Consider the following 72,089-nt stretch of genomic DNA (forward strand, 5'->3'; position numbering starts at 1 on the left):
CCAGGGTACTGTTAAAGGGTAATCTCTGAATAGCACCCAAAACTCTTAAATTACAATAATAGTATTTTCCCGTCTTGGTGGAGCAAAGTACTAACAGATTCTAACTCTTGCTCCTTTTTTTTTTTTTTTTTTTTTTTAAGATTTTTATTTGACAGGGAGAGAGGGAACACAAGCAGGGGGAGGAGGAGAAGGAGAAGCAGGCTCCCCACTGAGCAGGGAGCCCAGTGTGGGGCTTGATCACGATCACGGGACCCTGGGATCATGACTGAGCCGGAGGCAGACGCTTAATGACTGAGCCTCCCAGGCGCCCCTCTAACTCCTGCTCTTAAGCATGTTTGGTACGGTCTATAATCTTTCTCAAAACATAACTGCATACAGGCACTGAGAGCGAATGAAATTTGCAAATGGCTTGTTTAAATCCCCTCTGCTTAGCAATCAGCTTGATTCTGGTTTTGGTTTGGATGTTTTCAGAAATGGCATGAAATGGAATGCTTCTTTTGAAACACTCCGTAACTAAACTCTGCTTTCGAATATGAAGGTAGCAAAATTTCCTGAGATGCTGAGAGATGCTTTCTGCTTTTTTTTCCAAATGACACGAGAGAAAATACTGATGGGATTTCACCATGGGTCCCTGCTTATTTTCTCAGGAAAAGAACTGGGATGTGAATAAACTTTGTTACATGGTCACACAAATACAGCTGAAAGAAACTGAAACCGGAAGCCTTTATCAATCATCAGAGTTGTGATCTAGGATCTTGGCAACTTTCAGTACTGGTCCATTAGCTTTACTACTATTAGTAATAGCAAAAATAATAACTAGTGCATTTTAACATCTTCGATAACTTTTAAAGTTCTTGCCCTTATGATTCTTTTTGATGCTCAAATGTTTGTATGTATGTCTGTATGTCTTTATTTTACTTTACTTTCCCAACTTTATTGAGGTTTAACTGACAAGACTGTAAATATTCAAAATGCACAATGTGACGATGATCTACGCAAACATTGTGTCGGGATTCCCCTCACTGGGTTAGGTTAATTAACACATTCATCATATTTTGTTTTGCTTTTGATTTTGGTGAGAACATTTAAGACCTACTCTCTTATCAAATTTCAGTTATACAATACAGTGTTTTTAACTACAGTCACCATGTTTTGCATTAAATCCTCGAATTTTACTCATCTTCCAGCGGGAAGTCGGTACCCATTTATTCCCAGTCTCCGTTCATCCTCTCCAGCCCCCGGCTCGTTGCAATCACTTTCTACTCTTCGTATCTGAGAGGTTGACTTTTTTTTTTTTTTTTGAGATTTCACATGTAAATGATACCACTTACATTACATTAAAATCTTAGTAAATAGTAATGGCTTACTTTCACAACTGTAGAAACTCAGCCACCAAACATTTAAGTGGTTTACCTTATGTCACACAGATTTGAGACTTGATTCAGGTATGTCTAGTATGTCTAACTCCGAAGTCCGTGCCCTGCCTAGTGCAACAACAAATTGTGTTCCAGAGTCCTGTTTAGTTGGAAGGTCAAAAGATACAAATTTGAATGGCAATTATGTAATGATGTTCAATCCATAAGTCACTGTACAAGATATTGTAACCCACAGCGTCATATAAAGTTGCTAAATGATTTTCCCAGTTTGTCATCTATGTTTTGGCTTTGCTTATGATGTTTATTGCTATATGGAGATTTTTTATTTTTGAATTATGTAGCCATATTCGTCTATCTTTTGGTCTTAATGCTTCTGGTATGGTGGTATTGTGATGTGTGTTGATTTTCATGTCGAGAAAGGGGCTTTTCTGAATAGGCATGATCTAATATTTAATATTTAAAATCAAACTGAAAGCAACATTAATATGGGATTTAAAAAAGTGAGCAGAGTTCCCAAAGAATGTGAAAACCCGAAGAGAATTACTTCCTTTCTTAGGTTAGAATGATGTGGCAGAAACACTATGTGAGGGAAATGTCCTTGCAATGCTTCAGGGGAAAAAAGGAAGTGAAAATACCACCAGCTACATTCTAGAGGCATTAGGAAGTTAACTAACTGCAGAATATGTAAAAACCATAAATCACCCTACAAATGCAAAGTGTTATAACTCACAATGTCAGATGAAAGCAGTATCTTGAGATAGATTCTGCAAGTGAGTGATTCTACATGGTGTTGATTATGCATTTCCTCCAAAGGGATAGAAAATGAAGATGGAGGTTAATTGCACTCTTTCTGTAGTGTGCTTTTTACATCAATCAAATCTACCAAACAACTGAGTGGAGTGAAAGCAATGTGCACAACAGCAAAGGAGTATCTGTTACACCCGCTTTACCTGAATTTGCTTATCTGATCTGTTGTATGACTTCCCAGCCACACCACGATTGTTGTGCCCAGCCTGCTCAGACTCTTTATTTTCCAGGTTTGGCCTTAAATGAGTTTTAATCATTTTCAAAAATCTCATCCACTTTTAGAAGATGAGAATGAATGAATAAATAAATAAATAAATAAAACCAACAAAACTTTTTTACATAAATTATAGAACTGTGTGTGTTGGGGATTGGAAAATAAATAGTATCATAACACTTGAAAGACCCAAGTGACTTTTCTAAGACTACAGAAGACTACTTAAATTGAACATTTATTTAGATACAAAACTTGACTCTTTTATTTGTTAAACACTTGCTGAGTCTTCTGTGAATGCCAACAAGTTAGCCCAAGTTAGCCACGTGTAGAGAATGTGAAAACTTAATAATTTAGAGCTGGAGCCTTGGTGCAGTTATTCTGGTGTGTCTGTGGGAAATTCTTGCGTGTTAAAAAATCTTTTGCCATGTTATGGCCAGTATTCTGGGCAGTAAACATAAACAGATATGATACTTATTAGCCTTGTCACTTGCCTTCCTAAGCCTTAATCTACTGTCTGTCAAGGAAGATTATTCACAGATTGGTTTTGAGAGATACAGTTAAATTCCTTAGCCCAGTGCTAGGCACATAGTATGCATTTAAAAAAAAGTATGAGAGCCATTCTGTTTTCTTTCTGGATTTTTTTGTCATAGTATTTTTTTCTGTTCCTTTTTTTCAGTTTTGTGTTCCTTTTCTGTAGTTTTTGGGAGCAGTGATTTTGATTTTTAAGTCTCACTTTCATGTACTTATGTGTGTGTGTGTGTGTATATATATATTAAGGTGATATATATACATCTATATATATACACACATATATATACATGTGTATATATATATCACCTTAAGGTGATATATATATATCATTAAGGTGATATATATATACACATGTATATATATGTGTGTATATATATAGATGTATATATATCACCTTAATATATAGTGATATATATATATAGATGTATATATATCACCTTAATCATTTCACACAGATCTAAAGATTCATTTGTTCATTCAGTACCTGTTCAATGAGCAGCCACTTACTATAATAAAACTTTACATACATTACATTATTTAATTCTCTCAAGAAACCTAAGAAGAAGACAGTAATGGTTTCATTTCGCAAGTAATGAAACCAAGCTACAGAGAAGTTAACTGGTTTACCTTATTTCACAGAGTTGAGACATAAATTAGGCATCTCTAACTCCAAATCTGTACCTAGTACAGCAAATTGACTTCCAGAGTCCTCTGTATAGCTAGGAGTCAGGTCAAAAGATATGGGTTTGAATGGCAATTATACAATTGTTCTTTTGTTTTTCCCCCTACAACTGTAGTTCAAAGAAGGCAAGAACTTTCTATGTGTACTGTAGGGCTCCTAGTAACTCATCAATCAATACTTTTTGAATGCATATCTGGAATATAAGAGGAAGCTATATATGACCCACAACTTTTTATGAAGTTCATATCAAAACATGTAGCATGAGTAATTATGAGAAGGTAAGGAGGTAGAGTGTTCAGGGAACACAATATGCAGCAGGTTGTGCGACCTGTTGGTTGGGGAAGACTGAACAGAATAGAATGGGGACAACTTTCCATAATGCTTGTTGCAAAGGCAAGGAGCTAGCAAGGTAGACCAGGTGGCTTAAATAATTCCTGCATTTGGCTAGAGAAAACAGCATAAGATGGTAGTCTGAAAGCCAGATTCATAGGGCCTTGAATATAAAGCAAAGTGGGTTGACACTATCCTTTTGAAGATGGAGGATGAAACTAAATAGGAAGTAGAGGAATTTACTGGGCTTTCGGAGCCTTTGAAGCAAAGGCTTCTTTCTTCGACCTACTGTATTTCAGTATTGTGTATCCACTTACTTTAGAAATCCCAGCTATATGTTCCATTAATACAGATGTCCAGTACCACCTAGAAATAAAACACATAGGAAATGATGCAAATGCCTTCAGAGAAACCAGGAAAGGTAGTGGTTTCTTTACCCACTATGGGGAGGTATTTTCCTGCCCAAGGGGAAGGATTCCTTGGAGTTCCCTTATGATGCAGCTTTTCTGAGGACGTACTGATTGGGAGAGCAAGCTGCTTGCATTTTGTTGGGCGATGCATCACCAACAGGGCTATGCCGGGCTGCATGGCTATTTTCATATGCACAGAAGTTACCAACCCCCTTTGCTTGCAGGAGTGTTGTGGCAGTGCCTCTGCAGAAGCATAACGGTGCTCCTAGGCCACCATCTGCTCTGAGTGGAAAACCAGGATGGAGAAGGGGTATCCTTGTGAAAATGCCATAGGTTATACTGACTGTGCTGAACACCAATTCATTTTGATCTGTTGCAATGCATGTTTCTTAGGGCATATGTAGTACCTCTTGGCTATGACATTCTAGGCAACTTAGCGGTTCCAAAATGTGCTGTTATATTTACTTAAGTTATTTGTTTGTCTCTAGCTTAGTAAAAATAAATCCCTCCCTCAACTATCTGTCTTTGTCAAGCTAGATCTCCCTCCCGCCCTTCATAGTCAAGTTTATGGAAATGAAGCATTTGTTCATTTGATAATGCACCCTTTAAGCCCACAGCAGACACCAGTCCCCTGGAGCTTCAGTGGCATTATTCTCCAGAGATGGTTAGGGATCTCTGCCTCTCTACCCTTCCTCTGTATCCAATATGTAATTTTCATATTTATCTTTAGTTGACCTCCTTATGACATTTCCTGGTTTTCCTCTTTTTATTCTTTTCCCTCAGTTTCTTTGCTATCACGTTCTCCAGATCTCCCCTCAGATCTGGCTACTTTTTTCCAGTCTTTAGGTGCTTGTTTTCTGCTCACCCCTTAAATGCTGGGTATGCCTTAGAGTTCCTTGATTCTCTCACTCCCCATAGTCTTCCAGATTAACCCCATTTCTTTCTGTATGGTACTAATTTTCAAATCCTGATTTAGACTCTTGATTTTATTTATTTCCTAAAGTCCAAAGACAAAGGAACACACTATTTCCAAGTTTTAGCTCGTTCTCCCCCTTCAGTCTAGCAAATATTCTTGTTTCCTAACTAATGGCTACCATTTTCCTTGCTATACTACACAGAGCCTGAGAATCCTTTTTAATCCTTTCAATCTCCTTGTCCATACAGCCATCTCCTCTGGATCCCACCATGAGCTCAGCTACATGGCATACTTTCCTAAGACATTTTTTACACTATACTTTGAATTATCTTCCTTTCTATTATTATCACCCAGCTTTAAAGTGTTTAATGACTTCCTTTTACTTTAGGATAAGTCCCATCTGCTTAAAATTCCTTTCAATGCCCATCTTCAAACTTTTGATCTCCTATTCTATATTCTGGCCATAATAAACTTTTAACTTCTCTGAACGTACTCTGTTTCAAATACCTTCACCTCCCACCACAACCTGTCCGGTTTGGGTTAGGAGCCTATGGCAGACATTGTAATGTCCTCCTTCCTGAAATCTTGCCTTCAGCCTCTAACACCAGGCTGTTCTGGGGACTATATCTAGCTCTGGGGGTGGGCCCTGATAGATCTAAGCAAACGTTCATCCCTTAGAGAGTGCTCCATAGGTCAGTTATTAAATAAATTTATTTGGGGGTGACCAGAATTTTTAAAAAATTGAAACAGAATAGAAAACTCTAGAGTATATGATGGGGGGCCTGGGTGGCTCAGTGGGTTAAGCCTCTGCCTTCAGCTCAGGTCATGATGTTGGGGTCCTGGGATTGAGCCCCACATTGGGCTCTCTGCTCAGCAGGGAGTCTGCTTCCCTTCCTCTCTCTCTGTCTGCCTCTCTGCCTACTTGTCATCTGTCTGTCAAATAAATAAATAAAATCCTTAAAAAAAAAAAGACAAGGAAACTAGAGTATATGACATACAATTGTAAGCAGTGTTTCTGGAAAACTTTGTTGAAGTCCATTTATAAGGAATGTTAATCTCATCTTTTTGGCCAGCAATATTTCTCTGCTTCCTTTAGACATTGTTCCTTTTTAATGTGTACCCCATAACTGCGGTACTTCCTTGTTACCAGTCAGAACATAAACCCAAAATACAAAGGAGAACAGACTTGGAGAATCACAGAGAAATGGAGATAGAATTGTAAACTTAAGAAAGTCATGATACTTGCCATTCCTCTGAATTTCCAGTTACATAATACAGCACATGTCCTTATTTGTCAGTCAAAATGACTTAGATTTTTTGCTTGCAGACAAAACACCTAGTTGATACAGCGCTCTTCATGTTCTCTTATCATCATATACTACTTCCCTTAAGGTCTTTATTATACTGTGATAACTGCTCTTTTGTTTGTCTGTGATGTCCACCAGCTACAATACAGCGCTTGGCACAGAAAAGGCATTTAATTGATACTTTCCACACAGAAGAATGAGGATCCAGTGTGGGAAAAAAAAGGAGAATAAATAAACACACTTTATAAGGTACTTAATATTGTTTAAAATTACAGCCTGAAAGTAGGGTACACAAAGCAGTCCTAAGAGGGAAGTTTATAGCTATAAATGTGTACATTAAAAAAGAAGAAAGATCTCAAATTAACAAACTAACTTTACATCTCCAGAAACTGGAAAAACTAGAACAAACTAAAATCAAAGCCAACAGAAGAAAAGGAATAACAAAGACTACAGCAGAAATAAATCAAATAGAGAATAGAAAAAAAATCAATGAAAGTGAGAGTTGGTTTGTTGAAAAGATCAACAAAATTGGAAAACTCTTAGCTAACCCACCTAATAAAAAAAAAAGAGAGAAGAGTAAACTAAAATCAGAAATGGAAGAGAGGACATTACAACAAATGTCACAGAAATTAAAAAAAAAACAAATACACAAGAATTCTATTAACAACTATGCACCAACAAATTGGACAACTTAGAAGGAATAGATACATTCCTAAAAACACATAACTTACGAAGATTGATCATAAATAGAAAGCCCAGACACATCACTAACAAATGAGGAGATTGAATCAGAATAAAAAACTTCCCAACAAAGAAAGTCCAGGACCAAATTGATTTCACTGAAAAAGTCTATCGAACCCTTAAAGAAGAATTAGTACCAGTCCTGCTGAAATTCTTCAAAAATGAACAAACAGTCATACAGAAAAACAAAAACCAAAAGCAACTGGAGAGAAGGGAACACTCCTAAGCTCATTCTATGAGATCAGCTAAAGTTAGGCAAAGAAAACTATAGACCTATATCCATATGAATATTGATGCAAAGTCCTCAACAAAATAACAAGCTGATTTCAACAGCACATTAGAAAGATAATATACCATGACCAAAAAGGATTCATTCCTGGAATCCGATAATGATTCAAACATCAATTAATGTAAACACCACATTAACACAATGAAGTATAAAACTACATGATCATCTAAATTAATACCCAAAACTATTTAACTAAATGTACACACTTTTATGATAAAAACTCTCAACAGACTAAGAATAGGAGGAAACTACCTCAAAATAATGAAGATCATATGTAAAAAGCACATAGCTAATATCATCTAGAACAGTGAAAGTCCAGATGATTTTCCTCAAAGGTCTGGTACAAGGAAAGGATGCTCACTCTTGCCATATCTCTTTGACATAACACTAGAAATCTTAGCTAGAGCAATTAGGCAAGAAGAAGTAATATAAAACATCCAAATTGGAAAGGAAGACATAAAATAAAATTATTTCTGTTTGCAGATGACACAATATTATATAGAGAAAATCCCAAGGATTCTTTTAAAAAATCTGTTAGATTTGTTAATTAACAATTTCAAGAAAATATCAGGATACAAAGTAAATATTAAAAAAATCAATTGTGGGGGTGGAATCAAGATGGCGGAGATGTAGGAGGCTGAGACTACATCAGGTAGCAGGAGATCAGCTAGATAGCTTATCTAAACATTGCAAACACCTACAAATCCAATGAAAAATCAAAGAAAAGAGCAACAATTCTAGAAACAGAAAATTGACCACTTTCTGAAAGGTAGGAGCTGCAGAGAAGTGAAGCCAAAGCGACGGGAAGATAGACCACGGTGGGGGGGGGGCTCCTGGCAAGCGGCGGAGCATTGGAGCACAACATCAAGACTTTTAAAAGTCTGCTCCACGGAGGGACATCGCTCCAGAGGCTAAACTGGGGTGAAGTCCACACAGGGTCAGCATAACCCCAGGTCCCGCGGGATCACAGAAGGATCCGGGGTGTCTGAGTGTCGCAGAGCTCGCAGGTATTAGACCGGGGAAGCCAGTTACAGCGACAAGCCATGGAGTGAGCTCTCAGCTTGGGGTTACCTTGAACTGGTCACAGGCTGGGTGAGCTCAGAGCGCAGCCAAAGGCCACAGAGAAGGAAGCAACCAAGCGCTTTTCTCCAGGCGCGAGTGATTGGGCGCTTTTCTCCAAATGCAACCAGAGGCCAGGGAAATGGGAGCAATTGGGTGCTTTTCTCTGAGGGCGCACTGAGGAGTGGGGCCCAGGGCTCTCGGCTCCTCCAGGCCAGAGATTGGGAGACCGCCATCTTCATCCCCATCCTCTGGAACTCTATGGAAAGCACTCAGGGAACAAAAGCTCCCAATGAAACAAGATGGGATTGGGAGGGAGACAAACCATAAGTGACTCTTAATCTCACAAAACAAACTGAGGGTTGCTGGGGGGAGGGGGGTTGGGAGAAGGGGGGTGGGTTTATGGACATTGGGGAGGGTATGTGCTTTGGTGAGTGCTGTGAAGTGTGTAAACCTGGTGATTCACAGACCTGTACCCCTGGGGATAAAAATATATGTTTATAAAAAATAAAAAATTAAAAAAAAATAAAAAACCAAAAGCTCCCAAAAGCAAACCTGAGCGAATTACTTAGCCTGGCTCCTGGTAAGGGCGGTGCAATTCCGCCGGGGCAAAGACACTTGAGAATCATTACACCAGTCCCCTCCCCCAGAATATCAACAAGAAACCCAGCCAAGACAAGCTTCACTCACCAAGGAGAACAGCAGAATTCCAGAGGAAGAGAAAGCAAAGCAAGGAATTCACCCCATGATTCTTTAGTCTTGCAGTTATCTATCTTGTTTGTTTTTTGCTTTTTTCTTCTGCTAATTTTTTTTAACTTTTACCCTTTCCTCTTTTAACTTTTTTCTTTTTTAACTAGTTTATCTTAACAATACCTTACCAAAAAAAAATATAACTTTTTTTGAACCTTCATTATTATAGTCATATTTTATCCTCCATTGTATCTAACTACATTTTTTGTATATGCATATTTTCTTTTTAAAATATTTTTTCCTTATTTGTTTTCTTTTCTTATTTTTTTTTTTCTTGTTTATCCCCTTTCTCCCTCCCACGATTTGGGGTCTCTTCTGATTTGTTTAAAGCACATTTCCCTGGGGTCTTTGCCACCCTTTTAACATTTTATTTGTTCCTTTATATATTCTTATCTGGACAAAATGACAAGGCGGAAAAACTCACCACAAAAAGAAGAGCAAGAAATAGTACCAAAGGCTAGGGACCTAATCAATATAGGCATTGGTAATATGACAGATCTAGAGTTCAGAATGATGATTCTCAAGGTTCTAGCTGGGCTCGAAAAAGGCATGGAAGATATTAGAGAAACCCTCTCTAGAGAGATAAAAGCCCTTTCTGGAGAAATAAAGGAACTAAAATCTAACCAAATTGAAATCAAAAAAGCTATTAATGAGGTGCAATCAAAAATGGAAGCTCTTACTGCTTGGATAAATGAGGTAGAAGAAAGAATTAGTGACACAGAAGACCAAATGACAGAGAATAAAGAAGCTGAGTAAAAGAGAGACAAACAAATACTGGACCACGAGAAGAGAATTTGAGAGATAAGTGACACCATAAGACAACACAACATTAGAATAATTTGGATTCCAGAAGAAGAAGAAAGAGAGAGAGGAGCAGAAGATATATTAGAAGGAATTATTGTAGAGAGTTTCCCTAATATGGAAAAGGGAACCAACATAAAAATCCAGAAGATGCAAAGAACGCCCCTCAAAATTAATAAAAATAGGTCCATACCCCGTCACCTGATAGTAAAATTTACAGGTCTTAGCAATAAAGAGAAAATCCTGAAAGCAGCCTAGGAAAAGAAGTCTGTAACATACAAGGGTAAAAACATTAGATTGGCAGCAGACTTATCCACAGAGACCTGGCAGGCCAGAAAGAACTGGCATGATATATTCAAAGTACTAAATGAGAAAAACATGCAGCCAAGAATACTATACAGTAATAGTCACCTTACAGGCAATAAAATGGCACTAAATTAATATCTCTCAATAGTTACCCTGACTGTTAATGGGATAAATGCCCCCAATCAAAAGACACAGGGTATCAGATTGGATAAAAAAAAAAAAATGCATCAATATGCTGCCTACAAGAAACTCATTTTAGACCCGAAGACACCCCCAGATCTAAAGTGAGGGGGTGGAAAACAATGTACCATGCTAATGGACATCAGAAGAAAGCTGGGATGGCAATCCTTATATCAGATCAATTAGATTTTAAGCCAAAGACTATAATAAGAGATGAGGAAGGACCCTATATCATACTCAAAGGATCTGTCCAAAAAGAAGACCTAACAATTTTGAATACCTATGCCCCTAACATGGGAGCAGCCAACTACATAAACCAATTAATAACAAAATCAAAGAAACACATTCACAATAATACAATAATAGTAGGGGACTTTAACACTCCCTTTACTGAAATGGACAGATCATCCAAGCAAAAGATCAACAGGGAAATAAAGGCCTTGAATGACACACTGGGCCAGATGGACATCACAGATATATTCAGAACATTCCATCCCAAAGCAACAGAATACACATTCTTCTCTATGCGCATGGAACATTCTCCAGAATAGACCACATCCTGGGTCATAAATCAGGTTTCAACTGGTATCAAAAGATTGGGATCATTCCCTGCATATTTTCAGACCACAATGCTCTGAAGCTGGAACTCAATCACAAGAGGAAATTTGGAAAGAACCCAAATACATGGAGACTAAACAGCATCCTTCTAAAAAATGAATGGGTCAACCAAGAAATTAAAGAAGAATTGGAAAAATTCATGGAAACAAATGATAATGAAAACATAATGGTTCATAATCTGTGGGACACAACAAAGGCAGTACTGAGAGGAAACTATATAGCAGTACAAGCCTTTCTCACGAAACAAGAAAGGTCTCAAATACACAACCTAACCCTACACCTAAAGGAGCTGGAGAAAGAACAGCAAAGAAAGCCTAAACCCAGCAGGAGAAGAGAAATCATAAAGATCAGAGCAGAAATCAATGAAATAGAAACTAAAAAAATACAATAGAACAAATCAACAAAACTAGGAGCTGGTTCTTCGAAAGAATTAACAAGATTGATAAATCTCTGGCCAGACTTATCAAAAAGAAAAGAGAAAGGACCCAAATAAATAAAATCATGAATGAAAGAGGAGTGATCACAACCAACATTAAAGAAATACAAACAATTATAAGAACATACTATGAGCAACTCTATGCCAACAAATTCGACAATCTGGAAGAAATGGATACATTTCTAGAGACATATAAACTACCACAACTGAACCAGGAAGAAATAGAAAACCTGAACAGACCCATAAACCAGTAAGGAGATTGAAACAGTCATCAAAAATCTCCAAACAAACAAAAGCCCAGGGCCAGATGGCTTCCCAGGGGAATTCTACCAAACATTTAAAGAAGAATTAATTCCTATTCTCCTGAAACTGTTCCAAAAAATAGAAATGGAAAATGGCCAAACTCATTTTATGAGGCCAGCATCACCTTGATCCCAAAATCAGACAAGGATCCCACCAAAAAAGAGAATTACAGACCAATATCCTTGATGAACAGAGATGCGAACATTCCCACCAAAATTCTCACTAGCCAATAGGATCCAACAGTACTTTAAAAGGATTATTCACCACGACCAAGTGGGATTTATTCCAGGGCTGCAAGGTTGGTTCAACATCTGAAAATCAATCAATGTGATACAATTCATTAATAAAAGAAAGAACAAGAACCATATGATACTCTCAATAGATGCTGAAAAAGCATTTGGCAAAGTGTAGTATCCCTTTCTGATTAAAACTCTTCAAAGTGTAGGGATAGAGGGCACATACCTCAATATTATCAAAGCCATCTATGAAAAACCCACCCCAAATATCATTCTCAATGGAGAAAAACTGAATGCTTTTCCGCTAAGGTCAGGAACATGGCAGGGATGTCCATTATCACCACTGCTATTCAACATAGTACTAGAAGTCCCAGCCTCAGCAATCAGACAACAAAAAGAAATTAAAGGCATCCACATTGACAAAGAAGAAGTCAAACTATCACTCTTTGTAGATGATATGATACTATATGTGAAAAACCCAAAAGCCTCCACTCCAAAACTGCTAGAACTTGTACAGGAATTCAGTAAAGTGTCAGGATATAAAGTCAATGCACAGAAATCAGTTGCAGAAGAAAGAGAAATTAAGGAGTGAATCCCATTTACAATTGCACCCAAACCCATAAGATACCTAGGAATAAACCTAACCGAAGAGGCAAAGAATCTGTACTCAGAAAACTATAAAGTACTCATGAAAGAAATTGAGGAAGATACAAGGAAATGAAAAAATGTTCCATGCTCCTGGATTGGAAGAATAAATATTGTGAAAATGTCTATTCTACCTAAAGCAATCTACACATTTAATGCAATCCCTACCAAAATCCCATCCATTTTTTTCAAAGAAATAGGACAAATAATCTTAAAATTTATATAGAACCAGAAAAGACTTCGAATAGCCAAAGGAATATTGAAAAAGAAAGCCAAAGTTGGTGGCATCACAATTCCAGACTTCAAGCTCTATTATCATCAAGCTGTCATCATCAAGACAGTAATGGTACTGGCACAAAAACAGACACATAGATCAATGGAACAGAGTAGAGAGCCCAGAAATAGACCCTCAACTCTATGGTCAACTAATCTTCGATGAAGCAGGAAAGAATGTCCAATGGAAAAAATACAGCCTCTTCAACAAACTGTGCTGGGAAAATTGGACAGCCACATGCAGCAAAATGAAATTTCACCACTTCCTTACACCACACACAAAAATAGACTCAAAATGGATGAGGGACCTCAATGTGAGAAAGGAATCCATCAAAATCCTTGAGGAGAACACAGGCAGCAACCTCTTCGACCTCAGCCGCAGCAACTTCTTCCTAGGAACATCGCCAAAGGCAAGGGAAGCAAGGACAAAAATGAACTACTGGGATTTCATCAAGATCAAAAGCTTTTGCAAAGCAAAGGAAACAGTTAACAAAACCAAAAGACAACTGACAGATTGGGAGAAGATATTTGCAAATGACATATCCGATAAAGGGCTAGTATCCAAAATCTATAAAGAGCAAACTCAACACCCAAAGAACAAATAATCCAATCAAGAAATGGGCAGAGGACATGAACAGACATTTCTGCAAAGAAGATATCCAGATAGCCAATAGACACATGAAAAAATGCTTCACATCTCTTGGCATCAGGGAAATACAAATCAAAACCACAATGAGATACCACCTCACACCAGTCAGAATGGCTATAATTAATAAGTCAGGAAATGACAGATGCTGGCGAGCATGTGGAGAAAGGAGAAATCTCCTACACTGCTGGTGGGAATGCAAGCTGGTGCAGCCACTCTGGAAAACAGTGTGAAGGTTCCTCAAAAAACTGAAAATAGAGCTACCCTATGACCCAATGATTGCACTGCTGGGTATTTACCCTAAAGATACAAACGTGGTGCTCCGAAGGGGCATGTGCACCCGAATGTTTATGGCAGCAATGTCCATAATAGCTAAACTATGGAAAGAACCTAGATGTCCATCAACAGATGAATGGATAAAGAAGATGTGGTATATATATACAATGGAATACTATGCAGCCATCAAAATAAATGAAATCTTGCCATTTGCGACAACGTGGATGGAACTAGAGGGTATTAAGCTTAGCGAAGTGAGTCAGTCAGAGAAAGACAACTATCATATGATCTCCCTGATATGAGGAATTGGAGATGCAACATGGGGGGTTTGGAGGGGTAGGAAAAGAAAAAATGAAAGAAGATGGGATCGGGAGGGAGACAAACCGTAAAAGACTCAATCTCAAAAAACAGACTGAGGGTTGCTGGGGGCAGTGGGGACAGGATAGGGTGGTGGCGATATGGACATTGGGGAGGGTATGTACTATGATGAGTACTGTAAAAAAAATGTGCAAACCTGGCAAGTCACAGACCTATACCCCTGGGGATAAAAACACATTATATGTTTATTTGTAAATTTAAAAATAAAAATTAAAAAGAAGTCAATTATGTTTCTATACATAACAATGAACAAAAAAAGAAATTAAGAAAACAATACCACCAAAATTAGTGAAATATCAGGAATAAACATAACCAAAGAGGTGAAGGACTTGTACACTGAAAACTGTAAAATGTTGCCTAAATACATTAAAGAAGACACACACACACAAGATAGGAAAGCATCCCATGTTCATGGATTGGAAAACCTTACAGTTAAGATGTCCATAATACATAAAGTCATCTACGGATTCCATGCAATCTGTTAAAACTCCCAAAGGCAATTTTGTAAATATAAAATTTCATTCTAAAATTCCTATGGACTCTCAAAGAACCTCAAATAGCCAAATGTTTTTTTAAAGATTTATTTATTTATTTTAGACATAGAGAAAGAGAGAGAAAGAGTGCACACACATGGGGGGTGGGGAGCGGCATGAAAAGAAGAGAGAGAATATCAAGCAGACACCATGCTGAGTGCAGAGTCCAAGTTGGGGCTTCATCTCAGGACCCTGATATCATGATCTGAGTTGAATCTAAGAGTTGGACGTTTAAGTGACTGAGCCACCCAGGTGCCCCAAGCCAAAGCAATTTTGAAAAGAAGAAAAAAATTGGAGGGCTCACCCTTCCTGATTTCAAAATGATTCTGAGAAAACTGGACCCCCACATGCCAAAGAGTAAAGCTGGATCCTTATTTTATGCCATATACAAAAGTTACCCCGAAGAAGATGCAAACAGGAGACACAAAACCATAAAACTCCAGGAGAAAGCTTCATGACATGAACTTGGCAATAATTTATAAATGTGACATAAAAGCACAGAGGGCAACTGCAAAAAGAGACAAACAGGACCACATCAAACTTAAACACTTGTACACATCAAAGGACATAATGAATAGAGTGAAAAGCAACCTATGGAATCAAAGGAAATATTTACAAATCATTATCTCTGATAAAGGGTTAGTATCTGAATACATAAGGAACTCAATTCAGCAGTAAAAAAAACACAAATAATCTGATTAAAAATGGAGAATAGACATTTCTCCAAAGATGATATGCAGGTGGGCAACAAGCATATAAAAAAAAAAGCATTAAAAAAGCATGTTCAACGTCACTAATCATCAGAGAAATGCAAATCAAAATCACAAAAAGATATCACCTTACACCTATGAGAATGGCTACTATAAAACAACAAATAGAAAATAACAAGTGTTTGTGAGGATGTGGAGAAATTGGAACCTAGATGCCCACTTAATGGGATTGTAAAATGGTACTACCAATAGGGAAAATAGTTATGGAAGTTCCTAAAAAAATTAAAACTACCAAATGATCCAAGAATCCATTTTGGGGTATGGAGCCAAAGAATTAAAAGCAGGGTCTCAAGGAGATATTTGTACATACATGTTCATAGCAGCACTATTCATAATAGCCAAGAGGTGGAAACAACCCAAATGTCTATTGATGGAGGAATAGATAAGCCAAGTGTAGTATATACATACAATGGGATAGTCTTCACCCTGAGTCATATGCTACAACATGGAAGAACCTCCTTGAGGACATTATTGTGAGAGAAATAAGCCCATCATAGCAAGACAAATACTCCAAAATTCTACTTAAATGAGGTACTTAAAGTTAGTCAAATACACAGAATTGCAAAGTAGAATGGGGGTTTCCAGGGACTGGGGGAGGGGAAAAAGGGGCCATGTCATTTAATGAGCAAAAAATTTCCGATTTGCAGGATGAAAAAGGTCTGAAGATCTGTTTCACAACAATGTGAACACATTTAACACTACTGAACTGTACACTCATACATGGTTAAGATGCTTAAAAAAGGAGCTGCACAAGGGTGTTGCTATATTACTACAGAGGTGACTTTAAAGATGGAACTTCAATTAAAAGTTACACTGTAGGGCCACCGGGGTGGCTCAGTGGGTTAAAACTGTGCTCATGGGGCACCTGGGTGGCTCTGTCAGTTAAGCCTCTGCCTTCAGCTCAGGTCATGATCTCAGGGTCCTGGAATCGAGCAGGCAGGGAGCCTGCTTCCCCCTCTCTCTCTGCCTGCCTCTCTGCCTACTTGTGATCTCTCTCTCTGAGTCAAATAAATAAAATCTTAAAAAAATAATAAAATAAAAGTTACACTGCATATGGCACTGCTGCAGACTAATTGCCCAAGAATATCAGACTGGCCCCAACACCTGCCTTAGTAAAATCATGGAGGGGTGACTGCACTTTCTGGATTGAAAAGACTAGGTTCTGACAGTCTGGTCCTTTCCAGAGTGGCTTAAGCATGAACAGTCTCCTCCGAACCAGGACACGTCACGTACTCCCCTTCTTTGCCTAGAGCAGAGACTGGACCTATGGAAGCTTCTCTGTAGATTCTCATTCTTAGTTCCACTCATAGCTCACTCGTGGCTGTGTCTGGACAGCTGCCCATGATGGGTGATGATCCATCTTGAATCTCAGCATCGTACCTGCACCCTGCAGGTATGTGGGAGTTACACATACTGCAGGTACGTGCAGGTACACCCTGCAGCTGTGGGAGTTGCCATAGCACAGCTTCCATTTAGAAGAAAAAAAAAAAATTCTGCAGATGAAGATTTCATATGGCTATAGGTCACACATAGCATAAGGCAGTAAATTTCTAGGTAGGACATATTTTTAGAAATCAATGGAAATTTCTCAAATGCTTCAGGTTTCCCATTGAGAGGATACTCTGAATTACTACTTACAAAACACAAAGCAGAATTGGTTTCACAATGGTATCTGGACAAAATATGCCAGTAATTAAAGTACATGATAACAGTTACAATGCGTAATTTATACATTATAGGGAAAGTTACAAAGCTATCTGCCAGTATTTATTGAATACTGTGTTCAAATGTAATGGATGGTTAATTTATTTGAGTCATATCTTTCTGATCACAAATGTACTATAAGTTCATTGTTGAAAACTCAAGAAATGTAGCAAGTTTTCGAGAAGAAAATGTACATGATTCCCCTTCCTGGGAATTGGGAGCTAGAGTACAGTGTTGAGTGAAATCAGGTATTGTCCTCAAAGAAACAAGATGCCTTATTGTCAAGCAGGCAGGAAAGGTTATAGCCCTTAAAACTGACAGAAGGAAGGCCTCACTCTTTCTCTTGGAGTAAAATTTGTTGTTTGATGAAGACTCCAATATAGACAGATGCTAGCAGAATCCTTTTGGGGATGCAAACTACCTCTGTCCTGTGAGGTCTGCCTTAATCTACATAGGGCTTCTTGGATTTGCTTTTTTTCAGGCCCCCAAAGTAGCTCCTTACACTAACAGCTGATGTATATATACAGAGAGAGACAGAGACAGAGAGAGGCACACAGATACACACACAAAGAGAGAGGGAGAGAGAGAAATTGGCTCACATCATTATGGAGGCTGGCGAGGCCAAAATCTGCAGGATGGACCATGAGCCTGGAGACCCAGGAAAGAGCTGACATTGCAGTTCAAATCTGAAGACAGTCTGCTGCAGAATTCCCTCTTACTTATGGGAAATCAGTCTCCTCTAGTCAGCCCTTCAAATGGTTTGATGAGACCTACCCTTATTACGGAGGGTAAACCTCTTCACTCAAAATCGACCAATTAAATATTCATCTTACCTAAAAAATAAAAACAACAAAGCCACAAAGAAACATCCAGATTAATATTTGACTAAGTATACAGGCCATATAATATTAACTATCCCAGCACTTGAGGAGAAGTCATGCAGAGAAAGCAGTTGCAGTCTGGAGATGCACGAGTTCGAGGTCTGGGGGGACACTGGCTGGAGAAAAGGACAAGTGAGCGCTGGGATGAATCTGTGGAACTGAAACGCAATCCTTGGGAACTCACTGAGCTTCCTAGGTGAGAGGTAACTCATTAGAAAACACACTTCTGAACAGAGGCATGAGAACGTAACTAGATCGTGTTTCTCAGTTATCGAGGTAACCAGGCTGCCTGTAATTACTAATTTCATTTACTGATTTATGTGAAAAACCTCAAGTTTACATAAAGAACTGCAAGACCAGTAAACAGAGTTTACTTTCCCCCAGAGCCATGTAGAGTAGATCGCAGCATGATGATCCAAAATGCCTCCAAACCAATGTCCTTTCCTATCAACAGTGACATTCTCCCGCAAGCCATCAAAACCCAGAAGTGAACTGGGGTAATTTGCTACCGTCTAGTCCTCAGATACCATTCAAGCTTTGCCATTTTCTGCCGTGATGTTCTTTACAACAAAAGTATTCACATTCAGAATCTTGTTCTGTATTTGTCAGTTTCCTTCCATTTGTAACACTTCTTCAACTTCTTGATATTCTCGACCTTGACACTGAAAAAGTACAGGCTAGGCAGTTTGTTAAGTGTCCCTCGGTTTGGGTTTGCCCGATGTTTGATCGTGACAAGATCCAGGTTACAGTTTGCAGGTGGGTCAGAGAAAGGATTCTGTGTTCTCCTCACTGCCTTCCGTAAGGTGGCACACCCATTAGTCTCATTATAGCAGAACGCTTGGGTAAGGGGATTTCTGCCCAACTTTTTCACTGTAAATTTACTATTTTTCACCCTCTGAATTAAATAATTATTACCTTTCCTTTAGGCAGTGGTTTTTTTTTCCACTATATATTGTACTGTCAACATTTTTTTCATGAAATTATTCCTAAAATTTTAAAGACTGTGCAATATTCTATTTTATTAATACACCATTATAAGCGTGTATACGCATTCCTATCTATATTGCTTTTAACTTCAATGTTATCAACTGTTAATGATAAGGTGTTCAACATATTTTTAATATTTATTTTTACCTATAAATATTTATTTAATATTTATTTTTACCTATAGTTCTCATTTTAAAGCAAGCATGTTTTTAACTCTAATTCTTCTGTGTAAAGTGACAGCTGCATAAAGACACCAAAATGTAATTAATAGATCATAAAACTAGACTTCTAAGGATTAGAAGCAGCTTTATAAAGTATCAGATATAAGAAATATTATAGGTAATCAAAAACACTTTGGTCCATTTCAACATTAAAATATGTGCTCCAAAATATTAGGGAGATTCATTTAGAAAACATTAGGGGATACATTCTTAATTCAAAGGAAAAAACAAACCTGTACCACCTTATCATTACGAGGAAGGTATACCACAAACCCCTTAATTACATCTTGCAATTACGCAAATGTTGCAATATGTAGGACCTTTGTAGACTAAGGTTATATAATGGGGGAATCTCTCCTGTAGATTCACCATCCCCAGAATCAGAAAGCAATTCTACAGACCCATCTCTAGGTATTACTGCACTAGCTTACAACACAGCTGGGAGCTTTTCATCTTCTCTCTGAGACGGCTAGTTAAGTTACCAGCTATTGCTGCAGGCCACATACTAAATGAAATGGCTTTATGTCAGGGGTTAAATATCAAAATTTTTAGAAACAAAGTGAGTTGCAGAATTTTCTTTATGTAGATCACTGTGCATTTAGAAGTTTTGTCTGAAATAACAAAGGGGTGTGTGAAAATTGGGTATTCCATAAAAGAACATAAAGATTTATGTTTGAAAAATAACATCCAGTTTATGTAAATAGGGAAATAATATAAAGGAGACAAGTGAAAGATCATAGTTTTGAACCTTTGGAATGTTAATTAGGATTTGGAATATTAAGTGTTCCTTTTGTGCATAATACTTTCATTTTTTTCCTGTTTTTCTTTTTCATAAACATAATATACACATTTAAAACCAGGGCACTTATACATATGAAATACCATGGTATGCCTTGAGTTTCGGTATGTAGAAGAAAGAGACGGCAATGAAAGGATATATTTGGGGGATATCATTAGTTTATATTTTCTGGAGATCAAAGCGTTTTAGAAGTCTCAAATGCTTACAAGGAAATATTTTAGGTCCATATTTAAAGTGCTAGAAAATTTTCATCTAATATGATTTCAGCTATTGTACTTATCCGTAACACACAAGTACTTCTTCATTCACACTTGCCGTGACTGCCCTCCACAGAGCAATCTCTCTTGTAGCTAACTGTACCATGAAGGTATTTTCAAAGAATTTGATCATTCAAACTTCCCAAACCAGATATTTTTTTCCTAATAAATGAAATAAAATTCCAACTGCAGAATTAGTCTTTTAAACTTTCTGATTAGAAAACGATCTGGCTCTGAAATATAAAAAACCTGTTTAAATTGCTGGTAGTTGCCGTAAGGAGAGCACCACTGTTTAAAGTCAAATTAATTTAGATTTGGATATATCCTGCATCAAATCATAATCCCCAACTCATTTGATGGATACTCAATTTATATAACTTTATTATCTTGTAGAACATTTGTTAAATTTACAGGTTTTTTTCTCTCTGTGTAATTTTAAGTTGCATTTTAAAAAGGTCACCATTAATTTCAGTGGATCATAAATATTTGGGGTTAATTCAAAGTTAAACAAGCCACTGGAGTATAAATAACATATAGATCTTATTCTTCTCCTTGTACTTACTTAATACAGTTTTGAATAAATAATCTTCCTTTAACATATCCCCATTTGACAAAATGGCCAAAAAGCAAAATTAACAGATGATACATACAGTACAATTACTATTCAATTTCTTTTGCTTGAGGTAAAAATATTTGGAAATTTGGTAATGGATTTTTAAATTATTATTGCTCTTAAATTTCCTTAAGAATATGAAATGATAACAGTGTTGGAGAAATTCCTGCTCCAATATTAATGATACAGTTGGACCCTACTGCACATTTTATTCGTGGAATAGTAATGGGTTTTGGGAGACCATCTCACACCACCAAAGCACATGCATGCAAGGCTGAGCTTTTACAAGTTGCCTGGGGCAAATGTCATCATTAATTCATTTAAAATTCACCTTGTGCAGTGCTCTGTGGTATGTATTCTTTAAGCAGGTTAAACTCGAAAAAGTTTGAGTAATGTTCCTTAAAACAACACCCACTGTAAAGTGATCATTTTTTTAAAATTTATAAACATTTTAGCTTACTTTTTTGGAGCACTGGACTAAAATTCTAAAACAGTGCTAATACTTGTTCACCTGTTATTAAAAAAATATTTTATTGTTGCTTCTTGTGTAGACTCCTACATAGATTACAAGCTCCTCACGGGAATAAGACAGTATATTCTACTTCATTATTCTTTTTTTTTTTTTTTCAACCTCCCAAGTCCATAATAGAACATCTGAGATTCATTAGAATTTAACAAATGAGTGAATGAATTGGATCTTCAAGGAAACTTAATAAATATATAAATATATCCCAATGTGGTATGGAATATCCTTATACTAAAACATTATTTGTTGCTTGTCTTAAAATTTAACTGGGTGTGTTATACTTCTATTTAAATTTGGCAACCCAGGATATAATTAGGCCTAGACTATGTGCTACTATAGTCCTCACTAACAATGTTAAAGCAACATACTAAAGAATCACTCTGTGTCCAAGCAAGTTAACGGTATCTCAGAAAAGAGTTCAAGATGCCTATAGGGATACAAAAATACCCAATACCCAACAAGGTAAATATACAAAGTTTGACATGTTGAAAATTACTATGAATGCAAAGGAGTGGGAACTATGACTATGGGGAGAACAATTAATAATTCAAAAGCAGTACATAAGAGCAATGATGTAAGAATTAAGAGTCAAGGGCATCAAAGTTACTTAAAATATACTATATATGGAAGAACTGGAGAAAAGTTTCAGTATGTAAAGCAGAGCATCAAAGGTTTAAAAAAAAAGACTCAAATCAAACTGCTAGAGATGAACATTACAATATCTTAGATGAAATACACTCTAGGTTGGATGAACAGCAGATTGCAAAAGAGAAGATTAGTGAACTTGGAGACTCAGAGTAGAAACCACCCAAAATGAAAACACAGGGACAAAAACAAACAAATGAACAGAGAATCACTGAACTGTGGAGCTTCAAGTGGTTTAACTTTGTCTAAGTGGAGTCCTTGAAGGGAAGCAATGCGGGGAAATGAGCATTAAGAAAGAATTGAATCTGGAGAGACATTTTAAAAGATTATACAGAAGAATTTCTAATAAATAGGGGTGTCTGGGTGGCTCAGTTGGTTAAGCAGCTGCCTTCGGCTCAGCCCATGATCCCCGAGTCCTAAGATCGAGTCCCGCATCAGGTTCCCAGCTCCGCCGGGAGTCTGCTTCTCCCTCTGACCTTCTCTCTCATGCTCTCTCTCACTGTCTCTCTCCCAAATAAATAAATAAATAAGATCTTTAAAGAATTTCTAATAAATATACTGACTGGCATAGGAGACAGTATGTTCTATCTCCCAGATTTGTTAGAAGAAAACACTTAAAAAACAGACTCGAGTTCCACGGATGGTTAGACTTCATGACCTTTTAACTACTGCAGTGTGATTTCTTGTTCTCTCCACAGTTCACAGGCATTTTACCCATGGCTTCGGCTATCATTCCTAGGTTCCCCAAATGACTTTCTCTGGGCCTGTGAGTGTATCTCACTACGACGGTCTCCGAGCTTCCAGCAGCACTTCAGACTCAACATACTGGCCAATAAACCTCTAGACCTATCAGGTTTTACATGTCAGTGGCTAGCATTTCTGTGTCGCCAATTTTTGAAGCTTGTTATTTTAAAACAATCCTTTTCCCAGCTTCCTACCTGCACCCAAAGTCACAAAGTCTTACAAGTGATATCTCTGAAGGAGCTTTAGTTTTTCTCTTCTCCTCGCCACCACGTTGACTTGGGTCACCGTCCTCTCCTACTCACACGATTGCCATGGGATCACATAACTCCCCTGACTTCAGCATAGTCATGCCTTTCCTTCGCTGGGCCTTTCAATGAGCTTTTCTCCTTCCTTGAAATGACTTTTTTCAACCTTGCTAATTCTCTTTTCTATTTTTTCTATTCTCATTCCAAATGTTTCTTCCTGGGACACCTCCTTTTATTCACAGCTGAACAAAACCCCTACTCTACAGAGCTGTAGCATGCGAACCATGCCACAGCACTTTTCTCTGTGTGATTGTTTTCTAGCTCTATTTACATATAACTAACAGATAAAGTGGTTTATATTTAAGGTGTACAACATGATGTTCGGATAGGATTGCCCGAATCTAGATCACTTTAGGTAGTATGGATAGCAATATCAATTCTTCCAATCTATGAATACGTGATATTTTTCTGATTATTTGCACATTTTTCACTTTTTTCTTCAATGTTTAATAGTTTTCAGCATACAGATACAGATCTTTCACCTCCTTGGTTAAATTTATTCCTAAGTATTTTGTTCTTTTTGATGCTGTTGTAAATGGGATTGTTTTCTTAATTTCATCTTTCTTCTTCTTCTTCTTTTTTTTTTTTTTTTGGATAGTCATTGTTAGGGTTCAGTCATTGCTTTTTGTATGTTGACTTTATATCCTGCAACTTTATTGAAATTGTTTATTAATTCTACGAGATGAGGGCTGAAAAAGTCCATTCCACCATTTGCTGACATCACTCTTCTGTGCCTAGTCCATTGAATTTTGATTTTTATATCTGTATCCTGCTCTAGACAGTAACTTTCTCCTGAGAAGGGACAGTGTTTCTACACTGAGTACAAGTCCATAAGTGAGAGTCATTGTGAAGCGAAGGCTACAGAACCCAAAGATCACAATTTCTCTTCTTGTAAAATTTGCTTTCATTGTCCTCTGTTTAATTGATTGAGCTATAAACATACGATGTGTGCCACTAGGTAATTATTTTCAGGGGCAGATAGTGATTTCACACCAAGCTGGATTATGCTAATAGTTCATATATAATTAGGAAGTTGACATTTTACAAATCAAATTTTCAGAAAGATTGAATTCCATTTAAATGGGAAAGGTGATACTCTGCTCTCAATTTATCAGAATAATGTTAGATATAGAATCTGCACCGTTTAGCCAATGTGTTTTCTTTTATCTCATGAAAAAGCAGAGGAGTTCACATTTTAGTTTTTTAATTCAGGAATTTTCTATGATTATAAATAGGTTTTAACATACTGCAGCACATGGATGTGGAAATACCCTCAATTAAAAGTGAGCGTAATTAATGATATCAAAGCATCGTTAAATTCATTTGACAAGGCTTACAGGCGCTTTAAAAAACATCTTAAACTGCATTACCAACTAAACAGTCCCCCTTTATAGATTTCCAGGTACAAGGACACAAATGAAGTAACACATGATTTTCCTTAATTAGCAGAGCATACAATAACAAATCAGAACAAAAATTTCTTTAATGTTCTGTTGGCCTGCTTGCTTGTTTTTTTATTCCATCATTTGTATTCAAAATGCAAGCCTCTAGTCCAATTCTGGGGAGCATTCTCTGATAATAAATGGCCACCACTGCCTTTGTCCAGCCTAGATCTAGTGATACAATATCCTGAAGTGGGCAGTGAAGAAAACTCAGAGCTATTTCTGTTCCTTTGGAAATACTTTGCTTCCTGCACTTTTTCAGAACTGACTGCAATAACCTGAACTTAACTTGGGGAAAATAATGTCGTGAAGTAAATTGTAGAGTGTGACTTAAGCCCCCCCCAAGCACTTCCGAGATGTTCTCATTCTCTTTTAAGCATAACTCTGGTTGTCTTCAAGTTAATATTTAAATCTTACCTCTTAGTGTTTAATTAACACTCCATCTTTAATATTTTAAAGTGAAACTGAGATAAAGTTAAAAGCTCCAGGGGTCTTTTGTAATCAAGTGCCTTTATTTCCAGAAACAACATTTATTTTGTCTAATGAAATGCAAGTCTCTGTAGCAAGAAAATATTGTGAGAATTCTATTAATTTCCCAAGCAAAATTCTTCCTGTTCTGGGTAGAGTTTTTATTAATAACCACAGAATTTTTATAAAGTACTTTTTAGCATTGATGTCATTTTGTTAATAGTATTAATAAACAGTAGTATTAATAACAGTATTATTAATGTAATTTAATTAATAACAGTAGTATTAATGTCATTTGATGGCTTTTATTCTTGAGTGTGTTTCTGTGGTAAAATGTATTTAACCATTCCTGGCATTGTACCTATCCTGCAGACCCAATGTGGTCCCTGCACAATATATTTTTGTACTTCTTAGATCTTTTTACTAATATTTATTTGTTATATCTGCATTTCTACTCTTATTAAGTCAGATTAGTTTTTGGTATTACTTTTGTTATGTTTTGGATATGTTATATTCACAAAATAGATTAGTTTTTCATTTTTTCCATGGAATTATCTGTTCTTTAAGAGATAGGAAAAAAACTCATTTGTGAATCCATTTGTTCCTTATGCCCTTTTTAATGACAGGGCTTGAAAAACACTTTCCTAATTTTGTCAATGGTAAGTGAATTACCACCTTCTCTTCTTTTCTTTTTTTTTTTTTAAGATTTTATTTATTTATTTGACAGACAGATCACAAGTAGGCAGAGAAGCAGGCAGAGAGTGAGGGGGAAGCAGGCTCCCTCCTGAGCAGAGAGCCTGATGTGGGGCTCGATCCCAGGACCCCGAGACCATGACCTGAGCCGAAGGCAGAGGCTTAACCCACTGAGCCAACCAGGCACCCCATCCTATTTTCTTGATTTGATTTTGATTTTGGTAACTTGTATTTTTCTAAAAAATCATATTTTTTCCTAAATTTTCAGATTCGCTACCATCCAGTTCACTGAAGTATTTGCTCATAATTGGCCTACTTTTTTCCTATATTTATTCTTCTGATTCCTATTTAATTTCTGATCTTGTCATTAATGTTCCTATCCTTGTGCCTTGGTAATGTTTGCATGGTTAATCCACCTTAGTAATATTTTCAAGTATCATTTCAGATTTAGTTTTTCTTTTTTTTTTTAATATTTTATTTATTTATTGGACAGACAGAGATCACAAGTAGGCAGAGAGGTAGGCAGAGAGGGGGAAGCAGGCTCCCCACTGAGCAGAGAGCCCAATGTGGGGCTGGATCCCAGGACCCTGGGATCATGACCTGAGCCGAAGGCAGAGGCTTAACCCACTGAGCTACCCAGGCGCCCCTATTTAACTTCTTTTAAGTGGTGTTCCCCTGGTCCCATAGGTAATGGTATTAAGCATTTTTCTTTTTCTTTTTTCTGAGCCTTTGTCAGTTGTTACCCATTAGCATTAACTGATACGTCTTGAATTTGTTTTAGTTTTCAGAATAGATACCAGAATTATTATTCACTACTAACCTTTAAAATACATTGTTTCACGTCATTCATATAGTTTTTCTTCATATCATTTATAAATGTTCACTGTTTTCCAATAGAAAAAAGTACAGACTTCAGGAAATATTACTGCTGCATTTTTGCCCTTTTGTCCACCTCCTTTTATCCTAAGTTACAGTCACAGACCCGTATTTGTTTGCTTTTGAATCTACCGCATCTGTATGTCACAGTAAACACTGCTAACACAGACGGTACTCGCTCTTTCGTGGGTTCTCGTCTCCCTTAGGCCCTTTCACACTCACATTACTCACGCGATGGCACTCGGTCAGGTGCTGTTCTTACCCCAGTGCCAGGAGAGTAAACTGAGGTTCTGACCTGTTAAATGAATTGCTCCGACGGTACCCATTTGTGAGTGCTGAAGCTGAGACACAAATCTCTGTAGTCTGGCTCTAGGAATAAGCCTCCAAGAAATCTGAATATTTTAAAAATTATCAGAAAGCACATACTGATTTATGGAAATGGAGGGAAGAAACGTCTTCTTCTTGGCACTTGTTTTGAAATTTTACATTTTTTATAGAGTAGTGACGTTAATGACTTCCTTTCCTAGCATCTCAGCTGGAGTGTATTGTGAATGGCCCATTTCTACTTTCTTTGGACTTGATTTTCTAAATATATACTGATTAATCTACAGCTTATATTGCCATAAGCAACCAAAGGGCTGCTATCACATTATGTAATAACCAGAAGGCTTAGCACCGAGGGCTAGCATCTTGTGCCTAAGTAGGACAGAAATTAATCCGGTCCTTAGTGAATGGGTTGTCCCCAGTTTTCACTCTTCTCTTCCTGCCACTTCACCCTTCTCAGCTTTAATCACAGGCCCACTTGCATGGGCTCCCTAGTGCTGCTACAGTGAATGAGGTCCAGGTCTGAACTCCTTGGCATCCAGGCTTTCATAACTTGAAGCACATTATAGTCATTCACTTTCAAAGGGTGTTGTTTATATCAGAGAAACATGATTCTACATCATTTTGTTTTGTAAATGGCATGATCCTTAAGTGCGGAATCCAGTCTTAATACAATTTTATTTTTTTCATTGCTTTTCAATTATTTAGTAAGCTTCTTATGATCCTGGAGATTTCTCTTCAGTGCAGAATTTACACTGCAATTTACACTCTACAAGTGCAGAACTTACTTTGGTTGAGAATTCCTTTTTACAAAAAGTGATGCTTTTATCCACTTAGTAGGTCACAGAGTTAGAGTTTAACCTTAAAAGGACAAAAATATATTCTAACTATTGTATAGCTAAATGACTACTGAAAGTTATTTTAGAAGACATCAGAGTTCCATTTGTGTACAAAATTCTGATGTTCATTTTTTTCCCTCATTTTCCCATGCAGCTACTGTTCAACCTTCTCTGACCTTCTCTGTGAATCAAAAGATTGGGTTTTATGGACCACATCAGTACAGCTTCCTTGCCCCATGGTTCTTGTAGGATTTGGCCACAGGAACAAACAGGCAGAGGTTGGAGTGCATTGGGAAAGAGGGATCAGGGTATTTACTTCTACCAGTTGCCTTACTGCCAAGCCAAATCCCACGGCTCCCATCAGATGGCCCACTTGGGTCTTGCTGAAGTCCTGTGAGTATCTGCCCATTCAGTCCTAGGTAGCATCTTCTTCCGTTACTAGCCTTGGGATGCTTTGTGTTATTGGTTTCTCTCAACCCCCTTTACACTTATTTGATAGAGTCACTGCATTAAACTGTTGTTCATCACTAATCTGGTGTTGACATGTGCTTTCTGCTGGAACCCTCACTGACAAGATAATGAGTATTAAGAATGGGACTCCCAAAGTGGAATTTTGCAATTGAGTTGCCCAAACAGTGGATGAGCATTAGCAAGTGTATGACTTGCCACGAAAAAGGGGACAATGTTAATATGTCATTTGATAGCATTGGTAATTGCTCAAACTGCTCAAATTGCTCAAACTGTTGATGACATGGGGTGAAGCACGGTTGGAGGCAAAGTGGAAAGAAAGAGCTGTGGCACTTATTTCATATGGTGATGATATCACCAGGCAGTGGGGTGGGGGGCATCTCATGTAGAAAGAACACAAAGAGAAAAGAAAAAAATTGACATTTTAAAACCTCCCTGTGCACAGAAGAAAACAGGAAGCAAAAGAGGAAAACCAGAAGTCTTCTATGGCGACTTGTTGTTTACATGTAGCTGCGGGGAAATTATGCAGAAGCCCCAGGCTCAGAGCCTGACCAATACTGTTACAGAACTTCAGTACCGACTGCCATACAAGGTTGCCAGGCCATGCTGATGGTCTGAGGGGCCTTGATGGGTCAATAGCGGGAACCTAAATCATGGGATGGGGAAAGTAGCAAGAGAAAAGTACAAATGAGAACTCTGAACTCCCAAAGTTCTCCAATCCTCCTTGCTAGAAAGAAAGCCATGTACCACTCTCCTTCAACAGTTACATTTCGACAGTAACTTCATGAAAGGACAACACTTAATTCCAGGCTAAATCCTCCCCCCCTTCACACCGTATTACCTCCATGGATATACCACAATCCTCTTGATCTACAGAAGCCGGTAAGGAAGGACATGGCTCATACACTGAACCAGGTGCAGGACCTTGCCAATGCAGAGTCTTGGACATATTAATGAGCATAGGTTCTAAAAGTATTGTATTAAGTAAAATTCAATCTAATATTAAAACAATGGAGTTTACTGACCTGGGTGTACTCCCCTAGGATGCGAGATTTAGTATTTTATTTCTGAGCACCTGGCAGTATCTCCAACAGTCTGCATGGATCATTCATTGAAGATATGTCTCAAAAAGACTGTAATTTCCTTTCTCCTTCATTTAAATGTTGTTTCAGATTCCTTGTATCTCAAAGAGACACCTACCTGGACAGAGACATTGGTATGGACTGTATACTGAAGGCTGAAGGGAAGGGCGAGGTGCAGTATTCTTTCTTTACAGCGTCTTATGATCAGTTGCATTTGTTTGAAGTATTTTATACTCATGTATGTTATTTAGATTAGACTGTTAATCTCCTGAGAAGAAAGCAAAGACTACTATCTATGCATTTTTACAAATCTCTGCAGAGTAACAAGCTTCATAAACAAAGTAGGCAATAAATATTGGTTAGTTGACTGACTGGTTATTCTGACGCTAATTCCCAAATTCCTTGATTGTATATATTCTTGAATTACCTTAATTTCTCTATCACGATTGACATAAATTTATTGAGAATAGTCTTTAACCGCAACATGTTTATACCCCGTAAGAGAAAATACATATATACAAATCAGTATTATGAGCTAGCATTACTAAAAGCCAAATGACAAGGCAGACAAGAAGCATATAGGAGTTTGACAAGGAAGATAGCACTAAAATTGATGGTCATAACCTTCCCTGCAAAGTGGGAATTGGTTTGGTTTTAAAGGAAGGGTAGGTGTAGACAAGGAGAAAGGTTGTTTAAGGAAGAGCAATTTTGAAGACCTGGCAAAATATGTAACATTGTTTCAATGTTTGCTAAAAGACCAGTTCAGAAGTATCCAGATTTCTTGCAGGCGAATAATAGTAGTTCAGCAAATGACTTGTGACTTGATCAAGAGAAAGATGTGAGCATCAACTTTATCGGTTTTAACTCTATTTTACAGGTAATAATAGAGCATGAAGTTCTAGTGCTGGAGATCAGCCTACACGAAGAGGAGTTTCCCGAAGACACGTGTGGCAGTAGTGTGAGGAACCGAGAGTTGGTCATCTGGAAGTGCACAGACGCAGGCAAGGGACAGGGCAGGCTGGACGAGGCTGGTCAGGGGAATATCCCTCTCGGGGCTCCTGAGAAAGGACACCTGAGTGATGCTGACGGACAGTAACTGTTGCCTGTCCTCAGAATACTAAGCTTTTGCATGCCTCTGTATTTCCAAAGTTTTAGAGCCTGAGATAAACTGAATGTGAGTTGCCAACATTTATGAAATGGAGAATTGTCACAAGTCCATGTGACCATCAAGAGTTCAGATTCTGTGGATGGAGGCATATATGGCACCAGCCGCAGGCAGGGGAGATGTTCTACCATCATCCACCCACGTGGCTGGGAGTCCATGAAGAAGAGCTGGTCAGAGTGGAGTAATTAGTTAAAGGAAGGACTGAGAAGTTGGAAAATGCACCGGTGAATTTAATACATGTGGATCTTGCATGGTAACTAGGAAAGTGTGGGAAGTTGCAAAGAAGTTAAAAATGAGAGATCAGAACATAACGGGAGTGGAGGTGGGAGGAAGGAGGGGTGGGTATTGACAGGTTTCTCTCACAGCTTCATGCTCTGAGCTAATTACATCTCAACTTTTGGCACTGAATTCAGTGCAATAAATTTTAATTGGTAGGCAAACCTCTCAGTCCATTCTTTCAAAATGTTGGTTTTTAGCTATGCTAAATGTCTAATATATGAAATGCTTATCACCTTAAAATAGTCAATTTAATGTGTGCAGAAAAAGCTTAAGAATTTTTTTTAAATTTTAGCCAAAAAAAAGAAGAAGAAGAAGAAGAAGAAGAAAGAAAAAAACCCTTAGAGGTTACAGAGATTAAACAGTGGACTTGGTTTTAAAAAATGTAAATGCTTCAGATTTTCGTTTTTCTACTCTTATCTATGACACACTACCAAATGTAATATAGTGAACCGAAATGTCATTTAAAAATTTCCCATTACCTGGAAGAAAAAAAAAAAACCCTGAATTTCATAATTTGATGGGCCAAACTCATACCATACATTACTTAGAAGCAAATGAAATTCAATATAATATGTCAGGTTTCAAGATTAAATTAAAGATATGTGGAATTCAGTTTATTCCTTCTGGGGAAATATACAATACATATCAAAAAGCCAAAATGAAAAGAGTTAACCTAAGATAAGAGATTTAAATACATAGCATAGCAAGAGACACTTTGTATGTATTTTTCTTTGTATTTCTCATTATAGACATCATTAGTAGCTTATAATAATATCTGATTTCAAATGATCATTTCTCCTCTAAATACTTTATAATTTTTAAACAAAAAATAAATGTTGTTTTAAAGCTTTAGTCTGTACAGGATATTGAAAACAGCACAGGTTTTAGGGTGCCCATCCCTTCTTTAGCTACATATATATATGTATCACATTATATTATATCATATTATTCTATATTGTTATTACATTTCATATTATGTAATATTTATGAATATATATCATATATATGCTATAGTAGTAATATAATATATTACTATATAATACATAAATATATACCACATTAATGTTATAATGATAGTTTATATAATAAAACATGCAATGTATAATGTACAATAATCACATAATATTATATATGTATATACCTAGATAACAAAATCTTGAGAAATTTAACTCCACTGCTCTGTACTTTAGTGGTCTCATCTCTGGATAAGAGTACTCTGAAGGTACTAGGGTTCTAGTACCAATATGATAGGATTGTAGTGGAGGCAAATGGTATATTAAAGGGCCCAATGCAAAGCATTAGCTAACACCAAGAGTATGATTAATGTACTCTGAAGATTTTTTTTACTTAAGATTTATTTATTTGTTTTAGAGACAGAGAGAGAGAGAGAGAGAAAGCACATGTGAGTGGGGGAAGAGGCTGAGGGACAGGCGGAGAGAGCATCCCAAGCAGACAGGCTGCTCACTGGGCATGGAGGCTGAGGTGGGGCTTGATCTCACAGCCCTGAGATCACAACAGGAGCAGAAATCAACAGTCGTTTGCTTAACCAACTGAACCGCCCAGGTGCCCCTTGAAGATTCCTATATTTACTTGTTCATTTAATCACAGTCTTGCAAATGACTTCTAATCAGAGTCCAAACAGTGGCAAATTAAAGGGCCCTTGCCACTCCATCACTAAGACTGCAGCTGTAAGACAGTGCTACCGTGAAAACACCACAACCTGGCTGGCATGTCTGTTCATCTCAAATCTATGGACCCAAAGGCGAAAGTGATCCAGAGCCTTGGAGATCACATTCTAATCCTTTTATTTTTAGAACTGTGAAATGTGGTCCAGGAAGAAAGTGACTTTTCTAGTTTAATACAGGTTCATGTACATTAGTTGGCAGTTGTTTTTAATATCCATATAGATTTTCAGATGTGTCTATATGGTATGCAGTGTGAGGATTTTACATATAAGATAGTACTTTTAGAATATTAGGCTCCAGCATTCATTCTTAACTTCTGAGAGAGATGATTGCTTCATCAATTCATACATATTTAGTAATTTTATTAATAGGACCTAACTTGGCTAGAGTCATAGAATTTTTATAAATTCAATTCAATATAATAATTATATAATGAATGTGCAGTATATAATATAGATAGAGTATACAAAAACAAATTTTATATTTCTTCCCCTCCATGATTTTTATCCCAGTATTTGTGATAAGACAGCTAGGACAATAGATACAATGCTCTTCAGACTATAATAATTACACAGTTTAGCAAAAATGAATTCTGTACATGGACAAAAAGTGAATGATGAGACTTCATTTTGGATCAATGTATTAGTCAAGTCAGATTGGGGGGGGGGGCTTAAACAACAGAAACAGTATTTTCTCACAGTTCTTGGGACCAAAAAGTCCAAGATTCATTTTCCAGCCAAACCAACTTTCTGATGAGATCTCTCTTTCTAGTTTGCTGATGGCCTCTTTGAACTCACATGGCCTTTCCTCTGAGTGCTTGCAAAAATTCTTTCTCTCTCTCTCTCTCTCTCTCTATATATATATATATATATATATATATGGCTAGGAGTCTCATTGGATTAGAGTTCTGCCATATGACCTCATTTAACCTTCGTTACCTCCTAAAAACCCTATCTCAAATACAGTCAGGTTGGAGATGAGGGCTTCTGCATGTGCATATGTGGAGAACACATTTCAGTCCATAGCAATCAGGAAATGCTTGATGAAGAAGGTACTCTTGGTATGGTGTGGGAGTATATAAGAATGCAAAATAATGATGTGACAATCTTACTCTGAACTAAGGGGAAGAAAGACCATGAAAGTATAGAAGCTTGAAAATTCAGGCATATTGGCAAAATAGTAAATATGATAATTTTGCAACAGCACAGAATATACTTTGGGGAACAGTCAGAGAATAAGTGGGAAGTAATTTTACTTATGATGTTGGAGGACCCTGCAGACTAATCTGAAAAATTTTACATAATTTAAACATCACAATGAAGTCACCAGTATGTTTGAGAAAGGGAATATTACTATTTGATCATCATATTGAAAAGATTCCTAAGATGAAGTGTTTAGGACAGATTCAAATGACAAGAGTCTAGAGTATGGGAGACAAATTTGGAGAAGTATTGCAAGAGACTTTATTAGGATTAAATAAAATCATGGCTGGGGTAATAGTTTTATTTCCTTTTCACTGCCAAAATTCCTGCCCCGTAGCCCATGCCTTTCCTTACTTGCATCCGTATCTTCCCATAGAGATCTCCTCCTTAAATTTCATGGTTGGAAGGCACCCTTCTAGTCAGTATACCACCCCTACAATTCACTGTTCCTCTAAAATCAATCTCTGGGTGCATAATTTTTAAAAAATGACCCTTTTTTAGTACTTAAGCTCAAAACCTCAATTTAACTCCACACTTAGAATTCCTCTACTATTTTCTATATATTCACTGACATTATAGCTCTTACTCGCATTATTTTGCTTTGTGGTGTTTTCATTGTTATTGCTTTTACTGTTACTATATTTGTTTTTAAATCTTTTTTATGTGTCTTTTTATGCTTCATACTTCTCCAGTCAAACGGAGCATTTAGTTGCTGTCCCCGCTCAAGACTGATGTATTTGTCCTCTATTTTCCTTATTAGAAGCCACCCTGCCTGCATTCCTATAGGATCATTTTGCTCTTCTGTAATTATATCTATCTATCTATCTATCTATCTTTATGTTTCTGCTAACTACTTTATCAAAGCTGATTTGTTTGCCTGTACAAGATACTAAGGAACTCAAAAAGAGCCATAACACAAAAACAATGATTAAAAGTACCTAATAGGTATTAACTGCTTTTCTATGTAACATGTTGTCCTTTTAAATGCTACTAATGTATTAACTCATTTAATCCTTACAAGTTAAACAGAATAGCTATTGTACCCCCATTCCTAGAATGTGATAACATTTTTTTTTCGTTAACTGATCCTGTGTAACTGGTGAAGTCTTTATCTCAGTAAATTCCTAACACTGTCTGCCTGAAAGTGTTTGAAATGTCAGTCTGTCCCTCCTAACACTTACGTAAAGCTCAGCTGCATATGTGGTTAGGAAGTTGATTGTGAAGGGGGTAGCAAGATTTATTGTTGGGTGACTATCTTGGTTTTGAGAAAAAGGGCACATAGATAAATTGTTAAAAGATAAACTAAAGTAAATTAACAATCTTAAGAGCTTTATTTGTGTAAAAATCTGTTTGAGTCAGGCAGTGCCAAACTGGAAGTGGGTTAGTACCAACAGGAGCTACAAGAGAGGCTTTTACAGAGAAAAGGTGAAAGCAAATCAGGAAATAATTGACAGAGCAGAAGCCAGTCTCATTTACAGCGCTGGATGGTAGCACATCTATTTACAACATGGTTTAGTGAACATTTTAAGCCCACTGTTAGACCCACTGCTCCTTTCAGTGGGAAAAAGATTCCTTTCAGAATACTACCGTCCAATAACAATTCACCTGATCACCCAAGAATTCTGATGGCGATAGCAAACTAACGTTGTTTACATGCCTGCTCACACATCTGTCCCACAGCCCATGGATCAAGTAGTCATTTTGACTTTCAAATCTTAAGAAATTCATTTCATAAAGCTGTATCTGCCATAATAGTGATTCCTCTTACAGATCTGGGAATAATAAATTTGAAAACTTCTGGAAAGGATTCACTCTATTAGATGCCATTGAGAACATTCAGGATTCATGGGAAGCGGTCCAAGTAACATTATCATGAATTCTGAAGAAGTTGATTCCCACTTTCATGGATGACCTTGAGAGCATCAAGACTTCAGTGGAGGAAGTAACTGCAGATGTGGTGGGAATAGCAAGACTAGAATTAGAAGCGGACCCTGAAGATGGAACGGAATTGCTAGGAGCTGATGATGAAACTTGAACAAATCAGGGGTTCCCTCTTACAGATGAGCAAGAAAGCGATCCCTTGAGATGACATCTATTCCTGGTGAAAATGCTGTGAAGGTTGTTGAAATGACAACAAAGGTTTTAAAATATTACATAAGCTTAGTTAATAAAGCAGCAGCAAGGTTTGAGAAAACTGACTGTAATTCCGAAAGAAGTTTACCTGGGGTAAAATGCGATCAAACAGCATGGCATGCTGCAGAGAAATTGTTTGTGAAAGGAAGAGTTGATCAATAGAGCAAATTTCATTTTCTTATTTTAAGAAATTGCCACCGCCACCCCAACCTTCAGCAACCACCACCCTGATCAGTCAATACCGAGGCAAGACCTTGCACTGGCAAAAAGACTATGACTCACAGAAAGCTCAGATGATGGTTCACATTTTTTAGCAATAAAATATTATTATATTCAGGTATGTACATTTATTTTTTAGATTTCATGCTATTGCACACTTACTAGACTACCGTGGAGTGTAAACATAACTTTTATATGCACTGGGAAACCAAGAAAATTCATTTGACTAGCTTTCTTGTAGTATTTGCTTCATTGGGGTGGTCCGGAACTGAACAGGTAGTATCTTCGAGGTATGCATGCCTATACTTTAAACAAAACAAAACAAACGTTTCAAATATCTTGTCGGGTTTCACCCAGAAGAAACAGTAAATATTCCTGGCAGTAGTGAATGACCTCATGGACGCAAGAGGATTCCCCCAAGATGGTGCACCCTCTCAAAATCCAGAGCCCCGGGGCGCCTGGGTGGCTCAGTGAGTTAAAGCCTCTGCCTTCGGCTCAGGTCATGATCCCAGGGTCCTGGGATCGAGCCCCGCATCGGGCTCTCTGCTCAGTAGGGAGCCTGCTTCCCTTCCTCTCTCTGCCTGCCTCTCTGCCTACCTGTGATCTCTGTCTGTCAAATAAATAAGTAAAATATTAAAAAAAAAAAAAATCCAGAGCCACGCCTGCAGGTTAAAGAGAAGAAAGACTCAGAAAACTGGCCACTTGAGAGCGGACACAGTCCGTAGGACCCTAGCTGCAAATGGGTAGGAGCCCAGGAATCTGCCCAGCCACCTCTTGAGGGCCCGCAAACTGCCAAGCCAAGACAAACAAGAAGGCAATCGTTGTCTCTCGGGGGGACAGAACTGATCACCAGTGGGTACCTGAAGGCCAAGTCACAAGTCACAATTCAAAGATCTAATTCTTACAATCCCCCGCCCCCACTCCGGCAAACATTCTCACCCTTGGCCCGCTTCTGCCGGTCAACCCAGGGCCTGTCCGCAGTCTCCGGAGCAAGTCGGGCGCCCCAGCAGGTCCCCGCCTGGTCACCAGACACGGCGGAGGAGGACACATAACTTTCCCTCCGTCCTCCGTGGGGACAGGGGCGTTGGGACCCTTCTCCGGGGCGCCCCGAAGAGGATACGCTTATCTCAGAGGGCTCCGAGCTCTGGCTGCCCGCGCTGGACTCGAGACTGTCTTCGGACGCAGGTTGACAAACCTGTCCGGCCTCACAACAAGGCTTTACTCCCCTCAGGCCTCCCACGCGGCCCAACCGCGTTTCTAAGCCGGACCCAGGGTGACGCTGGACCCTGGTCCGCTTTCCAAGTCGGACCGTCCCAGCCAGGACCGAGTCCGACCCTCGACCAGGACCGATTTCTGAGTTGGACCCAAATCCGCCTGTGGACCCGGTCCCTTGGGTAACCCCGGGGCATCGGGCCGGTGCCGCCCAGGCAGCGAGTGCGCAGGTTCGTGCGGGGGCAGCTGGGGAGCCGGGACCCCGGAGGGGCTCCCCCACCCCCACTGTCACCCCCACCCTCACCCCCACTTCCCGCGGCCGCGGAAAAGCCGCAGCAGCAGCTCCGGGGGCTCCGCAGGTACCTGGGGGCGGGGGGCGGGGGCGCCGCTGGGGGCTTCCTGCCATTCCCTCTTGTGATAGAAAAATTGTTAAAAGACAAACTGAGGCGGATCGGGCAGCGCCAGTCTGGACGTGGGAAGGAGCTCGGGCAGAGGCCTCCAGAGAGGGGGCGCAGGAACCGGGCAGGGACACGTTGGCGGCTGTTGTGCGCCTTGTCTTTAGCGTCCTGATTCCCTGACCTTGAGGCTTGTATGGGCTTGGAGTTTGCTTTGCTGCGTGGGCCGCGATGGCCTCGGAACCACATCAGGTCTTCTGCTTCATGACTTGAACCGTTCCGAACCTCACGTCTCCAAAAGTTGATGCAGTTTGGGTGCTTAAGAAAAATGATACACGTTTTTACTCCTGAAACAAAAACAAACGAACCAAAAACAAAAAACAAAACTGACACACATGTTGCACACATAAAAGTGCACCTGTAACGAGTTCTGAAGCTTAAGCTCCGGGAACTTCATGATCAATGGATTTCTGAAGCAGAATAGGGCTTTACCCTATGTGAAAGCAGTCGTGGGTGAGGGTCTAGGTTATTGAAGTTGGAATTTCACGGCTGAGAGCCGCAGACCACCATTTCAGTGAGGGTCTCCTTTCTCTGTCCTTTTCGGGTGCTGGGAACTTCCAGAAAGGATGCCTGTGAAGTGAGAATGACCTGTGATGGTGAGCGCTGGCCCAGGCGGTGTCCTGTGTTCCCACTGCCCCCTCCCCATCCTTCTTTGTCTCAAAGTCTTTCCTAAATTTTGGAATTCTAGAACTCGGTGGAACCTCATTGTAGTGATCCCACAGTGTATAAAATTCCACAGAAATCTGTTCTTTTAACCAATTTACATATGCAGGCACTTTTAATTTAAAAGTCTTTATTCTGGGGGCACTTGGGTGGCTCAGTGAGTTAAAGCCTCTGCCTTCAGCTCGGGTCATGATTCCAGGGTCCTGGGATCGAGCCCCACATCAGGCTCTCTCCTCAGCAGGGAGCCTGCTTCCTCCTCTCTCTCTGCCTGCCTCTCTTCCTACTTGTGATCTCTGTCAAATAAATAAATAAAATCTTAAAAAAAAAAAAGAGTCTTTCTTCTGTTTTGCATAAAAAAGAAAAAAAAACTAGTGTGATTCTGTTGATACTAGAATTTAGAAGTGCTAACATATTATGTCTCACTGAGAGTTATCTTGTTATTGATGTGTGGACATCCTGCTGATCGGCTGCTTGCTTTGATGATCTGATATTTTATTTTCGGGCAGGTTTGGTAGTCAAAATACAATTAAGTAGATGCTTTTAATATGCAAATGTCCAAGTGATTACTACATCAAGTGATTATCTTTATTCTGGAAAGAAGTGTAAAATTTAAAAGGTTGGAGATAATGGCAAGATTTCAAAAATATGAGTAAAGGAATTTTTTGATACAATGATACCAATCAATAAGGATTCTTCTCTATTCAGATCATTCCAGCTCCCAATCCCTTGCTGAAAGCCTAAGTAATAAAAATGCAAAGGGCATTTACTACCCAGTTGTGTATCTAAGCACATAGGTATTATAGTGCTGGTTCACACAGAAGAAGATATTATTCTGTGATATTTTATTGTACCAAAATTATAAACAGAGCTTAGATTTGATAAAAGATGAGAGAAGAAACATTTAAAATGAAGCAGGTTTTTTTAGGGGCTGAATCGATCTAGAAATAATGATTCGTTTTTTTCTTTAGTTATTTTTGTTTCTGTTTTCCACTCGTGAACTGGAACCCTTGTACTGTCATTTCAGAGTACAATGTGATGCTGTCTCTTTTTTGTGTTTCCTTATTCCTGTTTCCCAGTCCCACCGTAAATAATTATTCAGTGTTTGACCTGGATCCTTGTATTATTTGCATGTGTCCTTCAGAAATGTGGCAGCATTCCATGCGTATCTTTTTAGAATTTGTTTTATTTGTAAAATTTACAAAGCTGCAGAAATATTGAAGGATGAGAAAATGAAGAATTTAGATTTACAGTCATTACCATGTTGTCTGTTTTCTGTCTGTGATCCTTCAATCTCTCATTACCTTGGGAATCGCAGGACAGTTATTTTCTAACTCTGTTCCTAGCATTTAATAAGAGTTTTCCCTTTATCCCTTCCTTTTTTGATCCATTTTTTAAAAATTCTGTTTGTCAAAATCCCTTGCAATAATTTTTCTTCTTCACGACCAAATTGAGCTACTTTGGAATGCGGAATGCCTTCAGGTGGCTCCTGTGTGTTTTTGATACAACCCCATTGTTTCTTTAAGCATTTTCTGGCCTTCTGCTCCAAGAAGTTGCAATACGTATTCATGTGTTTCATTTGTACTTTCTCTGTCCCAGACCTGGAATTAATCCTGGGAGCCCTGGTTTCTTCTGGTGAGGAGTGAACATAGGCTACAAGACCTGGGCTTAGTCAAGGCTACTTGGGATCTACTTCGCTCCTGGGGTATTTCTGTGACTAGAACTAAAATATACACATGTTTTAGAAAATACGAATTTATACTGATAGCTGTAATTAAAATTCAATATTAAGTTTTTCTCACCATCTTCTCTCCTACATTTATATTCCCCTCCTTCCCCAGTGAAAATTCTCACATTGAAACATATTATTCACTTGCTTAAAAGCAAATATAATTTCAAAATTACAACCATTATATTAACAACAATAAGCCCCCTGATTTCAATATTGCTTTGCAATTTGAGTCGTCCCATCTAAGTACAAGCAGTATATATTTGTTCATATTCTTTGAGTCTTTCAGATGTGTATTAAAATTTTCCTCATGTAGTTGATGTGTATGTATTTGTGTTTAAAATATATTACTGTGATATAGATCTCATTTTGTTTCTTTTTTCAATTCAGATTATATTAAAATCTGGAATTTTTTTTAGAATTATAAAAAAATTATTAGAGAGAAAGAGTGAGAAAGCCTGAGTAGGGAGAGGGTGAGCAGACTCCCCACTGAGCAGGAAGCCAACTATGGTGCTAGATCCAAGAACGCCAGGATCGTGACCAGAGCCAAAGCAGATGCTTAACTGACTGAGCTACCCTGCTGCCCCCATATTAGAATCATTTTTTTTAAAGATCTGGTCATGTTGCTGGGTTCATCCAGTCCATTGCTTCTCTTTTATGGTATTCCAAACTACGTATCCACTTCCTTTTACTGACCCATTCTCTCCAGTGTTGGGCAAGTAGACTGCTTAAAACTTTCACTATAGCATACACAACTTTGATAAATTATTGAATACAAATGTACTTACTTTGGCTATCAGATTATTCTCTGGACTTGATGTTACTACTACATGCCCACCATAAGCGCTTGAGAATACCTTTATCTCAATTACCATTAATTGATATTATCCAGGTTTTCTGCTGCTGTAAACATAGGAGCTCATGTATTCCTTTTAATTAGTGTTTTTGTATTTTTTAGATAAAGACTCAGTAGTGCGATTGCTGGCTTATAGGGTAGTTCTAGTTTTAAATTGTTGAGGAGCCTCCATAATGTTCTCCAGTTTACATTCCCACCAGGAGTGCAGGAGGTTCCTTTTTCTCCTCGCCCTCGCCAACACCTGTTGTTTTCTTTAGTTTTTGATTTTAGCCATTTCGACAGCTGTGAGGTGACATCTCATTATGGTTTTTACTTACATTTCTCTGAAGGTAAGTGATGATGAATATCTTTTCATGTGTCTGTTTGCCGTCTTTATGTCTTCTTGGAGAATGTCTGTTCATGTCTTCTGCCCCTTTTTAAATTGGATTGTCTGGTATTGGGTGTTGAGTTTTAGAAGTTCTTTATGTATTTTGGATACTACCCTTTATTGGATATATCTTTTGTAACTATCTTCTCCCAATCTGTATATTGCTTTTTAGTTTTGTGCATTGTTCCACACTGTGTGGAAGCTTTTTATTTTGATATAGTCCCAACAGTTTGTGTCTGCTTTTATTTCCCTTGCCTCAGAAGACATGTCTAAAACATGGTTGCTGTGGCTGTCATTGCTTGTATTTCAGTTGGGTTTCCCATCTTGCTCTGAGGGGAAACAAGTTCCTCTAGGGGTAGTTTTCATGGACTAAAAATATTGGTGGTGATTCCAGTATCAACAAAAAGGTACTTATTTTTTCATTAGAATGAGTAATTTGACTACTAGGATAGCAAGGAAGTTTGCTTAACTGTCACGAGAGAGAGAAGATCATTTTGTAATGATAAAAATGTTAATTCACGAGGAAGATACAAAGTTTAGATACACTTAAATAAATTTTAAGTTTATATGTACCCAACATTAAAGGACCTAACTATAAAGCAAACATTGATGAATCTCAAGAGAGAACGAGACAGAAATGAATAGTAGTAGGATGCTTCAGTACCCCACTCTCAACAGTGCGGAGGACATCAGACAGAAAATCAATGAGAAAACAGTAGACCTGAGCAACACTAGACCAAACAGACCTAACCAGGCAGCATCAGAATACCTTCTTCTCAAGCATATGTGGAACATTCTCTGTGATATGCATGTCGTCAGAAGCAAGTCTTTAGTAAGTTAAGAAGATTAATTTTATTTATTTAAAAATATTTCCATATTTATTTATTTAAAAATATTTCCGTAAAATATTCCCGTAATATTTATTTATTAGAGGTGAGCACAATTCCTGTTTCTGATTTCATATTTTAAAATGTCGAGTTAGGGCGCCTGGGTGGCTCAGTGGGTTAAGCCGCTGCCTTCGGCTCAGGTCATGATCTCAGGGTCCTGGGATCGAGTCCCGCATCGGGCTCTCTGCTCAGCGGGGAGCCTGCTTCCTTCTCTCTCTCTCTGTCTGCCTGCCTCTCAGTGTACTTGTGATTTCTCTCTGTCAAATAAATAAATAAAATCTTAAAAAAAAAAATTCTTATAAAAAAATAATAAAAAAAAAAATAAATTAAAAAAAAAAAATAAAATGTCGAGTTAAACATCAATAAATTCCAGGGGTGCCTGGGTGGCTCAGTCGGTTCAGTGTCAGGTCAGGTCCTGGGATAGAGTCTTCTTCCCTCTCCCCGCGCAGCCTCCCTGCTTGTGCTCGCTTGCTCTCTCTCTTTCTCTCTCTGTGTCAAATACAGAGAATATTTAAAAATATATATATTAATATATTCTTAAATTTATTTGTACTTTTTACTGCTTTGATTTCAGCAAGTATTTGTGAGATAATTTATTAACCATATAAATATACAAGCATTATTTCCAAAGAAAACAGAATAGATTTCCTGAAGTTTAACTTATGTAGTTTCTCTAAAATGTTTTAATTTAATTAAAAATTATGACATACTAAGCTTCTAAAATTGATAAACTATTGGTACTACAGGGATAACACAACAAATACTAGATCAAAAATTTATTTTGTTACATATATTTTAAATGTAATGATCAGTAAAAATATTTGAAAAGATAGCCTTTAATTTATATGTTTGATACTTCCAAAATACATATTTAGTACAAATCTTTTATGAATCCTGTTTTCTCAATGTCTTTCTCTTTGTGTGTGTGTGTGTTGTTCTCTTTTAAAAGGAGAGTGGTTTTGCTCTGTTTTGCAGGTGAAATAAGAAAGGGCAAGTGACAGAAAATTGCTGGCCAAATTTTATCAGTAGCATTTTTAAAGAGCCTAAATGCTTTTTTAAAAAAGATATTTTATTCATTTATTTATTTGAGAGAGAGAGCACGCACGCAAGAGGGCTTGATCTCAGGACCCTGAGATTGTGACCTGAACAGAAACCAAGAATCAAATGCTCAACCGACTGAGCCACCCACGTACCCCGAGCCTTATTCTAATCAAATACTGAGACGAATGAAGATATCTTGTATATACCTAGATATGCCTAGATATAAGGTATGGTTTTTTTCTTCCCCAAACTTTTCTCAGGAAAGCAAAAGGTACCTCATACAAGATTCCTTAAAAAGTTAAAAATATTAAAGAATAAACGATCAATAACTTTATTGTTAAGAACAAAGTATACCTTGGAGAAGACACATTAACCTAAACAATCCCAGTAGTAATTTTTGGTTGCTCATAAAGGTCATCTGTAGTAATTGGTAAATATAATGTAAGACTAAGAAATTTAATGTCGATTTAGTGATTATTGCAGGAAACACATTGTTATGACAGTCACAAAGCCTGGATGATTCTGAATGTGTCTTTAGAGACTGAGTAAGTGGAGATTTGGGGTTAGACAGGGGAGATTTTGGCTTTGCGTAAAGCTTCTGGTGACAGCATCCATGTCTCTATTCAAAAAGTTACCTCCGCAACTTAAAGAGAAATGTGCTCTGGGAAACTGGGTTAGTTAACTCAAGTGTTTATTTTTAGGAATGAAAATTTATTGATGTAAAAGATGCGCTTGATGAGTTTAAACACATTGTTGTACAGAGAAAAAGTAATATATTAATGGTTTAATTTACATTGGAGGTATGTATTACTAAAATAATGTAGTCAACATTATAAGGTGGCATTATACTTCATCCACATCCCTAGAACTTAATCTGTTCAAATTGATCCAAAAATTTTCCTCAGTGGTGAAAGGGCAGAGCATATATTCATGTCCCTATTATATTCAGCCGTAAAGCAGAGTTGCAAATACTATGCTAATTACAATGAAAACTTAAAAAAAAAAGTTACAAGTATTTACTAGTTATAAGTTTGTGGAGGAATTTCAATTTGTTAGATACATAATAACATAATCATTGTTTCAAAGGTTCCTTTCATATGTGTTCCAAGGATTCGTCTTTTCCCATCACTTAATATCATTTTAGGGCAGACTTGAAAATATCCTAGTCACTTTGGTTATTAAAATTTAGACCTGTCTATTTTAAGATTTCAGTCCCATATTCTTTTCAAAGTTACTCTCCTAGGGAGAAGTCTGAACACTTTTGTTCAAGGTGTTAGTGTGTCTGTGAGAGAGGAAGGGAGAGAGAAGAGAAAGCGTGTGGTTTTCTGAGGGAAGGAAGTTTCAAAGTTCCCTCCATTATCATATCCCACGTGGAATGTTGTTTATGGCAGAGAGAATAAAAGATGGAATATTCAAATTCAAGGACACTCCAGGGTCAAGTAAACAGAGAAATACCTGATCTGGGTGAATAATCAAAACAACGGTCAACATTTTGCAGCTCCTGTTAGGAGGAGGAAGCACTTTGTGTAGGATTATGCTTATGATAAAATTTGACGATCTGAAGAAGCAGAATATTAAGCCTAGAAATAATTGCCAACATGTCCTTCTGTTTAAAAAAATTATTTAAAAGAGCTGTACCGTTTTTAATGTAAAAAAAAATCATTGTACAGAGAGAGCATGTACACATGTGTGGGGTGGGGGGGACAAAGGAGTAGGGCCAAGGGGAAGGGAGACAGGCTGACTCCCTGCTGAGTGTGGAGCTGGAATTGGACTTGGTCCCAGGACCCTGAGATCAGGACCCGAGCCAAAATCAACAGTTGGGTACAAAACTGAATGAGCGACCCAGGCATCCGGGGTCCCACGTGTCTTTCTATGTAAGGTAGTCTTCCATGCATTTTACTTACTTTAAACCTCTTTAAAAAGCCTTTAGGATAGGGATGGCTGGATGGCTCAGTCATTAAGTTTGTGCCTTTGGCAGTCCCACATTGGGCTCCTTGCTCAGCGAGGAGCCTGCTTCTCCCTCTGCCAGCTGCTACCCCTGCTTGTGCGCTTGCTCTCTCTCTCTCTCTCTCTCTGGCAAATAAATAAATAATAAAATCTTAAAAAAAAAAAAAAGTCTTACTATGTTACTTCAGATTAGGGAACAGGCAAACAACTTGTTGAAAGAAAGTGGAGACATTGGTATTCAGATGCTCACACCCTAACTCGCGAGGGTACGGTCTTCACCACCGTGCGGTACTGTCCTCCAGGATCCCGGAAAGTCTGTTAAATGAGAACGTGCCACGTGGAATGACACCGGGGAAATGTGACAGTATACCAGAGGTGCGACCAGGCGGTGAGATTTCAAAACAGAGCTGCTTTCCTCGGGTCACATAGTTGGCTTCTTTCCTGCAACCCAGAGTTTCCTTGCTTTGGCCATAGTGTGAGATGGCACCAGAGCCAGCTCTATACCCAGATGTCACAAACAAGACGTATGGGGGAGTTCATGCTCCATGGGCACATTTTCAGAATGTGGGTACAAGAGCCCATGGATAAATATTTACTTCTTTCTTTTTCTCCCAAATAGAAAGCCCTGAGACACTTCTATAGCTTTGCAGACCGTCCCCATGAAGGGATTGAAGTCACCCAGGTGGCTGATTGAATAACGCAGCTTTGTGTTGGCTCTTCTTGCTTTCCAGCTTTGCTCTCTTTGGCCTTTGATCCAGGTCCCTGGGATTAAACACCCCCAGTAAATTGCTCTTGTGTTAACCTTTGTCTCAGGCTCTAAGGGGCACCAGGGCCAGAACATCAGTCAAGTGTCTATTTCAGCAGGTTAGCTGTGTAAGTGAAAGGGAGGGTTGTGTATTACTGAGAGCTTTTTTAGGGTAAAGAGGCTAGATTATTGATTTTCAACCCTTGCTGCATAATAGAATTATCTGAAGAGATTTTTTTTAAAGACTTAATTTTTGTAGAGCAATTTTAGATTCACAGCAAAATTGAGAGGAAGGTCCAGAGTTCTCAGGTCCCTGCCTCCATGCATGCATGGACTTCCCATTATCAACATCCCTCATCAGAACGGTACATTTGTTTCATCTGGTGACCTATGTTGACACATCGTAATGCATAGTTTACATTAGAATTCTTTCTTGGTTTTGTGTATTCTGTGTGTTTGGATAAATGTATAATGACTTGTCTCCATCGTTATAGTATTGTACGGAGCATTTCATCATCTGATTCTGCCTGTTTTTGTCCTTTTCACCCACCTAAACACTGATCTCTTCACTGTGTGCGGAGAGAACTCTAAAAATAGTTATATCTGTGTCCCACCTTCAGAAATTCTGATTTAATAAATCTGGAGTTGGTTGGAGCATCAGTAAAGTTTTCAAATTTTCTGGATGATGGTAATATATAACCAGGATTGAGAAATCTGGTCTAAATCATGCTTAGATAATTAAAAGAAGGATTTAAAAGAGAAGGAGACATCGAAGTGGGATATTTCACAGTTCATAGCTTTTCAGAAAAGGGAAGAGAATGGGATTCAGGATACATGTGGAGAGATTAATCTGTGCAAGACAGAAGAACACCTACATTGTAAGGACGGTAAGGACCCAGGAATTTGTTTTCTCTAGCACTCTCTGCACAGGCATTGCCTGGGGATCTCGTTAAAATGCAGGTTCTGATTCTTTAGATCTTGGGTCTGAAATTCTAATGTCGAACAAACTCCAGGTGATACAGTGCTGCTGGTCTGTTAGACACATTTTTATTAGCAAGGGCTTGGGGTTTGTCTTTTTTCAGGTAAATGTGATCAAAAGGCAAAGGGAAAAAGGAGTTTAGAGTGTATTTAAAATAATTCTTATACAGTGCTTAACTGATGTTCCATAGATTCTAAACTCAATAAAAAATTAAGTGAAAAGGAGATGAATGAATAGAAGGGTCAGTGACTGAAGGTTTTGATGTCAGTGAAACAGGATTGTAGTGACGTTACTGAAGAAATCACGTTGGAAATCTAGGACTGTGTGGTGGTCTCAGGATGGGGTGCTTACATTAATGGTGTGGAGTAGGAAGGAATTTCAGGGAATGAAAAGGGAAGGGTTGGAATGAGGGAGCGGGGTCAGAGTGAAGGAGATCATGGGAGAGAAGATCAGGGAATCACAAGGCCAGGAGGTGAGATTACTCTTAAAGAGGTTCAAGTTTGATAAAGAGGAAAGCACGAGTCATACAACAAAGTCTTCAGTGAATGGAAGGGACCCATTGATAGATTATTATTACAGATGGTAGAAGAGTTTAAGTTGATTGGGATGAACCTCAAAGGTGTAGGGTTTTTTTAGGAACAGTAGTTTTCATTCCAACATGGCACTAATAGAGGACATAACTCCATTCTTTTGACCCAGAAGTACTTGAGATGTAAGAGAATAGAATCTTTGCTTACAAGCCTACAGAGATTTCAGTTATAGGAAAAAAGATGAGCATCTGAAGTAATTTAGAATGAAGAACAGCTCGACAGATCTCAGAAAACAAGTTCTAACATCAGGGTTTGGAGTGAAAGCAACAGGAGGATTAAGGTCAAGGAGAGAAATTATAGATAAATTTTAGAGAGACAGTAAAGAAAAGTCCAGAAAGGCTGTTTGGGCAGTGGCCAAGAAGAACTTCAGTTGGGTTGGGGGTGGATATCTTCTCATATATTCTTAGAGAAAGACATGCTCTTGGGTAAAATAGTAATTCTATATGTTTTGGAAAGGACTCCCCAACTCCTTTCCTCCAAAGAGCCAGACATTTTCATCCCACTGATCTGCTGATGTTGACAGCTGCAAGTAGCGCAGCACTAGAGAGTGACTTGGAGAAAATGGACGTAAGCCAAGAAGGCATCATTTCTAGCATATCAGGAGCTTAGAAGTCTCCAAGTGAAGAGAAGAATCTTATTTTCCCCTAAGAACTCGGGCCATAGGGGGTACCTGTGCTGCTCAGTCAGTTAAGCATCTGACTTCGGCTCAGGTCATGATCCTAGCCTAGAGTCCTGGGACTGAGCCTCGCATGAGCAAGGAGCCTGCTTCTCCCTCCCCCACTCCCCTGCTGATGCTGACTCTCATGCTCTTCCTCTGTCAAATAAATAAATAAAAGCTTAAAAAAAAAAAAAAGGAACTCATACCATACATCACCAGAAATGGTGTATGGCTAAGGATATGTACAGTTTCTGGAACCAGGGTGCTTGGGTCCAAATTCTGATCCCAACATATTCGAGCTTCATGACGTTGGCAAGTTACTGAACCTGCCACAAGGTCCTTATCTATAAAATGGGCATAGCTACAGTGTCTAACTCATGGGTCTGTGGTGAGGATTTAGTAAATTCATGTGTGTGAAGCATTAAGAACAGTGACTAAAGCATAGTGCTGTACAAGTATTTGATGCTTCATTTAAATAATTGCCGGGCTTATCATAAGTCATTTTGATTTAAAGAATATTTTTTTAGGGATAATCTAGATCATAATCTAATAGCAAATCCCTAGGAGATGAGTCCTTACCATTCGTTATTTAATAGTTACGACTAAAACGACGACACGTCGCATAGACATATACACACACCTTTTTTCTTTTTTAATCTTTTAGGCAAAGCGAGATTGCATCAGTGTGCCACTGGGAATGTTGCAAAGCACAAATGGCGAGTAGGTCAGAGAAGGCTGTGGAAGGAAGGAACTGCAGCCTAAACAGAGAGGGGGGCGGATGTTTAAAACACCGCAGAGGGAGAAGACCACCAACGGCTACAGATAAGCCGGACTTGTCACTGCACGTGGGAGTCTCAGCCACTCGCAGATTCAGTGTAGAATTCCAAGGGTCTCAGGTGGAAATAAATCGAAAGCAGTTTTGATTACAATATTCCTAGACTTGTTACTGAGGAAGGCAGGCAGCTGCCTGTGAGGGAACCAGTGAACTGAGTTTACTTCTGGTAAGTAAACACGTCTGGTGTTTACTTCTCAGTGGAAGGTTGACACCTCCTTCCTAGCTGTGTGCTGTTTGGAATAAAAGCACCTGCCACGAGCCAGATGGCGAGGCAAACACCTCACGTGCCTCCACCCAGGAAAACTGACCTCTCAACCCAAGCCACCTGATCTTTATTTGGGAGGATCACAAAGCTCGATGAATATTTTTCATTAATTTCCTTTGACAAAAGATCCTTTTTATTTTTGCATTAGGAAGAAATTACAACATGTTTCCAGTCCAGCACCTGAATAAAACTTTATCTTTACACATTTTCTTATCTATTTCCAAGGCTTTCTTCATTCATTCATTCATTCATTCATTCATTCATTCAAGCAATGTTGACTGGCTTTATTGTTTGCCGGACAAGATGGTTAATTATATGTGTCAACTTGAGTGGGCCACAGGATGCCCAGACATTTGATCAACTAGTATTCTGGGGTTGTGTGTGAGGGTGTTTCTGGATAACATTAACATTGAGTGAGGCCAAGTAAAGCAGACTGTCCTCCCCAGTGGGGGTATGCAGAGATTTATGTTAGTAGAATCTGTTCCTCCTGCCTGACTACTGAGGTGGGACATCTTTTTTTCTCCAGCTTTCAGACCTGAACTGAGACATCTCTTCTTGGTTCTCAGGAATTTTGGCTCTTAGATGGCACTCACAGCGTTAGCTCTCTTGGTTCTCAGAACTTTGGACTTGGGCTAGACCTACACTGTCAGTTCTGCAGCTCTGGTTTGCCAACTGCAGATCTTGGGAAATCTTAGCTTCCATAACTGCATGTGCAGTTTCTTTTAATAAATCTCTTTCTGTATAATATATACATTCTGCTCTTTCTGATTCTCTCAGGAAGCCTGGCTAAAATGCCAGGCTTTTAGTTAGATCTTAGAAATAGAGTGGTTAACAAGTTGGTCAAATCCCAAGTACTTCCAAGGTAGTGAGCATTACCAAAAAATTACATAAATTTAAAATATTTTAAATTTGTCCCAACTGTCTAAAGGAAATTTACATGTTTCTGTTAGTTTTTTCTTTTTCTTTTGAGAAGGAGATAATGTTGTAGAATAATGACATCTTCCTGAGAGTTAGGGATATTTCCATAAATGTGAGTTACCAAATATTTTCTACTATGTGCTTTCCATGTTGGATATTTGATCCTGCTACTTTAGTCTGAATTTCCCCAGGTTTAAATTTTGAGGCAGTGCTCTAATCCTTGCATTGACAGAGCAACTCTCTTATCCTAATGCAAATTAAGATCAGATGCTATTTTAAAAATGGAAATATTTTTAATTTACATTCTGAAAGAGATGACCCTAGAATAAGTAAAACCATAAAAAAATGAAAAAAGTCTTAAGATTTCGATGTAACAAAAAATAAGTCTATATAGTTCAAATCCCACTGCAATTAGCCAACCGGGTGAGCTTTGATAAGTCACTTTTTTTTTTTTAACTTATAATAATGAGATTTTACTTCTCTCTGAAGTTTTCTTTTTCTGACTCAGAAAGGCAGGCTTAATCACATCCTCTGTATTTCTCTGCTGCTTACTGGCTTGTAGTTAGACGTCCCTTTACTATGGGACTGTGCTCATGGGACCTGTGTGCTCCGGGAGGGCGTATGTCCCTCCAGGCCACAGGCACTCACTCTCACTCTCCCTTTCTATTTCCAGTCACCAGCGGAGCTGGGCAGACACGTGATGTGCCAGGAATGCAGGTTGTGCTAAACTGAACTCTAAGGTTCCTTTAAGTCTCAATGCTCGGGGATATCATGACTGACAAGACCCTTGAAGTGTCTTAGTGTCTTAGTTTAGCAAAAGCACTTCCCACTTCTCCAGAGGCCGAACTGCGTTGGATTGCTTATGAATGTTGGACGTTCTTCCTGACACTTTTTGTTTTGTTTTGTTTTGATTATCTTTCTCACACAGGTCGAACAGTCAGAGTATAATTAACTAGATGCTTTTCATATGTAAATATCACAGTGATTACAATACCAGACTTCACCGGGTATCAGAAAGAATGACTCTCTTCTACATGAAAATTTAAAGATTAGATAAAACTACTATGACTTTCAGATTTCTTTAATTCTTTCCTGTGGACAATCCTATCTCTCCTTTTTCTTTTTATTTTGAATAGACATTCTACTTAGTTAAAACTCTTTCCAGGCGCCTGGCCCTTAACATAGTCCCTTCTTAATGCTGTCTGATGCTATCTGAGGGGCCATCTGCCAAGCTTGATGAAAATGCTAATGGAGCTTCCTCTGGGCCCTCTAAGTGATTCTGTGTTCCTCCGGGGTCTCGTATTCAAAACAAAGATCCTGATGCAAAATATCGGCAGGAGAAGTTTCGAGAATGAGGAAGGGCAACAAGTCTTATCAGTAGCTGTGGATTCTATAACCCAGATCAGCTTTTTAACATAACCAGTGCTCATTTCGTTAAGTAAAATGAGTCATGGAGATAGCGTTGACTCTCTGCCACGTGCCAAGAATTCTGCATATGCTACCGGGATTCATTCACTTAACCTTCAAAACAAATTTATCTCTAAAAATACTGTCATTATCTACATTTTACAGTTTAGGAAGTAAAGGCAGAGTGGCCAGGGTGGAGTCGCTAACAAAAACCCTGAGGTTCAAATTCCGAGTGGTGGTAGCCGACTTCTGTGACCCTTGCAAATACGTGCAAAGCCCCATTTCCCCACAGTCCTCCTGTTGCAAGCCAGCCGTTCATCAGAGGTTGCTTTGTGCCCAGCTGAAGGACTTTCTCTCTTGCACATTGTCTTGGGGCAGACAGAAAAGAATTCACAGCTGTGAGCTGGTTTCTAAAGCTTCCACTCAGAAGCGACACACCTTGTTGTTGTCCCCATGTTTTCCAAAGCAAGTCACGTGACCACTCCTGAAGTTGGGGGCCGTGGGGTAAGGCCGTGCCTGAGGTCAGGGAGAGACTCTGTACGTCACACAATAATTTTGAGTTACGTACCAAGCCTGACACCAATGAGATAGAGAAGTATCCTCCTCTTCCAGGAGACCTACAAATTTTGAGCAGGAACATCTATTGCTCTGTGGTACTCATACATATAAAATAGTATCCAATCAGTATCTTTTCTTTTTCTTTTTTTTCAAGATTTTACTTATTTGTCAGAGAGAGAGAGAGAGCGAGCGAGCACAGGCAGGCAGAGAGGCAGGCAGAGGCAGAGGGAGAAGCAGGCCCCCTGCCAAGAAGGGAGCCCGATGTGGGACTTGATCCCAGGATGCTGGGATCATGACCTGAGCCGAAGGCAGCTGTTTAATGACTGAGCCACCCAGGCGTCCCTCATCAGTATCTTTTCATATGTTTAGTTATTGTTGGAATTTTATCTTCTGTGAATGTCCTAGGCATATAATTCGCATATTTTAATTGGCTTACTTTCTTTTCTTATTGAAGAGCTAAACATTTTCCTATTTTATGCATTGAAAAATAGCCATATTTTAAAAAATGGGATCGATAATGGACTTTAATTATGTTTCTGTACTAAGGAATATGTAACAATAAATGTGAAGAATTTGATTGTATGCGGTATACGGTAAATTCTCAATAAATGAGTTGTCTTTTAATATTGTCTAGAATGCAGTTCAGCAAGTTATAACCTATGGGCCGAATCTGGCCCTTAAATTTTATAAATAAAGTTTTATTGGAACAGAGCCACACACATTTATTCAAGTATTATCTATGGCAGCTTTGTGCTACAAAAGCAAAGTTGAATGATTGTGACAGAGACTGTATGTCTCACAAAGCCTAATGTATTTACTATCTGTCCCTTCCCAGAAAAAGTTTGCCAGGTGCTAATCTAGATCGATGAATTAAATGGAGATATAATGGGGAGCATCACCCAGCAGCCTTTAAGGCTGGTTTTAATCTCAAACCTAGAGGTCAGGATGCAGTATAATGGTTGTTCTGCTGTCTTGGCAGCAGAGGATGGAAGTGGTTTCCAAAACTTCTACCTGGTCTTTCCCACTATGAGAAATCTTTCCTCACCAAACCAAGGACCCCTGTGAACGTTCTGACAACCACTCTGTCTAATTTGTGAGGGTCCATGGTTCTAGTGGACCCAGTATGAGTGGGACCTGGGCCAGAAGTCCATTTTCACTGCCTCACACATATGCTCTGTTGTGTCCTAGAAGGACAGGATGATGATGCTATGTATTTCTGGATATCAGTGACTACTCAGACGCTGTGCCCAACCTCAAAATGTACGAGTATTTCCCCTGTAGGAATATATAGTATCTGAGCAAATGGCCATAGGTCTTTTGGGGATGAGTTGGGGGAATCCTTAAATTCTACACTCACTATGGTGTTTCAGGGTACATCCTGCTCGAGACCCAGCCCCTGCTTCAGGAAATAGATTCCAAATTTGAAAACCAGTGCATGTCCCGAGATTGGACAAGGGGTCATGGCTTTGTTGTGGGTTTTTATGAAAGCGAATGCTTGCTGCCTCTTAATCATCTACTCTGTATTTCTGATTGTATGGATTGGACAGTATCCTTTCTGATCCCACACAGATCTGGAAAGGCCATCTTCTTTTCACTGTTTCATCCACTTCTGACGCTCAGGTGGCTGCCACGTCGCTTTGGCTGCTCACGATGGTACTGTACATCAGTGGAGGTTGAACACTTCCACTGTTTTCTGGTTTTGGGGATCCTGTTTGGGAAGATACATATTCATTAATGCTCTGATAAACTGAGGTGGACACTCTTTATTGCTTTGATAAGAAGAGCATCAGGCAGATCCTTCCAAAAAGCACGTCCGTCAGTAGGTCTTTGGGTCTCAAGCGGCCGCGCCAGACCTCTGCCTACCCTTATCTCCCACCCTGCAGACTCTGCCACTGCAGTTCCACCATTTTAAGTACATTTCATAGGCGATGTCACTTTTTTTAAGCTTCCAAGTCATCTAGCAGCAACTGTAAGCAAAGTCTGCTGAGACCTTGATGAGGGAGTTAAATCCCATCTGCTGAGCATGGTTTTGTATTGAAACAGTCTCTACTTGGTTCTCTCTTCTTTTGTTGCATTCTCCGATTCACTCCAGGCTCACACATGGTCCTCTTGGGCACGTCCTGCAGCTCCTCTGGCCGATGGCTCTGTCTCTTCCTCGCAAACCCGGCAGTTCCCTTGTCAGGTCCTGATCTGGTGCTCAGAAGAAGGTAGGGACTTAACTGAGGGTGGCGTTGGAAAAATGTCCTTCCAATCCAGGAAACCCTCTCCACAAAGACAGAAGAGCGAGAAACAGTGTTATTATTGAATGAGCATTGTAATAGAATGTGGTGTGCATGGCAGGAGATCCATTAAGAGATTGCCAAGACAGAAAGAGATCTCACTCTTTTATAGAACCAAACAGATACAACCCCTTGCACCCAAGTTCTCAAGATAAACAATAACTGTTTCCAGTCAGAGGACTTAGACCTTATTTGTCACACATTTTTCTCAAATTCATCTGGTAACGGGAGAGATCATCTGTGTTTGCTAATTGGCATTGCCTGAAGGACAAATGAGCCTCTCCCAATACAACTAGAGGGACTAGAGGTCGTTTTGTAACTTGAAGTGAGGGGCCTCTGAAGTTGGGTTCCTATCCTCCTCCCTCAGAAAGTGGGAGATAAGGGGGCTGTCTTCTTTGAAGATTACATTTCAAAAGAGATGGTTCTCAGGTTCTAAAGAAAAACATTACTGGCTTATAAAGCTGACAAGAAGCTTATTTAGCTTTTAAAAAGATTTACATGTGCTTCAAAGTGATAGAGAAAGAATGTACAAGTTTTCTAAAGTCAGTGCTCTAAGAAAGGGATTCTTCCCTTATTTTAACAGGCAAAATTAAGCCTCTTATTTTTCATTTGTATTACCCCACTTAGGGTCATGTGTTTACTGGCAAGGCAGAGTCCACACTGTCTTTACACAGTGGCCAAATCGACGTACCCAGAGAGAATTCATGGGTATCTGGGAACTCTTGTTTTCCAAGTGCATCAACCCAAGTGCCTCAGCTCTTAATCATGCTGTCATTCCTCATTCAAGATTCTGACCTCGGTATGGCAGACCTTATAGAGCTGAGAATCCAGGATTTTCTTCAGTTCGGCTCTTCTTAGGATTGAGTTCTGGAGTTAGATTTTCTGTTCTTAAATGCCGCTTTGCAGGCCCTCCAACTTTCACCTTCGGCCTTAATTGCTAACCCCAGACTTCCATTGTCTTTTCCAAAAACCCATTACCCCAGATATGGCCATTAAAGTCTATCTTCCTCTTAATTACCATTCTTCACCCATCGCTTTCCACAGGTTTACTGGGGGTGCAAGTATCATCTGTAAAACCACTGTATGCAGAAGTCTGTCCATTACCCCCCACCCCCACAGTGATGTGGTTGTCACTGCCCGTCACTGGAGGCCAGTCCTGTTCTGCAGTCTCCTTTTGGAGTCTGTTGCTCAGACTAGTATCAAGATGCACAGTTGGAACTCCTTAGAAGCAGACTCTGAGGCGATTCGATGCAGGAGTTTTCTGGAACAGCAGACTCCCAGAGAGCGGCTCCTGGAGACTGAGGGATCCGGGCTAGACAGAGACAGAAGTTAGGCTGCTGGGAAGTGGTACTGGGGTGATTGCACACAGAGCTCTGGAGCTGGTTTGCTTTTACATGACAATCTAAATAGGGTGGAGGGGGTGGGCTTTATAATTTAATACTGCTCATCATTCGCGCTTGAATCCGTTTCTTTTCTTTGAAGTTTTTGAATGAGTAAGTAAATCTTGGTGATCGTTATCTTAAAATATTTCATTTCCTCTAATGTTTATATGGCTCTTATCATATACCAGGAACTGTGCAATTATTTAAGATTGCAAAACCCTATAGGTTAGGCATTGCTATATTATTATTATTATTATTATTATCCTATTTTATAGATTTATTGAATAAGTATGAGCAGGACACTTATTCTAGGTACTTGGGATATATCAGTTAAAAAAAGATAATTAAATGTTAAGGCTATCATTTCATATTAAGGAAGTAAATAATTAATATTATATTAATATACTCTATGTATATTTTTATATAGTGATGAAAGGTATAATGGATAAATAGATGAAGTCTATTTGGGGATGAGGAGTGAGAGTGTTGCACATGGTCTTTTTTTTATTATAAATGGGACATCTAAGCAAAGATTTAAAGGAGATTGGAGAGCAAACAATGTAAACATTCCAAAATAAATGATACCTAAGCTGGAACTTGTAGAGCTCTTGGGGAGACTGGACAGCAAGTAACAGTTCAGAGAAGTCCATATAAAGGACAAGGCCTTCCAGATAGCACAGAAGCCGTGTGAGCATCATCCAAACGTGGGTGAGAAAGACCAGAGCGAGAAGGGACCGAGGAGATAGAGTGGCCCGATCACAAAGGCCACGTGAGGGACAGAAGATACCTGCCGCCGAATGGGGAATCCTTGATCCGTTTGTGTGAGGGGGAAAAGACATTTTCACTTTATAGAGATTTTATTTATTTATTTGACAGAGAGAGAGAAAGAGAGAGAGAGAGAGAGAGAGAGCACAAGCAGGGGGAGTAGCAGAAGGAGAGGGAGAATCAGGCTCCCCACTGAGCAGGGGTCCCTACTCGGGCTTGGCCCCAGGCCCTGGGATCAGGACCTGAGCCAAAGGCAGATGGTTGACTGACTGAGCCACCCAGGCGCCCCAAGACATGTTCACTTTAAAGTTTCAGAAGGATATCTGTCTGTGAAAGATGAGTTTTGGGGGAGGATATTGGTTAAGAAAGTGTGCAAGAATGGAGGAATGAGAAACCAGTAGGAGAATATTTCATTGTTTCAATAAAATCAGTAGATGCCCTAAAATATGATAGTAGTGGCAGTAGTAGCAGTAATAATAGTAATGGAGTTGGATATGAGAAATACGAAAAAAATAGTTCATAATAATTATTGGATGAAGACATAGGAAAGAGAATTAAGAAGAGATGATGTTTGTTTAGCCCCACCAACAAGGAGAGTCGTGGATAGTTAGTGTCATTTCCTGGAAAGTAGGTACATTTTGCAAAGTAACTATGAGGGCATGGTAATACTTTCACTTTGGATATGTTACTTTGAAGATCACTGATGCATTTAACAAGTATTTTTTTAAGCATCAGGGTGATCGTGATACTGATAGGTCTGAGGCAGTTGATCTACTGTCTGGAACACATGGTCTCGCTCTTGGGGCTTACCATTTAATGAGAAGACAAAATAGGGACACAGTAGGCAAATAAGCATCTGCCTTTGGGTCAGGTCATGATGCCAGGGTCCTGGGATCGAGCCCTACATCAGTCTCCCTGCTCAGCAGGGAGCCTTTTTCTCCCTCTCCCTCTCCCCCTGCCTGCTGCTTCCCCTGCTTATGCTCACTCTCTCTCTCTGTGTCAAATAAATAAAATATTTTTAAAAATAATGAGAAAACAAATCTAGCAGCAGAGATACAAATGTAAACTATAAGTTATAATAATACCTATAAAGAAAATTTTAAGTTGTGAGAGAGAGCAAAAAGTGTTGGGAAAGAAGATTATTAGACGGGTTGCTTATGGCTGTCTTTGAAGAAATGACATTACAGTTAGGAACTGACTAGCTAACCTGAGAGGAAGCAGTTTGTTGCGGTCCAGAACCTGGGCCATCAGACCCAGAACACAGAGATCAGGGAGTCAGAAGAAAGAAATTATGCTGGAGTGGTAGGTAGGCTTTATGTCATTAGTGGTCTTATAAGTTCTATTAAGGAATTTGAATTCTATCCTAGTATATTGGAAAGCAATTGAAGGATTTACCAGGAGAGTGACATGGTCCTATGATTTAAAAATGATGGTCTGCTGAGTGAAGAATAAAAGTGTAGAACTATAAAAACGAGATACAGGAGTTTTTATTGTGAGGATGTTATTGAATCCAGGAGAGCAGATAGTATTGGTAAAAACAGTGTGTCTAAAAACAAAAACAAAACAAACAAACAAACAAGGAAACAAAACAACAGTGTTTGGGAGAGGGTCCTGAGAAATGCTAACGTCTAACTGTGGGCAGGAGAGTGATCCGCCCCTCAGGGGAGACTGGAGTGTGCCCTGCACAGTCACAAAACCCGAGAGAAGAGAGGTTTATGAAAAAAGCCTTGATTAACACCAGCATATGCTGCGGGTTAGCTATGGGCCCTTGGGTTTGTCACCAAGAACGTTATTGGTGATTTCTGAAGTCATAAGATCAGAGACTATTTTTGAAGTGGGGACAGCAGTATAGACAACGTTCTCAAGCCCTGTTGGAAAGGTACCAAATGAAGGAACACAGGTCTGGAGAGACCAACAGGATTCAGGAGGCCTTTGTGCGTTTAATGTGGACATGACTAGAAATCGTTCAAATGTAGATGCAAAGAAAATAGTTCTAGAGAAACGGTGAGGAAACAGGAAAAAAAAGGAAGGAGGATTTGGAAACGCCAATGTTACATGTATGTGTAAAGGTTTACATAGAGATTTTTTTGTTGTACCATTTAAAAGTGGTGTCTTGAAATTAAACAGTAATATGGTTTATATTTTGATAATTTTTTTGTGGTAGGACTTTTAAAGCAGATACAAATTTCACATAATGTTTATACTGCCAGTTTCACAAAATAATAACTCTATAATGAACGATTGCTCTGATTGCATAAATCCATTTGTTTCAGTATTCTGAAACTGCAACTTTTTTTGTTTTCTGAAAATTTCTATTTTCATGCAGTCAATTTTACATCTGTAATTTGATCTATTAAATCAAGAACAAAGTATTTGCCAGTACACAATTTTTAGAGAAGATTTAAAACCGTGATGTATTTGATCTCTGTATTCAAACCATCTGAAAAATAAGAATACACACACACACACACACACACACACACACAAGATTATATATAAACTCTGGAAAACCATAGCTATTTTTAAAAAAATCCCACAACACCTAGCATAGTGCTATGTACTTGAGTTGGTAACTACTTATGTATAAATCTACATGTTCATCTACGTCTACATATATACAAGACGGTTTGATGAATAAAATGTTATAAAACAGTTGCTCTGATCTCCCTTGGTTTTCATGGACACCACATTAATAATGCCAAATCCTTTAATGAGACGTAGGTACTGTTTTTTAGGTCAATTCATAACAAGAGGGCCATCTTGTAATTACATTTATTCCTTAGATAAATATAATAATTTTCTTCTAAGGAAATGCTTCACACTTTTTAAATATTACCTCGTTTATCTTTCCAGCATCCCTAGAAGGCCAGAGTTAATCTTATTATTCTTCCTTTTATGTGTAGAAACTGGCTTGCAACGTATAAGAAAGATTTGCTCAGAGCCATAGATCATCAACAGGCAAAGCAGATTTATAATTCAAATTAGCAAGTTATTTTCAGGATGAAGGGATTTACCGTGTACTAAAATTGGGTTTATTTTCGGTGCTATTTCTACCCTTGCCAAGTGTTTAGCTATGTGTTCACATCTTTCCTAAAGGATTCAGCCTCTGACCCTATCTACACTCTCTCCATAGTTTAAAATTGCTCTCTATCTGTCCCCTGAAATAAAAATCAATGGTTGAGCAAAGGTTTGTCTCCCTGGGCAAACTAGCTATGCATTAACTATCAGCAATCAAACAAAACAAAGCAAAAAAGCTATCATTCTATGGGGGCTGCATTTTAGTTGAAGTATCTATTGTCCGTGCTGAGTAACTCCAGCAAGCTCAGGACCCTATGTGACCAACACCTGGGACCTGGGGGGGAAAGTTGTCCAGGCAATTAGAAATAAAGCAGAGATTTAGACCAGCAAGTCTTCCAGTGAATCCTTTCCCTTGTTACCTGCCCAGCCTCTCTCATCCTCGGTCCTGCTCCACAGGAGTAGCTGCCCTACATGCAATAGCTAACATTCATCACTGCTTGGTCTTTCGTGTTTTGTCTTTGAATTTTCCACATGGCATCCTTAGATGTACTATAGGAATACATAGATATTGGTGAATGCTGGGGCTGTGAAGTCAGAGGTCGTTTTTACTGTCTTGAGGAGTGAGAAGTAAAAACCACCAGACTGACAACTTTCTCAAGACCTGTTGAAAAGGAGAGAGAAGAATAAATGATGAGAGGACCAGGAAAGGTTCAGGACGCCTTCTTTTAATATGGAAGTAACTGGAGATTATTAAAATGCGGATGAAAAGAAAGCGGTTCTTTCTGACAGCTGAAAAGGGTGAAGATAGACCCTTGACATCTAATTCACGTTCACATGCAAAGGTGAATGTTTAAGAATCCAAACAATTAAAGCAAGTTGTTGATTGACTCATTGACATATTTATTGGCAATACGCATAGTTTCTAAATAGTTTATTCAAGTGGTTCTGACCCAGAATTTTGTAACAGTATAACACTGGGGATTGTTTCAGTTATAGACAAGCCCACAAATGTGTGTGTATTTGGAAAAGGTTTCCCATTTGGTGTTGATGTGCACCCTTACTTAGGAACTACTGCTAAGGCTGTGTTCTACACAGATCTGAAGGCTTTGTTTCTCATAAGTCAATATGGAACATGACAATTTTGGTATAAAAAGGAAAAAAAAATAAGAACATGAAAATAAAAGCCTTTGTTGAAGGAGTGGAGAATTCAGGAAAAAGTCAGTTGGTCATTTGATATATTTGCAAACATTAGGTTGTAGCTATTTTTCTCTGCAAAAGCAAACTCCCTGTCTATGACTTATTTCCTGTTGTTATATTGAACTTGAATGTAGCTGTCGGCTGCTCCTCTCTTGAGAGCTTTGATTTTCAAAGAAGAAAGCATGTGGGAGTGTAAACAGATCTTATTTATAAGAAACTTATGCTGATGAAACTCATTTGCCTTGCTGAGAAGTTAATTAGAATCTTCCTTACTAATACTAATTATACATATTTCTTGGCTTATTCTTCTCGGCTTGTGTTGAAAAGGTTAGCAGACTACTTAGCAGTTTCCTCCTCAGGCCCCAGGAGATGAGTCCTTCTTACCCTGGTGGGCTGTGCAGATGGGCGTATACATACACTGTGTATATCTTCTCTCTCTCTCTCTCTCTCTCTATATATATATATATACACACACACACGATTATGTACATATATGCAATACATGTATTTGCATATTTAAAAATGTTCAGTGTTAATGTTGCAAGGAATAAATATGAATGATAATGCCATGAGTGAAAATGATTGTCTTTTGAAAAATGAAATTTTAAAAAATAAGACTCTTCTTTAAATCTTAGAGAAAAAATTATGTTTTAAGGGAAATACGTTCAAAAAATTATGTTTTAAGGGAAATACGTTAAAAAAAATCAAACAAAACATAGCATAGCATAACAAAACAAGTAACCTTGTCCTTATTAAATTAAATCTTCCCTAAGTTTTAAGAGAGAAAAATAATATTTCTAAAATGACCATTGTGAATGTATTTTTACTTTTACTGTAATAGATTCTAAACTATAAGTCTTCAAATCTAGGAAGATTATCTGATTAAAGGTTATTGTTTTAGTTAACTATACCAGACAATATGAGTTTAATTATGGCCCTCCATCTTTCTAGTGTTGATTACCTTGATTATCTTTGACTATCTCAAAATATTCTCTAAATTAGATTGTTATTTTTCTGTGTTTGTTTTTGTGAGTTTGTAGAGATTATTTTACAGAATCAAACAACAAGAACAGTTTGTTGAAATTCTAAAAATGTTGTGCCTCATAACTCTTACTGCTTATTACATTTGATGATCACATTTTATCTGCCCACTGGGGTTGTAAGTTCCCAGAAGGAGGAGATTATACGTTGTACCTGGCCTACTCAACAGGGTTCACTGCTTCTCTCTCAGTTGCCACATCCAATAGTCTCTTACACATCTTTGATCATTTTTTTTCCTCTCGGAGACCCTGGACACAGATTACTACTTCCTCTTTTTTAGACTCTTTTAACGTCCTTAATGCTACATTAATCTTTTCGTATCTTTGAACTCTTCTTTGTCTTCTTAATTGGCTCCTTTTCTGTTTCAAGTCCCTAAATTTGGGTGTTCTCTGGGGTCTAGTTCTCAAACTCCTCACACATCTCAAAAAGGATTTCTCCTGTCTGCCACTTGATTGGTGCTACTGTGAAAACAAGCTAACGCATGCCCTTGGCTCAGAGGCCTTGGGACACGGTGGGGGGATAGTTCACATTCAAATTCAAGCATCCTAGTTATCAGCTTAAGGTTCTCCCCAAATGGACCATTTTTTAGCTAAAAGCATTTTATTGCTCTTTTTTGAAAATGGTTATGTTTTTGCTGTTGGCTTTTTATTTACCCAGATGAACGCTTCATCTTGTTTATCTTCTCAAGCCCCGTGTCTCAGGACTTGATTTGGTCTGCCTAGGTGACATGGCAAGCAAGTGGTTAGGAAGATGGAGGGTATTGGAATTGGGCCTGGACACCGCCATGAGACCTGTGGTGATGTAACTGACAAGATATAGGCTCTCACAGGGAATGGACAGGGTTTGGAAATCAAGAACTGTCTACCACTTGGTCATGGAAAGGATTCAGTCAGTTCACTTATCCTCTTTGTTCTTATTTTCTGTAACCAGAAGTCGTTCTCATTCAATATGGTTCTGAAAGTTAAATGAAATAATCTACAAAGTTTTCCGGTTGGAGAGGTCATATTTTTTATTCAGTTCTGGAAAATTATCAGCTAAAAACTGACTCTCTATTATTTTCTCTCAACTCTTTTTTTTTTCCTCTTAAATATTGAGGCTTTTTTTTAATAAAGATTTTTTCATTTATTTACTTGACAGACAGATCACAAGTAGACAGAGAGGCAGGCAGAGAGAGAGGAGGAAGCAGGCTCCCCGCTGAGCAGAGAGCCCAATGCGGGGCTCGATCCCAGGACCCTGAGATCATGACCTGAGCCGAAGGCAGAGGCTTTAACCCACTGAGCCACCCAGGTGCCCCAAATATTGAGGCTTTTTAGTCAGATTTGTATTTTGTTAACTTTGGAAATTTTCATATTTTTTATTATATCTATCTGTGGCATTCTGGTAATTTCTTTTGATCCATCCTTTTAATACCCAAATTCTCTCTTTTTGGGCCTGCGTATAGTCCATCTGTTGTCCCTTTTCTTGAGATGATTATGTTTTTACTGTTAGGATTTCTACTTGGCCCTTCTTCATACTCCCGCTTACTTCATTACTTCCCGCTTTTGCTTTCTGGTGTGATTATTCCTTTTATACCTTTAGATATTTCAAACATACTTAATTTAAAATCCTTTCAACATAGCTTAGCTGGGAGAGTAATATTAGCTCCCAGTGTTGGCAGCTTTTTTTTTTTTTTTCTCATTTAAAAATTACAACAGGGGTGCGTGGGTGACTCAATCCTTAAGTGTCTGCCTTCGGCTCGGGTCATGATCCTAGGGTTTTGGGATCGAGCCCTGCATGGGGCTCCTTTCCACTCTTCCTGCTTGTGTTCCCTCTCTCTCTGTTCTCTGTCAAATAAATAAAATCTTAAAAAAAAAAAAGGCTTTAAAAAAAATTTACAACGGAATTCAAGTTGAGATCATTGTTGTTATAGTGATACTATTTATGTAAGCAGAGTTATGGCTTTAGTGGTAACAAAATGATTCTTTGTGATCTCATGTGTTTTGAGGTGAGTAAATAATAAACAGTAAAACGTCAGGGCTCCTGGTTTTGCTATATCAATTACAGAGGGCACCTTACCATCACAAAATAAATAATTGTTAACTCCTTTCTTGGAGTAGGGTTTCCCTAGGTTTTTAGAAGTATTTACTACTTGGGGACTTAAGCACCTTTGGGATTAGTTAGTACCCATTATTTTAATTTTACAACCAAGTTAGGTGACTCCCACCACAAACTATTAGGAAGATAAATCTTGGCTTTTTATGTGACCTTGTCTTAAAATATTCTTGTTAACAGGTAACATATCAGCTCCCGAGGGGTGTGTGTGTGTGTGTGTGTGTGTATATTAGTTTATACCTTCTTCCAGAAACTAGGAAAGTGTTAACATCAGTTCAGTCATCTCTAGTACTTACCTGGCAGAAATCATTACTCACCTCTGAAGAGCAGTACTACTCCAGAGAGTTCTCAAATATAATTCATTATTCTCAAATCATATTGTAACAAAAAGAAAGAAAGAAAGAAAGAAAGAAAGAAAGAAAGATAGAAAGAAAGAAAACTATTATTCTCTTCATTTTTATAGATGGTAATTTATAAATATATTTTCAAAAGAACACATTTTCCAAGGCACCTGGGTGGCTCAGTCCATTAAGCATCTGCCTTCAGCTCAGGTCATGATCCCAGGGTCTTGGGATCGAGTCCCGCATCGGGTTCCCTGCTCAGCAGAGAGCCCCTTCTCCCTCTCGTCTGCCTGCTGCTCTGCCTACTTGTGCTCTCTCTCTATCTCTATGTCAAATAAATAAATAACATCTTTAAAATAAATAAAAAAATAAAAGAATACATTTTCCTTTGTCCAACACAGCCAGTAATTATCTTCAGTTAACATCTATGTCCATGGATAAGTGATTTATAAAAACATAAAACACAGAAAATAGTAAAATGACATTGAACATAATTTATTCTTTCTTTGAATATTTAGAAAATTTTGTGATAATGTAGGCATACATTGTCATCATTGAGGATAATCATTTTTATTGAATCTTTATTGCAGGATCAGGTTAATAGATATTTGATTTTTGGACTAACAGGTATCTTTAATTTTGGCACAACTCAGTCTTTTGAGTTCATTGTGGATGGTTTCGTTTTTGTTGTTGTTGGTTGTTTTTTAACATTGTTTTTCTTCATCTTTGCAAAAAGCTCACAAATAGGGTAAAGAAGTTTCCAGGCAAGAATGCTCCTTCCAAGGGGGGAGTGTTTTCATGGGAGTGGAGGTGGGCCGCATTAGGACCATAGTGTGGACCAAGCACCGTGCAAGCCCCCCCGGTTTGACAGGTGTCTGTGCTTGTACTCCAGGGCTTGTGTGGATGGAACGTCTCACGTGGAGGATCCATTGAGTTCAATGATGCACTCATAAAAATTCTGCACACAAGCATCTTGTGGCTGCTAATTGTTGAAGCACCACTTGAAGATTAGAAAAAAATAGGCTCTGATTGTAAGTTGATGACTTCTCTGGTGTAAATACTCTCACAATGGCCTATTTCAAGTACCAGTGGTTAACTACCAGTTAAACAGTTGGCTCTTCGGAGCCAGTGCAAACCGACTCTAGCACTCCACTGAAATTCTTCCCCGTGGGAGTAAAATATAATGAGAAAAATAAAGCAATTTGATGTGCTGCGAACCCCTCAATGAACTGGGACCCAGTTGAAAACAAGGACTAAGTGTTTCACCCAGAAAACTGTATCCCCACCAAAGGACAAAGATGAAACAAACAAACAAAACCAACCATGAGATGAATCTCCTATGATTGAAAGTGACTTATGTGCTCTGTCGTATTGCTTTTACTGGGATTTATAGAAAGAGCATGAGTGTTTGTTTTGTATTAGAGTCTTTTTTTTTTTAAATATCTGAAGAAAAAGTCTTTCTGCTTCAAAAGGGCTACATCAACAAGTCAAGAATATATATCATTGCTTTTACCTCCTTAACTTTCATCACTTGTAGACAAAAAGATGTTTTTGCCAATAAATAATTATTGTAAAATGTGAACATATTAAAAAAACAACAGGATTATATGGCATTATTTGAATGACAATAGTTAAACCCATTTTCTTTTATTTCAGAGGATACAGAAAACCCACTTCCTAAACTGTTTAATTTCTTCCAGGTGTAGTAACAGAATAGTTCCAATGGTTCTACCAGTTTTATTTAACAATATTGTTATTGTTAGGAAAAACATTTCGGTAGCATTAATTAAAATGTCATTCATAACTTCATAATTGCAATTACATATTTCTTATCTTTCTCAGTGCATGTGTTTATATTGCTGTACATGTCATTAACATTTTTTTTCATATTGTTAGTCTTCATAATACTATTCTTAGTTCATAGCTATATAGTACTGGTGGTTGATTGTTTTAATATTATATAATACTATAATGAATATTATCCCAGATGTTGTAGATTCTTAAATAAATTCTTTTAATTTCCAAATAGAATTAGCTATACTTTGTCATCATATGATGAAGTTACGCAGTGACATTTCTTAATCAGGGCTTTGGAAACAAAACGGTTTTACCAAGTGCAAGTAAATTTTCAGAATCATATTTCTTTGTACATAAGATAAGTACATATCTTTAAAGAAGCATTATCTTTTACATAAGCTTCTTCTCCAAAATCATGATTCTTCTCTTTTTCATAAAAACTTATAATCTAACAGCTAAAATATTAAAATAAAATTGTGACTTTACCTTTAATTCTCACAATAATTTCATGAGGTAAGTACTAATATTACCCCCAATTTACAGATGAGAAATCAGAGGCCCCGAGCAGTTAAATAAGTTGCCCAATATTACAGCTAGCACATGGCACTTTTCGTTGTATTTTCAGAAGTCACATCTGTGTTAATCAGTCTCCTGAGGTATCTTGAAATATAACAGGTGTAAAATAATTTTAGATGGTTTAATAATATTGAAGCAAAATAAAATATCATCAAAAATAATACAGGTGGGGACGCCTGGGTGGCTCAGTTGGTTAAGCGGCTGCCTTCGGCTCAGGTTATGATCCCAGCGCCCTGGGATCGAGTCCCACATCGGGCTCCTTGCTCGGCAGGGAGCCTGCTTCTCCCTCTGCCTCTGCCTGCCTCTCTGTCTGCCTGTGCTCACTCGCTCTGTCTCCCTCTATCCCTGACAAATAAATAAATAAAATCTTAAAAAAAAAACAATACAGGTGTATAGAAATTCCTTCCTGTAACTTTGGAAGGAGGAAAAAGAACAAACCAAACTTAAAAATAAGTCAAACATATAGGAAAAGATGAAGATTAAGCAACCAGGTAGATTCATCATTTACAATATTTTGAAATACAATATTCCAAAATTATTTTATGTTTTAAAAAATGTATGTTTATTAAAATCTGACTTCCTACTCTATTATTTTGCTGAGCCCCTGGGGTACCCAGGATGGCAGAATAAGATACCAAGCATTAGAATACAGTTGAGTGCTCTGATACCCAGTGTTGTGTTTCCAAATGAGCTATTTGTTTGTATATCTGAATTCTTTTTTATTCTCTCCTACTTCATAGGCTCTTCTCATAGAGAAGAAAGTGGTTTATTTAGCTTAGTATCTGTTAAAACTCAGCTGACACATGAGGGTTACTTAAAATACTTTACAGTAATCAAAAACTTCCGAGAAATTATATTGTTAGAAAAACAGAAGAGGTATACAAAGATATTTTTGAAAATGTGAGCAAGTTTTCCTGGATCAGTTTATTTTGATACTATACAATTTTCCAGAGGTGGTTGCCATTAGGCACAAATTCCTTTAGAATCCCTTACCCATTTATCTATTTATCTTCCTTTCATCTATCTGCCTATCTATATTTCAGTTTTTATTTAAATTCTAGCAACATATCCTTATGAATTCCTTTAGAATGTAACCCTTTCTTGGATAGAGAAAAACTCCAAATCTTTAGAAAACTATGCTATTCACTCCAGTGTTAGTTACTAACAATTTTCCACTTACTTGAGCTGTTAATTTTAATGTACATAGTTCAGTTATATCTTACTGTATTACATGTTAATGTTCATATCTGCAAGAGTGCTATTCTGTATTTGTGTGCACGGCGATTATTGTAAGTAAATTGCCTCAAATTCTATTTGAAATTTGGGGTAATTTTTTAAAAGATTTATTTATTGTAGAAAGAGAGGGTAGAGCCCATGTGAGTGGGGGAGGGACAGAGGAAGAGAATCTCAAGCAAATACTCCACTTAGTGCGGACCCCTGCGTAGGCCTCCATCTCATGACTCATGAGATATGACTTGAACCGAAACCAATAAAGAGATGCCTTGCCAGCTGGGCCACCCAGGTGCCCCATATTTGGGGTAATTTCTAATAAATAGGTAATTGATAAAATACACTTCTTTTTTATTAGACTCCATTTTTGCTATCAGTTTGATGGTAATTAGTATTATCATATTATTTTAAGGACTAAAATTCCAAGGTTCTCTTTTAAAAATTTTTTTTTGTTGTTGTTGTTTAAATTTGATTTAGTTACCATGTAGCATAATACTAGTTTCAGAGGTAGAATGTAGTGCTGGATCAGTTGCGTATAGCACCCAGTGCTCGTTACATCCAGAGCCCTGCTTAATGCCTATGACCCAGTTACCCCCTCCGCCCCCCACCTCCATTCCAGCTACCCTTCGTTTGTTTCCTAGAGTTAAGAGTCTATTATGGTTTGCCTCCCTCTCTATTTTCATGTTATTTTATTTTTCCTTCCCTCCCCCTGTGTTCATCTGTTTTGTTTCCTAAATTCCATATATGAGTGAAATCATAGGGTGTTTCCCTTTCTCTGATTGACTTATTTTGCTCGGCATATCACACCTTCTAATTCCATTCCATCCTTCCACGTGGAAAGATCTCATTCATGTTGGTGGTTGAGTAATAGTCCATTGTATACATATACGACATCTTCGTTATCCATCATCTGTCGATGGATATCTGGGCTCTTTCCATATTTTGGCTGCTGTGGACGTTGCTGCAGTAAACACTGAGGTGCATGTGCCCCTTCAAATCACTATGTTTGTATCCTTTGGAAAAGTACATCGTAGTGCAACTGCTGTGTCATAGAATTTTCCCTCAATTTTATTGAAATATCATTGGCAAATAAACATTGTAAATATTTAAGATATACAACGTGATATTTTTGATACATGTGAAATGTATTACCACAATCAACTAATTAATGTATCGCTCATCACTATACATAGTTACATTTGTGTGTATGTGTAACTGGTGAGAACATTAAAGATCTGCTCTGTCCTTTTCCACCCCCCTCTCTTGCAATGTGGTTTCAGTTATATGTAGGGAAGTGGGTAGAGCACAGACCTAACTTCTGTGTCCAAACAAGACAACGTAACTCTTGAGATTTGGAATAGGGCAAACTTGATGTCTGACGTGTGTCTAGTTGCCAAAATAATTTTCTACATAATCTCTGATTGTGTACTGTAGTCTCTCTGCGGGCTTAATTACTGGATTGTTCTGTGCATGGTATGGGAATCAAGATGAATGGCTTAAACGAGAAAGGCTGAAAACTATGTTATCCTTTCAAGTTCAAGATTTCACATGTCCTTGAGAGAAGGAAGACTTCCCAAATGGTTTTAGCAGAGAAAGTTTTATTCTCATCCAAACCTGCTATCACACATTGCTTCTCATTCTTTATTTCTTCACCTGTCTAATACAAAGCCATTTCTCTTAAATGAAATACTATGATTTCAAATGAAAGAAATATTTTCAACTTTGTTTTTCTTGTGTTCCCAAATGAAATCCATCAGAGTTATTTCTCTTACCCATTAATAATCTATGTATCTTTTTTCTTCCTTCCACAAAATCAGCTCTGCTTGGTTGAGCTTAAAAGGAGAATTTCAAATGGCCAGTTCCAAAAAAGAAAAAAAAAGTAATGTATTTTGTACCAAGTAAGCCCAGTTGGGGAGAGATGTTCAGTTTCAGTGAAGTTCAGTAAGCCTCCTGTCAAAAAGTTATATTTTATTGTAGTAACTCCAAGTAATGCAAACCCTCATTTATTATTTGTCTTTAGTTCAGAGTGAATTTCTTTAAAATAATAAGCTCTACTTTTTCTCACATAATACTAGGTACCCATTTACATACCTAGGGCAAATTATATGGTTAATTTTTATTATTGATCGTTTTACCAAGAACTATGTCTTAATTTCCTCATCTGTAAGGGAAATGGGCTGCTTGCATTGAATGATCTTTAAGTTTTCTTACAGATACAATCTAAAATTATTCTATGTTTTGTGTGGGTGGTTAAAAACCACTGTTGGAATAATACAAGATTTTTCTTAGGAAATTAAAAAACAAGACTTAAGACATTGAAAATCTGAGTGCCTGGAAATAAAATCATGGTTAAAAAAACTATCATATGATCTCCCTGATATGAGGAAGTGGTGATACAACATGGGGGCTTAAGTGGGTAGAAGAAGAATCAATGAAACAAGATGGGATTGGGAGGAGACAAACCATAAGTGACTCTTAATCTCACAAAACAAACTGGGGGTTGCTGGGGGGAAGGGGGTTGGGAGAAGGGGGTGGGGTTATGGACACTGGGGAGGGTGTGTGCTTTGGTGAGTGCTGTGAAGTGTGTAAACCTGGTGATTCACAGACCTGTACCCCTGGGGATAAAAATATATGTTTATAAAAAATAAAAAATTAAAAAAAGTATTGAGAAAACAAAGTGTATGTGTGTGTGTGAGGGGAGGAAGACAGAGAGATGCAGGATTGCCTTTGTTAGATGGTGTTTCTCCTCCTTCCTACCCTGGTTGAGAGCTTCCCATTGCTAGAGCCCTGCTAAGCTCACAAAAACACAGCCATCTTCATCCGTGACTGTGCTGTGTTAAGATGTGAGTAGTTGAAATGTTGATGACCCTCTACATCAGAGGACAATGAGCCTCTCTTTTTCAGCTTTGTCATCCACAACTTCATATACTTAGTGCTCCCACGGGATCAGGCAACATTCTGTTCTAATTATATACCCCACACATCTCCGCTTACCTCACACTGGTCCCTTTGTCTGAAATCTGCACTCGCCCTGTCCTAACCTTACGGATTTCTAGCTATCACTCGGGGCCTGGCTTTCATGAAGCCCAGCTTGACATGATTTCTCTCTCAAGACCATTGCAAACTGCTTTATTTCACAGTTATTTGTGCCCTGCTTTTATTCCCCTTTTTAAAATTCAAGTTTTTATTTCATAAGGGCTATAATAGTGAATCTTTACTCATTTTTGTTTTCTCTCTCTTTCTTGCCTTGGATCCTAATACAAAGCACATAACAGGTAGATTTAAGAATCATACAGAGAATGTATGTTCCTCAAATTAATTTCCTCTTTAATGAGTTTTGTCTGCATTTTTAGGTATGAAAGAGAGCACGGCAGGGCAAATAGAATCCAGCAGGCAGTGATGGAGTGAATAGCTTATGTTTTAACATTTGCTGTAACTATCTGTATTTTCTCTAAGTAGAATATACATTTTCCAGTAAACATTATGTCTTACAGATCTTTTTATGTGGATAATGAGTTTCACTTCTTTCTTTCTAAAGTTTATAGTATGGCTCACAATATATTATTTCAAGATTCTATTTATAGATGTAGCTTTGAAAATTCTTGATTTTACACACCTTGTAAAGTGAATGGTTTTTGTAGACAAGATTTTCAAAAGTGGATGCGGTGAATCAAAAGTAATGCATGTTTTTTATTGAGAGATTTTTGTCGGATTGTCCATCCAGAACTCTTAAAAATGGGAGATGAAAGTTCCCATTTCCCCACACTGATACCAACACCAGTTCTTTTCAGACTTCATACTTTTTGCTCTCTGATGGACAAGACGTGTGCCTCATTGTGACCTCAGTATACAGTTGCCTGGTTACCCCATGATGGTGTTTGCTTTTTTCTCTT

General features: G+C 38.3%; 1 long non-coding RNA gene across 1 annotated transcript; it reads right to left on the reverse strand.

The window, feature by feature from the left end:
* Positions 1-16,450: 16,450 nt before the first annotated feature.
* On the reverse strand, positions 16,451-27,984 carry LOC116571958. The gene is made up of 3 exons (XR_004278065.1): positions 27,972-27,984; positions 17,043-17,045; positions 16,451-16,545 (listed from the first exon to the last, which is right to left on the reverse strand). It is a non-coding gene; the product is annotated as an uncharacterized LOC116571958 (long non-coding RNA).
* Between the last annotated feature and the right edge of the window lie 44,105 nt (positions 27,985-72,089).

Source organism: Mustela erminea, chromosome 13 (genome assembly GCF_009829155.1).
Source record: "Mustela erminea isolate mMusErm1 chromosome 13, mMusErm1.Pri, whole genome shotgun sequence".
Lineage (NCBI taxonomy): Eukaryota > Metazoa > Chordata > Mammalia > Carnivora > Mustelidae > Mustela > Mustela erminea.